Raw genomic sequence first — 72089 nt, 5'->3', positions numbered from 1 at the left:
GCATTCAAGTAGAATAAAAATTAGGCAAGAACCAATAGAGTATTCAACTGATAACTAATAGTGAACGTGTCCTATGTAAAGTGGTAACAGCGCCGTGTACCAAGAAATTGTTGATGCACTTTTTTACTAATTTTGTGGATAAATCTAACCCACTAATCAGAAATCTGTATTTTGCATTTCTCAGATCCTGAGTTTCAAAAAAATCTTTAGAATTATGCATTTTATAAATATGGAGGAAACTAGTACTCACTTTATCCGTAAATCTGTTTTTTCTTCTTTGTTCTATTAGCAAATTACCCAATAATCACTCGTTCAGCTGGATCGGCAGTTTTTCCAAATCACACTTTTAGGGCAGTTTAGAAAATACTTTTTCTTCTTCATTTTCACTGACGCTATCTCAACTTTCTTTGCAGCGCTCAATAAAGCAAAAAGAGAGAGAGAGAGAGCTAAAAAATGGAGAAAGAAAAAAGGTTGCCAAAGTTGGGATCAAAGTGTTGAAATGTGAATGTTACATTTCTTTTGATGAATCGTTAAAATTGGCAAATAATAGAACAAAGAAGAATATACATCCGTGACAAAAATATTGAGCCCTCTGTTTACGTCCTTGTAAAATTGTATTCTGGAGGTGGAAAAAAGTCAAATATACCTCATTGGAAAGCTCGAAGTGTCTATTTTTAATAAGCGTCATCTGAAAATTATTCTTCATTGCATTTTCTTATTATAATGAAACATTTACTAAAAAGTGTAATTTTTTCTTCCATTTTGCAAGAACGGAACTTAACATCATACAGTTCATAATCAATTACACTGGTCAACAATGAAAATGCTTCGAAGATAAAAGTAACCAATTCTTACTAATTTGAGGGTGCTGATAATGAATATGATATTAGTTTTTGAAGATTGGTTCAAGTTTCGAAGAAATACATTATCGTTATCGCCGGATGTGCTCCGGCACGCAGAATAAGGGTTTGTGTGACAACAGCGGCTGCCTCCGTATTTCAATAAATATCCATTGTTTGACGGTTAGCTTTATCACTATCCTTATCTCTAGCACGTGATCGCTGACCGAGAATCATCAACCACATCATGCTTCAGTTTGTATTGAAGATTTTGCCAGGGGAAACGTGTTGTTAAGTGTTTCTGCGTAGGTCCAATTTGAACTCCCGGACAATTTTTGTAATGGTTGCTGCGAAATAACATTTGTCGATCAAAAAATAAATTTCGCGCCAATCATAAAGAAAGCCTACCACTTGTACTTTGATTGTAAAGTGGGAGATATTGACAAGAAGCGGGCACCACACATTTGTTGTAATACGTGTTCGACATCCCGTTTGCAGTTCCAATGATATGGAGAGAACCGACAGATCATACTTCAAACTGCTATTTTTGCATGGTTCCTCCAATTAAAGGCCTATCCAAAAAGAAAAAGTGGACTATGACTTATCCCAACATTCCTTCAGCTATTCGTCCTGTGCCACATTCGGAAGAACTACCTGTTCCACAACCTCCCTCATCATACTCCATTGATTCATCCGACGAAAAGCAAGAGGCAGCCAAACTCAACGCAGGAATGCCAAATCCTGTTGCAGATTCCTCGTCATCCATCGATCCTGAATTCACAGCCAACATATCATCATCTAATCGCCATCTGACCACTCAACATGAATTAAATGACCTTGTGAGGGACCTGGGGTTGTCAAAAAGTGGAGCAGAACTACAGGCATCCAGACTCAAGCAGTGGGGAGCTCTTGCTGAAGATGTTAAAGTATGCGTGTTTCGGACACGTCAGAAACCCCTGGAAGAGTATTCTTCAATAGATGCATCAAAACTAAGTCTGAAAGCTGTGTTAGTGAACAATGGAAATGTGTTGCCATCAATCCCAATCGGTTATGCATTGCACTTGAAGGAGACATATGCCAACATGGAAAAACTGCTGAAAGTCATAAATTATAACTAATACAATTGGAATATTTGTGGTGACTTCAAAGTTCTAGCCATACTTCTTGGTCTGCAGCTCGGCTACACAAAATACTGCTGTTTTCTTTGCGAGTGGGATAGCCGTGATAAGGCTTCCCACTACTTAAGGAAAGACTGGCCACTCTGTAAATCTTTGGAGCCAGGAACAAAGAACGTTCAATATGTTCTTTTGATAGCTCCCAGCAGGGTTTTACTTCCTCCTATATTAGACTAGGGTTAATCAAGATCTTCGTTAAAGGTATGAACTAAGCCAGTGATGCATTCAAGTATATTCTGCGTAAATGTCCACGAATTAGTGAAACTAAAATCAGGGAGGGAATATTTATTGGTCCTCAAACTAGAAAACTCCTCAATGATCCTGAATTTGACGCACTGTTAGAAGATATGGAGAAGATGGCATGGGACTCTTTCTGAAATGTGGTGACAATTTTTTTGGGAAACGTGCGGACTCAGAATTATAAGGAACTAGTGGAGCACCTAATATCTTCCTACCAAGCAATGGGGTGTCATATGTCACTAAAAATGCATATGTTACACTCCCACATAAACTTCCCAGGAAATTGCAGAGCAGTCAGCGATTAACATGGGGAACATTTCCACCAAGTTATATCTACAATGGAGAAGGGCCACTGGAGCAAGTCTATGCTTGCTGATTATTGTTGGACAATCGCCAGAGATGTCCCAGAACCACAATACAAGCGACAGGCAAAGAGGTGCCGTTTGTAATATCCATGTAAGTAATGTTTTTATAACTTCCATTTTGTACACGTGTTAATTTCCTATTAACACCACATAACACATATTTCTTTCGATTACACTTAAACTCGAACCAATTCAGCATTTTTATTATTATTTTCGTATTCAGCACCCTCAATTCCATAAGGAAATGTACTTTTCATTTCCGAAGCATGAAAAAAGTTAAAATTTGTTGTCCAGTGTTATTGATATAAAATTGAGATTTTTTGTACTGAAAGACTGATTATCTTGGCACCTCTGTGGAAAAAGTCAAATGAAGATCTTCACTAGATTCTTCAAAAATTGAAATTTTAGGCAACCGTTCAATCTTGATATGCATAATTGCAAATTCAATGAAATTGTAAAAAGCCGTTCATATGACATATTTGATCCAAATCCAGAAGTTTAATGTGCGTATCTCAAGGATGACCACAGATATAAATTATTATTGACTACTCCTAATATGGAAAACGTGCGGATGACGTATGGCGAGATGCAGCAAATCTCAGACTCCGCAGGCTGCAGGTGACTTGCACAGCTTTGCCGCCTCGCTACATGGCCTGCGGGAATATTCGAAGTGCGTTCCGTTGGTCCGATCCAAAGCATTGTAGCAGTGTTAAATAATGAATAAACAATTTGTCATATTATAAATGAAATACGATTTCTTTGCATACTTTAGTTTTTGTTACATTTTGTAGCTTTTTTCCAATCTTTATACGAACGTCATTTTCCCCGTATCTGTATCATTTTATGTCGCTCATTTCAACAAAGTAAAGTGCAACGAAGAGCACAATTTGATGAAGGCGAAAAAAGATCTTAACAAATATTCGAACCCCTCATTTCTGGCTTCTCAGTCTTCTCTGTATAAATAAAATAACGTGCCTGCGATGTATAACAACTTCATAACAAAGGAAAAAGGAAAGAATAAGTGCATGTAAGGGAGCTTATGTATGTGTGCGAGTTCAAGCAACAACTCATGGGTAGAACACAAAAGTGATAAAATAAAATTTTGCATTCGTCTATTACAGTATCTGAACAATGCTTCCCTGTGCACAACAATTCGCTTTGTAACCAAAACTTTCGGCTTACTTTCCGTGTCAAAGTTGCTGGCTGAACACAGAGTTTAAAGGGCTGCAGGCAGCGTGTGGCAACATTGGGCTAACCGGTACCGAGATTGCAACACTGTTATTAAACATTAATTGTGGCTGTTCCACAAATGATAGCAACATTATATATGGCTGAGATATTTCCACATAAACAAGCTTCAATCACAAGAAATGTCATATTTTACAACTGGTTTACAAGACTCTACACACAATTGAATTCGACTTACATAAAAAAAACACGAAAAAACTACACTTTTACGAACATTTTTGTTTGAATAGAGAACAGACAGAGCTAAAATCAATTTTGCTTGCTTTTGTCTAAAAGCAGACACTTCTGGCTTTCCAATGAGATATACGAGGGTGGTTCAGCATGCTCCACCCCTGACATAGAAGGAACCCTCGTAGGAAAACCAAATCACTGTCACTTTTCAACATAGTCCCCTGCAACATTAACACACTTTTCCAATCGGCCTTCCAGTGCTTCAATCCCAGCAGAAAAAAATTATTTTGGTTGGTCCTGCAACCAAGCATTCACAACATCCATAACCTCGGAATCACTGGCAAAATGTTTTCCACAAAGGTGTTTCTTCATGTTCGGGAACAGGTGGAAGTCACTGGGGGCCAGATCTGGAGAATAAGGGGCATGGGGGACAATTTCAAACCCTGCTGCATGAATTGCAGCCACCGCAACTTGGGAGGTGTGGGCGGGAGCATTGTCACAATGGAACAACACACCACGGGCGAACATTCCGCGGCATTTCTCCTTGATGGCAGTACGTAATTCTTCAATTAGGGTTGCAAAATAAACACCTGTGATTGTCTTTCCCTGTTGGAGATAATCTATCAAAAGGATTCCTTCTGCATCCCAGAACACAGATGCCATCACTCTGCCCTTTGATGGTTGAACCTTGAATTTCTTTGGGGGTGTTTCCATTGCATGCTTTGGCGTTTACTTTCGGGATCGAAGTGGTGAACCCACGTTTCATCCATTGTAACAAATCTCTTCAGAAACTTTGGCTTGTCAGCCTTTATTGTCCGCAACAGGTTCTGACTTGTCTTACGACGTGTCCTCTTTTGGTTGACCATCAGCATTCTCGGGACCCAATGTGCAGAGATTTTTTCCATTAACAAATGATGATGAAAAATTGAATGCACACTGCCAGTTGAGATGCCACATGTGTCTGCTATATGGTGGACAGTCACTCGCTGGTCTGCCAAAATCATGTCATGCACTTTTGTAATCATTTCTGCTGTGGTCACCGTTGCAGTTGAGCCACCACCATGCTCATCTTCACAGGTCTGCCGACCACATTTAAATTCACGGCACCATCTCTTCACTGAATCATATGAGTTGCTAGAGTCTCCAAGAGTTCCCACCATATCTGCATGGATGTCTTTCGGTGTTAGATTTTTCTTGAGTAAATATTTTATCACTGCTCGGACCTCAGACTTTCCATTGTATCACATGTGGCTACATTTCTTACTGATCATCAACGTGTAACAAAGAGATAAATTGTTGTAAATTCTTGAAACTTTGTGTATATTAGTCTAAAGAATGAACAATGTTACATATAAAATTACAGTTCTCTACTATCAATGGAAATGGGTCAGGGGCGGAGCACGCTGAACCACCCTCGTACATGACTTCTTTCCTCCCACTGAATACAATTTTACAAGCACGTAAACAGAGGGCTCAATATATTTGTCATGCATAGTAGTTTCTCCATATTTATACAGAAGTTTGTTCGCTTTATATCCGACCATTCTTGACCAACCAACCTTAAGAGATACCGCGCCGCCACCACCGATCATGTTCTATTGGACCCCCAGCATTGTGGACTATCGCCCGGCATCGCAGTTTTTCCATTGCAGCAAGCTCTGGCACAGGACAGGCATGGGAGTTCTGTCCCACTCCTCCCTGCAAGCTTTCCATAGACCATCCAGGGTGCGTGGGCGGCGATGTTGAAGATGTCGTTTCAACAGTACAAATGTGCAAAAATCCATTGGACTGGCATCTGGGCTTTTCACACGAATGACACGAATTCCTAATTCCTCTGCCATTTCCTGATAAAAACGTAGTGATGTTCTGGCTGTATGACTCGAAGCCTTGTCCATATGGATCATCACCTGGTTCGCGTCCATTCCATACAATTGTGGGATGTCTCTCCGATAGATAGGTGTCAGAATGGAGTCTTGGAAGTATCAGGCATTCACCTTCACGTTTTTGTCCACCTTGCATATCATAAACTTACCCTCATATCCGAATTCCGTCACAACCATAAAACCACGAGGGAAACTTTCCCTGCACTGATGAACAAAGTTGCTGCACCCCTTGCCTTCAATGTCACTGTATGTGATCGCCTGAATGTGTCCACGAGCAGTGAGATGGACATATGATTCATCCATTGTGACAACTTTCTTCCATTTGGAACCAACCAGGTACTTTTCATACAGTTTCACAATGCATACGTATGAAAACTTAGCATGGAAAAGGGCCATTACGTAACCCTCCCAATACCGGTTGATTTTCGGCTCCATTTGATAACATTCACTACCAACACTCGCGCACCTACAAGGTCAGACACAACACTGCTCCCGCCAGCAGAGCCATAGTTCCAGCATGATACGCCAGGTGGCAGCACCGAATCGAAAATGGTCGGATATAAAGCGAAGAACCTCTGTATACTACCGCATCTCTTTTCCCAATAATGAATATGCATTTTACTTGGAAGATTTCCATTGTAAGTTTTTCAGAGGGATCCTTTAACCTTTAGTGGATGGTAAGTTTCAATGAAACCACCAAAAATATTACCTTCTGTGTGACTAGATGGTTGGTTTGAAATGAATGTCAGCAGTAGAACACTTGACAATTTAATCAATAAATTCATATACAGGGTGTCAACAAAGTCCAACCCTTATTACAAACGTTTGTACCTTCTGAATATTTTATGGCAAAATATGGGAAGTTTTGTCGACATTATCAATAAACCTCCATGGCAGCAATTAATGCTGTATTCCTTGTAAACAATAGATGATGATTCCGTTCTGTCTTTTCTCTTCATCTATATACAGGGGTTGTACAGATTAACGGGAACAGTTATACAGTATCTCCTCAATATGGCGTGGGACCCACCTTAAGCCTTTAGAACAGCTTGGAATCATCTTGAATAGAGCAGGGTGTGAAATCCTTGGGGGGGGGGATGGGGGGGATTTCCCCCCACCAACAATCTTTGATTCAATAATTCCCCCCACCAAAAATTTTGGGGGGAGAGAGTTATAAAAAAACAAGGCGAGCAATTATTTTTACTTCAAATATACTTTACTAAGGATAGTATCGAAAAAACACACGTCACAAAGTAATGTGTTTGTGAGTGTTCCATACTTTCTCTCATATTCGAGACCATTTACAGATCTTACACCAATAACAAATGTTATATTTATATAATATATTCATAATAAAGGTAAAATAACAATATAAGACAAATATAACTATGAAAACTAATTGATTTATACTAATAGAAAGCAAAAACTAAACAAAAACTTAAAACATTACAAAATATTTCAACTATTTTGTCATTTATTAACATCCTTAACCAGTCAGTAAAGAAAATAGTTTGCTACTACTTAAATATCTGATATGTATAAAAATATATCTATATACTTAATAATAATTATAATAATAATAATGAATTTTGGATTAGAATTTACTTGTAAATTTTTTGTTATAAATATGTATTACATGTATAAATATTTATATATTTGTATATATATATATATATATATATATATGTATATATATATATAATTATACCATTCTTCTTGCTACTTGGGGGACATGGAATGTGTTTGCAGCAACAAATTCAATGACCAGCACCTCTTGTGTGTAGATAATCCCTCGTTTGATGGTTATAGTGTAGATGAGCAGAGTCCACTTGGAAATATCAGTAGTAAATGGGGCTAAATGCAGTATAGAAGCATATGTTGATGTGAATTTTGTGTGGTTCTGAGTTTTACGTAGTTTTTTTTCTAGTGTGAAATACTTAAAATTGTAACGGCCCAGATCCTGACTGTGTAATTCCAGTATCACGATGACACAGATACACTTTGTGTGATTTGCAGACATTACTGCCAGTCTCTGTGGCACACAGTATGCTACAATGCCACGGATCTCAGGTTCGAATCCCAGCCTGGGCATGGGTGTTCTTTCCGAGTGTCCCTTCATCTATTTCATCACTCATCTGCATGTTTGCGATTAGCCAAAAGTGGTAGAAATGCAAATATAAAAAAATCAATCAACGGTAGACATTATTGCTTCATTACTGTAACTTCCATTATGTCCCTTATATTACATGGTTTTCTCAATATCAATATTGAGCAGAAGACAGGATGTGAAAATACAAAATCCCCAAATTAAAGTTAAGTAGATTGGTTTTATTTTACTTCTCTTTTCTTCCTCTTTTGGCTAACTGTGAAGGTGAGGATGAATGATGATGAATGGATGAAGGGGCATTCACAAACACACATGGACAGCACACAAGTCCCATGGAGGATTATACTGGCCGTCGGTCCAGGCGCGAGATCCTTGTTACTCTGCAAAATGCAATCCCGAGTGTACGAGGGTCACTATTTATATTTTGAGCCTTGGCAACACTGATTGAAGTTAGGCGCGATTTGACGTTTGCACGGAATCGTCTGGCATTATTGACCATAACGTACTTCAAATGTTTTGTTAATAGCTTGATTTGTTTTGTTTATGTTGCCTTGGAGATTGCGCGACAACAATAAAATGGAATTAACTCGTGAACATTTTCGTGCGATGTTTTTTTACGATTTTCGACGTGGATTATCAAGACAAGAGTGCATCGATCAACTTACTTCCACATTTGGCGATGAAGCCCCATCCTTTGCCACTGTGAAACGCTGGTATAACGAATTTAAAGTAGTTTACTTCTATTAGAAAAACTTCAGTCAAAAAATTAACGCTGAGTTTTGGTGAACACACCCTAGCAATTTTATTCATATTTTACCTTATATCTTTTCACATTTCCAACACAGTAAGAATACACACGCGCGCACACGCTAACGCAAGATAGAAAAAGATGAAGGTTGCAGCGGAAAAACTCCGCAGTCAATGATGAATGATTTGGATTGATTTGGTGTTTTAAGTCCACTTTATGCACAGTAAGGCTAATCGGGACTGGACCTACAGTTTAAAGTGGGATCCTAACCACTATGTGCCTCCACCGGGAATCAAACCAGGGACCACTTGATTGAAAGGTGACGACTCCAGAACTGCGCCATCGGAAAGGCTCTCAATGATGAATGAATGAAAATGATTACTTGCTCATTCGTTATGCTAGAATTTGACTTCTGTTACGTTCTAACATTATATAAATAACTTGTTAATTCTACTTGTAAGTAAAGTAATAAATTATTTACCTGTGCATTCTTGAACGGTCCCATGACAGTGTCACTCTCAGCATCGTACGCAACTTTGGAGTATATATTCATTTCGTCGAAGTATAATACGCAGCACTTTTGGTGTGGTTGAAGTGATTCTCCATAACTCTTCATAACATCAATAACACTTTTCAGAAGGCCTGGTCTACACTTGAAACTTTTTGTCCAGTGACGCAAAGTGGAAATGCTTGGAAGAGGAATTTTCATATTTTTCCTCATGTAGGTGTAAGCTTTTCTTGACACATGCCTAAGTGCTAATGCACTTACAATATCACTTCTCGACCACAGTTTCGGTCTGCTTTTGTGGCTAAGAAGACATTCGATTTGGTTGGAGGAAAACACTGGTCGAAGAATTTCCCTTACTTTCTTAGACACATTGAAAGCAGATTGCTTTGATTTGTGAAGTTTTACTAACTGTTGCCTCAAACTTTTATTGCTAATTTATAAATTCTTCACTTTATGTAATAAACGATTGCATTGTTTCTTTACTTTGTTTACTTTCTTAGCACTTTCATCATGTAGTGTCTGCAGTTTCTTTATTTGTTCTTCAGCACATTTTAATTTCTTTGTCAGCGTTTCGAACTCACTATCTTGTTGCAGATTGGATATATTTCCAGTACTCAAAGTCTCTGAATTATGTGCCATGCAAATTCTTTTGCGAGGAGACAACTCTTAAAGTTTTTCCAATGCTCGCTTTCTAATCTGACGTTTATTGGCACGTCCACTTCGATCAATTATGTCATTTGGCTGTTGCTACAATTCACCACACAACCAGGCAAATTTAAACTTGGTACAGCGTTTTTTTAAGTTGCGGTCTACAGGCAATGCTCAGCAGTTCTGCTTTTAAGTTCCGTTCGTAATCAGCATCCAGAAAATGCGATGAGCACACTGTCGCTGTTTTGGCGTTAACAGGATCTAACCTCTTACACTTTGAAACCCATATCTTGCACGTAATCAGATCCTTTGGGAACGAAAAGTAGCTTACACCTACAGTATTTCTTGCGTTGTTCGGGCACAAAGCAACAGCACAATTGCACGGCATCTTCCTTAAATGTTATTGTTGTTGCAAAAAAAAATTCTCCACTATCACACAAGCTACAGAAAAAGGAAAAACAAGGCACTTTCACACTCTCTCGCACAAATGCAGATCCTATAACAAGCGGAAAGGTCAGTGACAGAGTCACCCCTGTCCTGTGAGTGACGTCAGGGTTGGGACCGCCCACGACCCTCTTTTTTCAGCTTCGGGAGGGAAGACTGCGCTACTTTCTCAACTATATACAGGGTGTCATTTTAATGGCGCCCACGGACCACGGAAACGTATAGAGGACATCAAAACAAACAACTTTTCTCAGTAACGTTTTTCTCATTGGTGCGTCGTTTCGGCGCTACAGTCGTTCAAAAAAGCCCGTTTTGCCGCCTGAATGCTGGCAACCACACACAACATTTTATTGCATTTGTGACGTCATATCCCGTCGTGAAGCGATGCGTTCCAGGGTTGCCAGGAACACACATACTCTGTGAAAAATGACATAGCTACATTATGTACCGTAACACAAAACGAGAAAACACGTTCTGTAACCTAACAGGAAGTAAACAAACGATACGAAAAATAGTAGAAAGAAAATAGAATTCAAGTGGAAGTGGTCATATCGAATTTTGTCTCAGCGTACGTGTCAAATATTTGCAAATCTAGTTACCAAGTTGGCATCTACAATTTAGTCTATCCACTTCGTTCTTCTGATTCTAGTTGTCTGTGACACACTGAACAGATGACAAAATAGAAGTGAAATAACTCAAAATTCCAAAGGTAAGCAACAGATAATATAATGTATATTCGGAGCATTATAAGGCAAGCAGTGGCGTGCCCAGGGGGGGGTTGGTGGGGGTTAAAACCCCCCCATTGGTTTCGTCATTTAAAAAAATTCAAAGCAAAAATAAATTTTATTTCATAAATGTGTTTGAGTACCAAATCGCCAATATTGTAAAATGTTTACATTTGGCGATGAGAAATGTATTTGCTTCTTCAATTACTTTTGATAATATTGGAGTTGAGTTACAGCAATGCACAGGCATTCATTCATTCCTTAGTCACTGAAAAGGAAGGAGAATTTCCTTCTCAGTATGGTTAAGAAAAAAGCCGCAACCCTTGGAATGAGAACTGAAGGAATCCCTTTTCCCCTTTCTTTCACCCACGATGACCCTCTTAGGAGAATGACCCTCCCTTTCCTGTTACGACAGTGCTGCTAACTTCCCTTTTCTTTCTTTTCCCTTCTTATACCATTTATGCCAGCAGAGCAAAGTTCTGTGAGATTTGAATCACTACAATTAGTAGGCAAAGTAAGTCAAAATCTTATATCACACCTGGATGCATATTTATTTCAAAATATCAATAATTATAATAATAATAATTGTTGCAGGCAGTAGCGAAGCATGGTTTTACGAAGGAGGCAAGCAATGTTTTGTACAATAGCATGCCGGGAGGAAGGGAGGGGTGAGGAATGCATTATATAGACCAACTGGCCCAGTCAGTTTCATAAACAAAATAAAAACAATTAATATGCCAAAATATTATACGATTTACTCTTGTGCTCTTTACAAATTAGATATTTTTTTCTCAACCAATTTCCAGCCTTCAGTTTATTAAATTTTCTTGTAACATTTGTGAAAGATCTCACTTGAATTTCTGCGTAAATAATTTAGCAGTTGCCAACACTACTGACACTGACACTACTGGTTGCTGTCAACACTGGTGACGTAATTTGAGCTGGACCAAGCTGGATGTATGGTTCAGACATTCGACTTCCCGGACCCACAAACACTCGCCCCGTATCTTTGTCCCAAGTCCTGGTGTTCACTGGGGTTGTAGCGAGTTGCAGTCTGCAAGGTAGCAAGTCGAAGTGGTTGTGTTGTGTGTTACGTTTCTGCGTGCGTAATAGATTTTTGACGTGAAACTAAAGATGGATAGAGAAAAGAGGAGAAATACATTATTAGATTATTTCCAAAATAAACAAAAAATGGAAGTTGAATCTCCACCTTCCACAAATAGAACGTCAGAAAAGGTCGATTTAAGTTCAGAGGAATTCCATCCGAATTGCAAGAGTGAAACGTGCGAACTTTCAGACTCTGATATTCAACAAGAAGGCATAACAGAAGATATTGGAAACCTTGTTGCAAAATTATGTCAAGGAACTCTCGAGGTAAGTGACGTTCATTATTTGATAGCACATATATTCATAGGCGGATTTAGAATTGTTTTTCTGGGAGGGCACAGCATGTGCTGTAAGCTTTCAAACGTGTGTGTGCAGGGGAGGGGGGTGCCCGCGTGTGTATGTCTGGAAGACGTGTGTAGGATGTCACCCTATATCACCAATAAACTTTCACAGGGCGAGAGAACATGAAGATGAACAAGTTTCCTCAATGATTTCAGGGGCCTCACCGATGGTGGTGTAATCAAAGAGGTCCTGGGTTTGATCCCCTGTGAAGGTGCATTGCACAGTGGTACGTATCCCAATTTAAACTTTAAGTCCAGTCCCGATTAACGTATCTGAATATAAAATTGACTTTAAAACCATTTACTTTTTGTTTTGTTCACGTATCCTCGAAAAACGATATTACTATCTTATAGATCCACCAAGGCATTTGAAACCCTGGCGTCGGAGCAGTGCCACTAGTGTCGCTAGTTAAAGCCACGGGGAAGCCTGTGGTTCACGTATTTTCCGAGGTCCCAGAAAGCTTGGTGCTACTATATATGTATGCAACCACATTATAAAATCACGGTTGCCATGGACAGTTTTATTATTTTGTAGGAAAGGGATAAAATTTGTATTACGACACGGGATAGACTAGGTAGGTATCCTGTGAACTGTAAATAATCCTTACAAATCTTCTGAATATTTCTCTTGTACAAACGCAACAAATACAATAAGTAATATGTGTGTGCAGTAATAAATTCATTTTCTGAAAGCATCTTTTCTGGCATCAGTGGTCGAAGTAGGGGGTGCTGCCTCCAGTTAAGAAAGTTTCACAAAGCATACCCTCAATTAGAATAATTTGCATATTGAGCATCCTCCACCTACCTCCATGTTGATCCATTAAAGGTTGTACTCCCTCGTATCTCCAAAATCGATCAAATATCCCCTCCCTTTTCGGCTAGGAATTTCCATTTCGAGCACTGTCTGGCAAGATTTTTCGGGCTCAGTGACAGATCCTGCGGTGCGGTACTGGGCTTCGGAGGGGAAGGGGGGGAGTGGCCCCTTCAACAGTTGGTTTCGCAGTTCCATAACGTTAACAACATACAAAATTCCTCTCCATAGACCTAATATGAAAATGAATATGACATACTAATGACACTGTAGTAGAAAATGTTAATTACTGAAAGGGTTCGTATTTGTTTGTCGACTGTCAAACAAATGTTTTGACCAATAATATAATAATACAATGCCAAAAATGTACACAATATTTAGCAAAATCATCTCCACAACAAGTACAATGTTCATTAAATTGATGTTTTAAATCCACTTTATGCACAGTGAGGCTAATCGGGAATGGACCTAAAGTTTAAAGTGAGATCCGAACCACTATGTGTCTCCATCGGGTATCGAACCCGGGAGACCTTGATTACAAGGCGACGACGCTCCCACTGAAATGAGACTGTGGTATCGTCATTTTGCAGCAATGCAAACACGTCCAGTAAATGCTCTTGAAGCAATTGATATGTGCAGTGAAGTAATATTTCCCTGGGTAAACACACGTTTGCGCATATTATGTACAATCCCGGTAACAACAACATCAAACGAAAAATCATTCTCAACTTTGAGGCGGTTGAAGACCTATCTTCGAAATACCATTTGCGAAGAAAGATTAAATGGGTTAGCTGCTCTAAACATTCACCGGGATATAAAATTTACTTGTGACGAACTTACTTGTTACTTGTCAGAACTCGCACAGAAACCTCGATGCCTAAATTTCAGAATTTAAATTGTTGAACTGTGGTACCTTATTTAGTACTGTCTTTAAGACATCAAGTAGTCTTAATCTCTTTAATGTTGTTACAATGTTGAGTGTACATATTTTTTGTTTAAAAATTATATTTGAGCAATTAAATATAAAATATTAATAATTTGGAAATATTCAAGCAGGTGCTTTTATATGATGCAATAAAAACATGAAGCATCCATAGCAAATACATTGATTGCGTTCATTGGGGTAAAATTCAAGTATATTAATTATCTAATTTATTACAAGAAATTTGACCTGTGAACTGGAAAATGTGTTGGATTCATAACCCCCCCCCCTTACGAAAATCCTGGGCACGCGCCTGAAGGCAAGTGTCAAAAATGATTGAAAATACAGGGATATAAGTAGTAGTAATACAAGCTGTAAGACGACTATGTGTTTATCTATGAACCGGATACACATGTAATAGTTTGCAAATGTGAACAGGGCAGTATATTCGGTACTGATTCATCATTAGATTGTTGCTTTGGTTGTACTTGTTTTAGCCGTAATGTAACAACGTGAACCTCGGATACTTCCGTTATCAGCACAAAAGTACCGCATGGCATCTGGACACAAACCTGTAGATATCAACCTTGCAACGAGATTTGCAAATATTTGACATGTAGTTGGGCGTAAACAGCCACGTGTAAGCTGCAAGTCCAATAAAATGTATTGTTGTTGATATTTTAGATGTAGGCTGAGACAAAATCCGACATTGACATTTCATTTTGAATACGTTTTTTACCATTTCTCATATCGTTGGTTCACTTCCCCCATCCCCTGAGATGACTGCTGATCTTTTGGCTGGTAGGCTATGGTGTTCGGTCTGCTGGACGCGTTTCTCGCTTCGTTTTACAGCTAATAATCTGGTTGGTAGTTTGTCATTTTTCCCAAATTTGTGTGTTCCTTGCAACCCTGTCGTGCGCTGTTTCGCCGCAGGATATGACGTCACAGGTACGATCAAATGTTGTGTTGGGTTGCCAGCATCCAGGCGGCAAAACGGTCTTTTTTGAACGGCTGTAGCGTCGAATCGACGCACCAACGAGAAAAATGTTACTGGGAAAAGTTGTTTGTTTTGATGTCCTCTATACGAATCTGTGGCCCGTGGGCGCCATTAAAATGACACCCTGTATATACTTACTTTGCCTATGATGGTGGTTAATTTAGAATCTAATTTGAATCATTTAGTATCTAATTTGATTCGTGTGGCCTTCATGTTGTTCCGTGAGCAAGAGAACCACTTGTGAAAGAGATGGCACGTAGTGCAGAGCTATCAGACTTTGATAAGGGCATAATTGTGGGCTGCCACCTCAGTGGGCTGTCTAGCAGGGCCATAGCCGCAAAGTTAAACAGGCCCAAATCAACAATAACTTTTGTGCTTCGTAAGTGGAAGGTGCATGGACATTGTGACAATGGTGAACGTTCCGGGCGACCAAAAAAAACTGACTAACAGAGATCGGAGAACTCTAAAACGTGAAATTGTCAAAAACAGGACACAGCCGATGGCTACCATCAGACAGGAGTTTACGGCAGCAACAGGGGCATCAGTTTCCATTGGAACATTGCGAACAGAGGCGCACCAACTCAGATATTCCGGAAAAGCAGCAGCACATAAGCTGCATATCACCAAGGTGAATAAAGCTCAGTGTCTGAAGTGGTGCTTGGACCGTCACAACTGGACACTGGAGCAGTGGAAAGTGGTTCTGTGGAGTGATGAGTCGAGATTCACATTGTTTCGGTTTGATGGATGTGTATGGATTTGGCTGCTACCCGGGGAACGGCTTCTACCAGAGTGTATAGGCCTACCAGGAAATTTGGTGGTGGTGGAGTAATTTTTTGGGGTTGTTTCTCGTACTACGGTGTGAGACCACTGCTGGTTGTTCGTAGCACAATGAACTCACAGGCGTACTGTACAATACTAGACAATAAAATGCTCCCAACCTTGTGGCGTTTTTACGGAATGGACCCCTGTTACTTCTAGGATGACAATGCTAGGTGCCATGTTTCGGAGGCTACTATGCAGTGGTATGCCGACAACAATGTTCACCGATTGGTCTGGCCTGCACAGAGTCCTGATCTCAATCCCATAGAACACATTTGGGATGCAGTGGGCTGGCGGGTGAGGTCTCGGGACATGCGGCCAAATTCCATTGTCCAAATGAGTGAGATCTTGCAAGAGGAATGGCGACACATTCCAATGGACGTCCTCCACAAACTAGTCGAGAGTATGCCTGACATGGTGGCTGCTGTTATAGCAGCAAGAGATGGCTCCACGAGGTTCTAACAGGGTTCGCACCACCAGACAACCTTTTTGTACAGGTGCCCAATTACTTTTTGGTAGATAGTGTATAAAAAGTATGGATAGTATTAAAACAATCCTTTTGTAGGTAGTTAAAACAATTAAAGTTTAGTACAAATACATAAATAGGGACCAGATTTATGCGACACTTAAGTTGATGCCGGAAATCAAATTCGGGACTTGTTGGTTACAAGGTAATAGCATTGACTGGTGGATACAAAGTGAAAGAATTTTAGGTCGAATATTTTCGATGTTATCTTCTGAGGAAATTAATTCTCAAGCTTATCTGTTTCTTTATGTAATCATTGTTAATATAAATAGCGTAGAACTTATTAAATCTCCAAATGCTATCACCTTATAATGAAAGCATCCTGGGTTAGTGTTCTGGTGGAGGTACATACTACACTGGATCGGATTCCATGTTGGGGGGTTCCATCCCGATTAGATTTTCTAACCACAAATTGGACCTAGAACCCTTGTAATTGTCTTGAAGTGAATATGTATAACATATACATTAGGCTCTTTTTAATATGTCGAAAAATCTGCACATCGTATTTCCAGTGTTATGTCTTACAATATACTGACAGCATATTGTGTGCCCCTCCCTGAAATAAATTCTAGATCCACCTGTGGTGTGCTGTATAGGATCGGAATTATAACAACAGTGCTAAAATGTTTGATTCTTTCGATACGAATCGTGAAGCACTCATAACACTCATTGCAACGCAAAAGGCTGTCTGAAAGATGTGATATATTCACATAAACATCCCACAATTGGCATACACCTTAGGACACAATGTTTCGGCAAGAATTGAGTACGGTTGCTTAGAACCCACTTTCACAGTTTCTTTGAAACTTGCTTTATTCCACACATGCGCTGTGAGGCTCCACGTTAAATTTGCAATTGTTTCTTCACTTCCAGTTTCGTTGAAATACGACTTCCAAGAATAAAAATCAATGGGATAAAACGTGTAAGGGGGAAACACAGTGAACCCTCCACACTTATCCACTGTCATGTCTGGTACTTCCAGCACTCCGCATTTGCTTTGCAGCACCCGTGTAATGACTCCAGGCCCATTATTGATCCACACGTCCCCCTTGAAGTTCTTGCGTAAGTCTTCAATGCATTCTGGTAAGAAGGGATGTCCCCACTCGAAGTTCAGTGCTCCAGCACCGATGTCGGTGGTACTTTGAGCTCCAGCAAAGTTCTTAAGTCCTTCCAGCGACCTCAAGACGATGACGTCGAGGTCAAGATATGTTCCACCAAATTTCCATAAAGTTAAGTACCTGAGGACATCACTCGTGTGGGACACTTGCCACTTACTCCTGTTCAGCGCCCCACTGTTGTAGAGGTTCTCAAGTGGAGTTCCTTGAAAATACTCCTTCAAGTCTATGTGCTTTATGTTGACATTGCCATAGGACAATAACTGTCTCATCAGCTTATTTTCCATGTCTATATCTCTGGCTGTCATGAGCGCAGATACATTTGTGTTTGGATTCATCTTGGCGGCAGATTCTACAGCGCACGCTTGTCGAGCGTTCAGAACTTTTGCACCAGACGTTTCGTGGAAAAATATATTCCGTTCATTCGGATTTTGTTTACTTGTTTTAGAGTACCATATTATGTCACTTACACTAGGTGGCCTACATGCTTTCTGAGTGTTAAAACTGAACAGGAGACAGAATGCGAAAAGGAAAAATCCCAAAATCCAAGTTAGGAGAGCTTTCTTATGCATGGTGGCAATTGACGATAATGTATCAAATCGGATCCTTGCTCCTGGATAGATCCTCGGACACGTGCTTTGAATTGGCCTGAATTATTGTCTGTTCATTGCATTGCCTGAAAGTAGAAAGAATGGCAAATGAGTACATATTTGTTTTAATAAATTTGAGAAAAATCACAAAACAGAGCAATTGCTGCACTTACGCTACCTAAGTCCAGAAAAAAATTGAAAACACATGTAGGGTCAATCCAGCATTACGTGTGTGACATTTTACAATGAGAAATTGGGAAAAATCCATGAAGTGACACTTACAAAGAAATGCGCATGGCAAGACCGGGATATGAAGCTAAAATATTTGTTGGCTTGGTCATTTTCAGAATCCGCTTTCCAAGACATAATTTCACATACATTAATATTTTTTTTTACTTTGAAAGGCGAATAATGCTTTCTCCAAACATTGGACTTACTCCCACGTTCATTTCTAGTGTTGTAAACCTCTTTCTCAGCCTTCAGCGCAACTTGTAGAAATCATGATACGCTGGGAAATAATTTTTCATCTCTGTATTGTTTGGTTTATTTTACTTCGCTTTTCTTCCACTTTTGGCAAATCGCGAAGATGAGAATGAGTGATGAAAATGCTAAAGGGGCACTCTCAATGAACACCCATGTCCAGTCGGGATTCGAATCCAGGACACCTAGCGTCGAAGCGTGTAGTGCTAACCACTCCTTCGTGGAGGTCTGCAATATACTGTCTAAATAATTTGAATGTTACAGATTCGAGTTCTAAACTCAAAGGCGCCGAAACAGGGGGGAGGCCCCAGTTCTCGCTCCCCCCCTACAATGGTTTATCAGATAAAAATCTGCGAATATCCTGTTTATTAACTTCCTTATGAGCATAAACATTAGCATCGTCACTGTGAAGGACTTTTCATTCCAGAAGAAGCATCACACTGTAATACAGAGTGTCCGAAAAGTCACGCAACCCGGTGTTTACGACCGTATAACGGAATAGCGAAGCGGAATGAGAAGAAACGCTTTCTGCCAAGAGAATGCCCTGTACATTGGGAAAATTTAGAGAGAGAGAAACATATGTAAGAACATGCATGTTTTAATAACAAATAAGCAAAGGGTTGCCAAAGGCGGATTTTTTTTTTTTTTTGCAAATTGTGTGTATTGATGCACAGAAGTCACTGAGGAAAATTATTGCAACATTTCGCAATACCAACGAACAATTTGGATGGGCATCTATTGAATTTGACAGAAAAAGAACTTTGACGAAGTTTCACATTGCACAAGGGATAAATGGGCTGTCCCAAAAATCGATGTTTTCACAATATTACGAGGGACACTGGCAACACTGTTGCTGTCACGTGTCGCTAACAGACGTGTTTCACCTCAGGCCATCACACTAAGGCACTTTTAACAACGAAGGAGAAAGTTGGTTATTCTCGAACATATGCAATAAATTACATACACCGGGTTGCATAACTTTTCGGACACACTGTAGTTGGAAACAACCCTTCGGGAATATCCGTGATCAAAATCATGTGAAATGGCATGCGAACTTCTCTCCCTAAACGTCCATATGATCTCGATGCGTTACTGACACGTTAGAGCCATTTTAATGCTCTTCTCTGACACCTCTAAAATGAGAAAATTGGCAGGGTTTCGGAGCGTACTAAAGGAGCCCTCCGGAGCCACTCCAAGGCATCGTTCCTACTCCACTCCCCGCTCCAGAGCGGAGTGATTTGATTGTTTTAGACACAATTTTTCCAGAGAGGGGCAAACAAGATATTTCTTCGAAGGGATCCCGGGTTCGAATCCCAGCCTGGGCATAGGTGTTTGTCAATGTCCATTCATCAATTTCATCATATCATCATTCATCCCCATCTTCGTAATTAGCCAACAGTGGCACAAAAGCGAACTAAAAAAAACAAACGAATCAATCATTTTACCTGTTCAAGTAGGAATGGAAACGTGCAGAAAAAGAATTACAAAATTATATGTAAAACTAACCCAAGTATTTCAATCAAGTTATTTCTATGTGTAATTGTAATAAACAATGGCCAATTGTCCTTCCAACTAACTATAAGTTTCAATTTCTCTTTTCGTTCTATTAAATTTGCCTTGACTTCATTCGTATATTTCTGATACTTGATGAATGAACACTCACAAACATCCATGCCCAGGCCGGGATTCGAACCCGGGACCCCTGGCGTCGCAGCGCGATGTCATGGAGACTATGGAGAAAATATATACTGTGATAGGGAAAAAAAATCAACAAAATACACTAATGTCCATAATGTGGCTCAAACCAACACCATTTGTCGTTGAGAGGTGAACTCACATACACGAGCTCGCAGGAACATTGCACATGGAATTCGAAATTCGCCTGATAGTGAATATCCAGTGATGATTTCTGTCATATAATGTACGTTTATGAAATGAATACATTATTAGGACTTGGCCAGATTTCAGAAAACATACACACACACACACACATACATAAAACAAATGTGAAAAAATAGGTTGTTAATTTGGAAATGAATTTACAAGTTGTATTTTTTATTGTCTTGTGAGTATATGCAATGGAAAGTGAAGTATCTCTTTCTTAACTCTTCACTAATTTGCTTAAGGATTAATTTATCACAATACACATTGCAATTATACATTTAACATACGTTGAAACAATGCCTTTCGTTGTGGACTGAACAATACGCTATCGAGACTAGACCTACAGTTTAAATCCTACATAAAGTGGGATTCGAAATACTATATACCTCCACCGGGTATCGAACTCAGTGTCACTTGATTACAAGTCAGTACACATTCATCAATTCTCTCATTATCATCTTTGCGATTAGCCAAAAGTGGCCAAAAATCAAATCAAATGCCATCAGTGAGGCACGTATTGCTCTCCTCAAAGTCCTGTTTTTCAAAATGAAACCATAAAATTCAGGACATGAACCTATGCAAGTAAGTAATTAAGGTTAAAACCTTTTGTTTCGACTTATCTGCTGACTAAACATTATTCATTACTGGAAACTTGCCTTTAGTTTGCTGTGGATAACGTACTCAATAAAATATATATATATATACGTATACGTTTTCGGGCTTTCTAGACTCGGAAAGTTAAATATAGCAACATTGCATTCGTGGGCTTCCCAAAATTTTCCAAATTTCTTGTAACCACCATGCCGATTTCCAGGTAACTGCTTACAAACTTTAAATGATATATGGCAACCAGACATTTTAATAAGCGGCCATAAGAGTTTACTCTCTTACCACTCAGATAAAGAAGTTCACAACAATGATCTTGGGCACTCACTTCCAAGTTTCGAGAAGAAAATGCCATTCATTGTTGGGAACAGCAGAAGCCACTGAAAAAGTGCAGCGAAAATATTTGGGCCTAAAAGGGATGAAGAGACAGGTGAGTGGAGAAGGTTACATAATTTAGAAGTACATAATTTGTATTCAGATATTTGTGACCAGATATTATTAGAATGATTAAATCAAGAAGACTTAGGTGGGCAGGCCACGTGACACGAATGGGTGAGGAAAGAAGAGTTTACAGGATTCTTGTTGGGAAACCTGATGGTAAGAGACCAGTAGGTAGACCAAGACGAAGATGGAGGGATAATGTAGATTGGCCTAAAGGAAATTGGTATGGATGGAAAAGAGTATATAGATCTTGCTCAGGATAGGGACAGATGGAAGGCCTGTGTTGCTGCAGCCATGAACCGTAAACGGAAATTGGAAATGCAGAGTTGTCATATCTAACTTTTTAAAATCCTTACACTAGAAAGTTGAAAACCGGTAAAACCAAAAATGTAGGGTTTAATTTTATGAAGGTATAAAGTCAAAAATCGGAATGCTGTTTTTATGTCCTACTTTGAATACAGCCGAATAGGGAGATTTAAATATTATGAAATACAGGGTTGACATATAGATTTCTTTTAACTTCCTCGCTTTAAATGTTCTCCCTGGGAATGTTATTCTAAATATAAGACACATTACTGGTCGAAGTAACGTGCTACACAGGAAACAAATATGGATCGCTTTGTGTTTTAAATATTTGACATAAAAGCAAGTAGACAAAGAAATATAATTTATCATTCTTTATTATTATTATGATGCTATATGTGGGGGAGGGGAGTGAACAAGAGTGCTAAAATATGGCTTCCTCTTCCAGTAAAGATCTCGTCATCAGAAATCCTCCAAATAAAATTTTGACTCAAATTTACTTTATTAAGTCTACCTGTTTTTGCTTTGTGCCTGCTGTTTCTCTCTCTCCTCTTTTTTGTCTTCATTATTTCTATCTCTTATCACTTTCTTTTCTCTCCTTTCCTTTCTCTCTCTGGCTTTATTTACTCTCTCTCTCTCTCTCACTCTCTCACTCACTCTCTCTCTGTCACTCTCTCTCACTCTCTCTCTCTCACTCACTCACTCAATATCTCTCCCTGTCAACAAGGTAATGTTACCACAACGTTGTGGCAACGTTAGCCCCTAACATACCTAACGTTGTTACAACGTTGAATATATGTTGATACAACGTTGCGAAAACGTTGTGTCAACGTTTAAGGGTCATTTATTTCAACGTTGCTGCAACGTTGGTTGACAACGTTGTCGCAACATATACTGAACATTATGTAACAACGTTAGGTATGTAAGGGGTTAATGTTGCCACAACTTTTTTGCAACATTACCTTGCTGCCTGTGTAATTTACGAATATAAGAATGCACATTTAAGATATGGTTATTTCACATGGTAAGCTATTAGCAATCATGCCACATTTTTGCATATATACTACATGTTTGCAACGTCACAGTTTCTCTTTACATATTATAGAAACTTTTCCTGCTGCACCAAAATAGACTATTGTTAGTCTGGAGATTTTCATGAATTAACAAATCTCTAACTACATCTGGTAATAGGTTTCTTTTTGCACCACTTAGCTCCTGATTATATAGTCTGGGATAAAAATATTTATCATGGGAGTTTCACTTGTATTCAACATATTTCATTTTCTGAGCTTCCTTACAACTTCAATATTCACACATCTTTCGATTACTAATTACAATTGAAGTTATCCTTATTTGTGTTACTAAAAGTTATGTTTGTTTTGCATTTGAGTCGCACTGCCATCTAGTGTACGCTGTAGGAAATATAAGGTTTGGTGGTCAGTGCACATACAAATTCAGATTAAACAAAACACTCCGATCTGACGCTTGTGGCGCTCATGGTGGTGACCATCCAAACTAAAGCGTATTCAGTGGAATGTTTTTTTTTTGTAACGTTGATGCAACGTTATCACAACGTTGTTCATAAATACAACATACATACAACGTTGTGGCAACGTTATCACAACGTTGTTCCCCTACATACAACATTCATCATAAATACAACATACATACAACGTTGTGGCAACGTTAGTGTGTTGACTAGGCTCTCTTTCTCTCACTCTCTCTCTCTCTCTCTCTCTCATACACACACACACACACATCTCTCTCTCTCTCTCACTATCTCACTATCTCACACACTCTCTCTCTCTCTCACTCACTCACTCACTCTCTCTCCCTCTCTCTCTCACTATCTCACACTCACTCACTCACTCTCTCTCCCTCTCTCTCTCACTATCTCACACTCACTCACTCACTCTCTCTCACTCACTCTCTCTCACTCACTCACTCACTCTCTCTCTGTCTGGCCTCTTTTATTTAGCATCTACCTCATAGCTTATCTTCTATCGCTTTTCTCTTTCTCTCTTTTGGCTTCTTTCTTTCCTCTCTATTTCTCCTATTTTACTTTCTCTCTCGTCTTTTACTCTTTCCCATTTCTCTTTTACTTCTCTTTACCGCTTCAATTACTTCTTTCTGTGCTTCTCTCTCTTAATCCATTTCTTCAGTTACCTTATATTTCTTCCGCTATCACTATGGTTTCGTTTAACATATCTCTCTCCCCATCCCTTGTTTCCTTTATCTTCTATCGTTCCTTTTCTTCGTCTTTTGTCTTTGCCTCTCTTTTTAACGTTCTTCCTCCTCTCTCCATATAATTAGTCTACCACTCTCTCCCCTTTGCGGATAACTGCATGTGACTACATGCAGCCCTGTGGTTACAGGTAAAGTTCCCCGAGCATATTGCACCGTTCCATGAAGGCACGTTTAGGGGATACTGGGCCGACACATTCTCTATGTCTGCCATTTTTTTTAGATAGTGTAATCAGCATCACGCTCCAGCAGATAAAAGAATTGCATTTAGTTGTACTGATAAGGATCTTATTAACAAATGTACACCAATACCATTGGACACACAGTAAAAGTAAAACACGAATTCAAGAAAAATATAAGTATCAACATTTCAGAAATAAGAATTTCAAATTTTAAAACAATACGTAACAAAACCATCTCAATTGCTCTGTAATTGACATTTTTAAGTTGGTAAGGGAATTAGTTTGTTGACTGTTATATTCCTCGCACCCTGCTTGACCCTATAATCACATATCCTTGACAATGTATTCCACTCGTTCATGTGCCTGCTTATCACATACGTTTTATTTTGTATGCGTTAGTTAACCGATTTGGTTAACAGGCATCTTGAAAAAGAAGTAACGGCCATTTGAACTAAAGTGCTCAGGATAAAGCACCCATACTTCTTGACCGACCCTCGTATATGAATCCAATTTTACATACTTACTACGAACACGCACTCCGCATCAGTTTCGAGGTTTGAGCCGACGGCCATTTGTAGTTTGCACAGAAAACATAATATGCATTAAAAGGAACGCCAAATTCAATACTGTTGAATTGTGTATTCTGGGTACATGTCAAATGTTGGAAGGATTGTTGACACTTGACAGATGACAAAATTGATGATTATCTAACAGAACCGAGTGTAACTGGCTGTTTATACAATACAGTTAAATGATAGCGATGATATTGCTGTTCTAGGAAATGGAAAGCGAAGAGTAATCCCGTTGATGCAACAGGCCTGGATAACAAAAGGGTATAAAACGAATTCTGGACAGCCAAATGCAAACGATTGTCTCTCTGAAATGATCATTATTGTCAGTCCCAACACCGTGGGAAAATAATGGAGAAATAACATTAACATTTTGTTGACTGAATGTTAAGCCATTGGGTACAAATTGCCTCAATCGACACTCACTTCCATTATAGATTTTGCTTATTTTAAGTCACTTATGCATAGTTAGGTTAAGTAGGACTGGACCTACAGCTTAAAATGGGATCCGAACCACTTTGTGCCTCCACCGGGTTCCTAACCCCGTGCCCCTTGATTACAAGGCGACCACGTTACCACTAGTCCATCAGGGAGATAAGCAGTTTCATGTGACGGATATCTCATGAACATCAGAAGCTCCAAAGGTAATAAATATATATATATATATATATATATATATATATATATATATATATATATATATATATATATCGATTCGCTTGTCTGACAAAATAATAACTACCACATATCATATGTATACGCAACAACACTGAGTCGTTGATTAAGTCAAACCATTTCAACCCGTCTTATAGATTCTGTGCGTACATTCAGTGTTTATCGAGTCAGATACTTCAACTTGTGTACACTCTCTCCCGGTAATATCTAGAACAAGCGAACAAAAACACGTTCTCTGCGCAAGTAGGACTATAGATGGCTCGATCAAAACGTGGCTGCAGCTACCAGCCGTTTTCAGCAGCACGCCCTGCTTTGCTCTGTCCACTTGTTTTCCCCCTTCTCTACCGTTATGCGTGGCCTTGCTACACAGATTCCCGGGTCAAAGTATAGCACATTTTCCAAATTGAATGCGCATGTGTTTTTTTACATGTAGTAGACAATTGCTGGCGACATCCTTGCTTAAAATAAAATTACATACCGGGAGGTTATAACTAAACTGACAGTGTTCAGAGTGGTACAGCATGGGCTGTAATGAGCGTAGGAGTCTGAAACTTCGTAGATATGCTAATGCAGCAATGCGCTCGCGAATTATGCAAAGAAAAAAATAGTTCCAATTCTCACCACCAGGTTAAAATATGGTGCTGTGAGCAGTCAGAACGTGGTATGGGTACAGGAAAAAAGACAGGAATGTGAAACACATGATAACAGTGGTTCTGGCACGTTTATTAGGAACTATGGTTACAAGAACTGTTCAATATGGCCTCCCAACTCGGCAACATGCTGCATCCGTAACACGGCATGGTCGACAGTTGCTCGCAGCATGTCTGGTGAAATCTGAGCATACCAGCTGTACCACTCTGAACACCGTCAGTTTCATATATTGGCGGCTCCAATGTCCAAGCAGCAACTAATAAGGGAATGCCTAGTTGCAATCTCACTCTGGCCATACATGTGCAACAGCAAACAGCCAAATGAGCAAAATTATGGTGAGCTACATGCAATAATTTCAGTGCATGCTTAAATCTCTGTTCATAAAAAAAATCCAATCTTGGGTTAACTGAACGTAGAAAGTGGACACAACAATACTGAAGAGAGAATTATTCATTGTTGACTCACAAGCTTTGTCTATGTAACTACAAAGGCCATCGTTGAATGGGGATTGTGAGTATGAGAGATTTCTAATTCATAAAAAATGTCTAATTTTAGGTAGATTTTGGTCTGTGGATCAATATATCCAGTGTATTATTTTATAATATTGATTAGCGATGTTAATGTTTTGGAATCTAAAGGCACAGCTGGTCATTTTCCTTTCTTTATTTGCTGGAGGGGTGCACATCCACAATATCACGTTCAAGTAGCATTTGCTATGTCAACAAATGTAGACAATTCTTCACAATTGATAGTTTCAAGTAACTTTCGATCAATTGTCTCCCACGGCCAGGCTTTGAGCTATTATTTGGAAAGTAAATAAGTCCACTAAATTTTGTCTTTATAAGGTCACTTTTAAACTGAGTAGTGCCATAAAACCAAAAACTTACAACTTTAAAAAATAAATTTTATAAAGAGCTATTGGATTTCAGCATGGAAAGGGTTTGATTAATTTAGTGTTTTAGGTCCACTTTAAGGCTAATCGGGACTTGACCTACAGTTTAAAGTGGGATCCGAACCACAATGTGCCTCCACCGGTTATCGAACCCGGTACCCCTTGATTACAAGGCAACGCCGCTACAACTGCGCCATCGGGGAGGCCCTGCAGGGAAAGAGAACCACTGATCTATGCAGTACATTCAAAACTCATCTCGGGAGATGGATAAGTGTACGGTATAATTTTCACAGATTATTCTCACTGGATTAAAGTTATAGTTGTTGATGACGACATTCTCTCACAACGGTCCACAGAAACTTTGCCAGCCTAACAATATCAACATTTATAAAATCCACATGACTTTCCTATGTATTATTCCTAGCATTCTAGGAGGAATATTAGTACTTTTCATTTATACAACGAGACTCACACCAAAGGAAATATTTAAATTAAGAGTGAAAATATTACTATTAAGTGTAATCTCAGCATTATTATTATTACTATATACAGGGTGTACCAAAAGTCCCATTACCCCTCCTTTGAATTGTAGACAAACCTGCAAAATGTTATTTTAACAGCATGCGTATGATGAGAGGATGATATACCATTAAATCAGACCAATCACCACCATTTACTCCATAGGATCTGTGTGCACACCGCCATTTTCATGGCACAGTATCATTCGCCTCCAGGTACGATGTGCAATCCTCAGTAACATGGCTGACGTGAGGGAAGCAAACGCTCTGCGAACAGCTTCTTGAAGTTCCCCAGTTGTCTGATAACGATTATGGGCGACTTTCTGTTTGATGTGTCCCCATAGCGCATTATCACAAGATGTCAGATTTGAACTTTGGGGTGGCCATTTTAGAGGTGCTGGTAAATTTGGCGATCCTCGTCCAACCTATTTGTCTCTGAACACATCATTGAGGTATTCTCCTAAAATGGAGAAAATGGGGTCATTGGTCTGATTTAATGGTATACCATCCTCTCATCATACGCATTTTGTTAAAATAACATTTTGCAGGTTTGTCTACAATTCAAAGGGGGAGGGTAATGGGACTTTTGGTACACCCTGTATATTAATAGACCCATTACTAGCTCCATCTGTGTTACAAACTATAGATATCAAAATCCATATTTACACCCCCATACAGGGGGGATGTTACACTTTTTTGATTGGGCGGGTGTTCGTCAAAATTTGGGAGGGTGTTGGGGGGCGGGGGTTATGCCGGCTTTAAAGGAGAGCATTTCCTTTAACATTTTCGCTAGCAGAAATGCTATGTAAATGCATCCAAAAATCTCATAGCAGATAGTACCTTACACGAAAGCATTCCATGTAACTTTTCGGTTACTTTTGCGATTACAATGTATAACATATACAGCATGAAAGGCACGTTGAGTTACACCGTCTAGGCTGGGTGCACGCTGTTTACAATTGAAGCAACTAAAATATTCTTCCATACGTGTACAGTAAACGTTGTAAAGTATGTATTTAAGCAGTGCCATTGTTTTATACCTAATAACGTTTTATACGAAACCTTATTCCTCTCGGTTCAATAGTTATTGGCTTTTAAAAATTTGAAGTGATACATTGTTTACATCTCACGCGGCCGCCATTACATTTTCGCTCGTGACTTAGAGATCGCTTCTGATTGGTTACGCTACGAAAAATGCTACGGACCGAGCCTATCCTTGAGAAATGCCGTGAAATATGCCATGGCATCTGAAGTGCCATAAGATTTTTCACTTTACACGGTAGCATTTTGGCCATGGCACAAATGTTAAGAAAAATGCTAAGTAAAATGCTTTCGTCTAAAGCAGGCGTTACGGGGTGTGTGGATGAATCACCGAGGAAGAGTGATGATATGATAAAATTACCTAGAGGACACTCACAAAGAAGACCCGTGCTGAGGCCGGGATTCGATTCCGATTCCGGAACCCCTGTCGAGCTGTGCTAACCACTCAGCTATAACCATAATTAGAAATAATGCAAAGAATAATAACAGTAAAAACTTAAAACCTTGCCGTCTGATAAAATTCTCAGAAAATACATATTTTTTGTGAAGCAAAAGTGCTACATCACAAATGACGTACCTCTCATGTTCACTTTGTTGATCCTGGATTTGTTTTTATCTCTTCTAACACCTTTTATCATGCAATGACATTAATCACGCAGTCACTCTTTGAGGAGCACACACCGTTGATACACAAATTTCACACAAATCTCGGATGTTCTCAAACTGGCCACTCACTGAGATGTAGAAAATTACTACAGGACTGAAGTTACAGCAGCAGATCCAGAATCCAGCATTTAAAAAAGGTTTAGCAATGTCACAGGGAGTCATTCACGTCTGCTGAAGATAACGTTATTCCACGCCCCTGCGTAGGATATCGTATCTTACTTAAATATAGTTTGTGACGTAACACAAAGGAAACTCTTTCACTTGTCAGTACAATCAGAAAGATAACAAATTATCACAGGAAGCAATATGTATTTATTAAGCTGAAGCAGGGGCGGCGTCTCCAGAAAATTTTTACTGGGTGGGCAGGATCCATATACAGTAGAACGTCATTTATTCGCATTAATTGGGACCGAAGGTTATGCGATTAACGATTTTTGCGGATAGTCAAACATGTCTTTATTTAACAAAGAAAAGCACGTATAGTACAGGTTTATTCCGTGGTGGCTCAGTCGGTAACGAGTCTGACTACCATGCTCAAGGTCCCGGGTTCGATACCCGGCTGGTTCAAATCCGGGAACTTTTCTAATGGTGGAAGCGGCCCCGGCGCCCACCCAGCGTCGAATAACATGGGTACCTGGGGAAACCCTGGGGGGTAAAGGCGGTCAGGGGCGTGATGCTGATCACATCACCCCCACTCACGACCGGATCAAGAAAGTGTGAGGCGTTACCCCCACACCCCCTATACGCCTTCATGGCGTGGTGCTAAGCACAGGGAGCACTTTACCTTTTTTTAGTACAGGTTTATTTTATACATACAGAACAGAGTACTACATACGTATACAGTACAAGAAAACAAAAGACATGAGAAAATGAGGAAACACTCGTAATATACGTACAGTACATGCCTAAATTACAGTACAGTATCTGTACTGTGTGCAGAAAAATAATCAGATTTTTTTTTGGGAACAGATTTGATCGTCTTTTTTGCCGCTCTTCCTTTGTTGAGTGTGCGGATAACTCACGTTGCGGATAATTGACGTGCGGATAAACGACGTTCTACTGGATTGATAAATTAGGGTGGGCAGATATAAAGTATATGAGTTTCACAAACATGCATTCTCTCCCTTCCTCTCCCTCACCCTTCTCTCTCTCCCGGTTTCATTTGTATTTATTTTGCCATTTCGTTTTTGCTGGTGCACGTTTTCTTATTTATCCTTCACAGTGGCGTAGCGGCCGCCCTTGCTCGCAACCCCGTTGCGGCGGGGGGGGGGGGGGAGAGGAGCGAGGTGTAGGGACCCCACAATGTTCTCTCTGTGCTCCTGACATTTTATATAATTCCATAAATTGAGGGCTAAAAGTGGTAAACGTTGTAAGTGCCAAAAGCGAAAGTGTTGGGAAATCGCATAGTTCCGCACATCAGCCCGTAAGAACGTGCACACTAGTGACCTCTTTACACGCCCTTTGAACTACTTAGAGGGCTACCAGCCACTTTTCACGTTTACCACATTATAAAGCATGGCACATTTCACAGCTTAACGTGGAAAACTGTGTTTGAATTATTGTGGCACTTACAGCGTTTACCAATTTTAGTCTTCAATTCAATAGATAATGTCGCTTACATACAAAAATCGATTTACGAAACCAATGGCACAATTCGAATTTGAAATTCTTTTCAGGTGATCATTATAATTGAAAGACACGATCTTTGTTTTTTAATTATCAGTGAAGTTAGAATACGGATCTTCAGAGTCATCTATATTGTACGAGTTAGCGGGCACCACAAATAATATCACGACTCTTTTTTATAATTTTGTTTTAATGTGTGGAAGATTGTAGTGTCGATTCCCATTAACATATCTCAAAACAGTGTCTGCGATGAGCAGGTTTCGAACTGGCTCAGCCACACAAACCCGAGCAACTTGATGTGTGGCTTCTCTCCAAAACGCTTCATTAACTTATTTGCTCACAGATGGTACATAAATTGGAAAAACTCTTAATCTTATACCTTTATAGCTACACTGTTTGTTGTAAACTTACAGAGTGTGTTGTCTACAATTCTGAATCTAGTAGGATTTACTTGCTCTGCCAATCAAACTTTACAATTCATGAACTGAAGACTAAAATCGGTAAACGCTGTAAGTGCCAAAATAATTCAAACACCGTTTTCCACGTTAAACTGTGAAATGTGCAGTGACGTGCACTGAGGAGTAGCTAGTCTAGCAGAGATAGATCAATCAATCTCACATTACGAATTATATTCAAATCACAATATTTGTTGTCTTGTTAAAGCCACAGTTCATATGCAACACATTCTTTTCCACGCGCTTCTCGTCCATCGGTGCGATCCGCGGGCAAAGCTGGCTGGATACCCTACCCTAGCTCGCTCTTCCTCCGCCTGACCAGTTTCCAGGTAGAAACGGCCGTTCGAAGGAAAAAGGAAGATTTTTACTTCTAACTCCGTTATCCCCTCGCTCCCCGCTGCAATGGTTGAAAGCCCGTGCTTTCAGGTCCCCCAGTCTATCTCCTATAGGACAGATAGGGGATTGGTTTCTCATAGATTTTTTTGTAAATCCTCTAAAGAACTTTCTCTAGTACTTATGTTCTCTGTATTTACACAACCTTTTACACGTTGTACAATATGTACGTATGTGTAATATGGGATGTAGTTTTATTATTTATGAAATGGGAACGTGTTATGTGCAGACAATAATGTTATGCTTTCTTTCTTCTTTCTTTTCAAGTATGGAATATATAATGATTAAATTACAAATATGTCCTCGGGCTCTCTCTCACTCTCGTTTTAGTAGTGTTTTATTGAAATATACTACTCTTGCCCTCTAACAGTCATAAATACGGATGTATTTATTTGGGCAAGAGAACTTGTGTTCATATTGTTGTTGGTTTGTTTTATTTTACTTCGCTTTTCTACCACATTTGGTTATCGCGAAAATGAGGATGATGATTGATGGAGGGACCTCATATGAACAATCCAGGCCAGGATTCGAACCCGTGATTAGTTCATTCTTGTCACATGTGTTGTTGTAATCTGCAGTGAATAAAGAAATAATTTTGAATGAAAAATTTATCTCAGAACTCAAAAAGCTAAATGAATATTATTGAAGAAACTACAAAAAAGTGTGTTTTGTTACCTGTTTTGTTTCTGTGCGTAAAGTGTACTTCAAATCAACCAACCGTGGGGGAGTGGTTATCACAGCGCGCTACGATACCAGGAGTTTCGGATTCGAACCCCGACCTGAGCATGGGTGTTCTTTGTGTTTGACCCTTCATTAATTTTATCTTATCATCTTCGCAATTAACCAAATATGACAAGATAGCGACGCTAAGTAACAAAAATGAAATCAAATCATTGATTGTTTGCTTGATTTGGTTTATTTTGCTTCGTTTTGCCGCAACTTTTGGCCAAGCCGAGATTCGAACCCAGGATCTCTGGTTTAGTAGTCGAATCAAATAGTTTTTTTTTTATTTTCGAATGTGGGTGGAGTTTACGTGTACTTTTTCTTTAGTACTCGTTCATCATTTTGCAATCTTTTCCTGGTAATGACATTCTTTTTTTAGAATACTGGGCCCTAAAGGTGGGAGGGGTTTGACCCACACCAAGACCACCCCCCTTGAGCACGCCACTGACTGCTACCCCAAGTGTCGACGTCACCTCACGTCACTGGAAATGTGCCATGCTGTATAATGTGGTAAACGTGAAAAGTGACTAGTAGCCCTCTAAGTAGTTCAAAGGGCGTGTAAAGAGGTCACTAGTGCGCACGTTCTTACGGGCTGATATGCGGAACGATGCGATTTCCCAACACTTTCGCTTTTGGCACTTACAACGTTTACCACTTTTAATCCTCAACTATATATTAGTTTTAAGTGTGATATTAAACTGTAACTTCCAAGCAATATTCAAGGGACCAAAGTCTCTTCATGGTCAAATAAGATAAATTTCCCACATTTTCCATACCTGTTACGTGTTACAATTATTCTCGACTTTTAGCTGTACTGTGACAAGGTAGTAGATTTTTCTATTAATTCTAAACACTTCAAAGCAGTGGCGACTCGTGGAATTTTTGGGGTGTAGGAAGTTATGGTAAACAGAACGAGGAAAGTTTTCGAAAATGCGTTCAATTACTCAGTGGCATGTATCGCCTGTACATTGGATTAGGCATTAGATTTGTAATGTTAGCTGCAGGCCCTCCCTGCCTGTCATCTGCGGATTAAGAACAGCTTTGCCAATACCAACCTCCTGATAAGAAAAGGTGCTGTTTCAACTCATAAATTACGCTAAATGTGATAAAATTATGCTATGGTTATTATTATTATTGTACAATTATTATTAATTTATTATTATCATTTTCTGATGACTGCAGTAGTTTTAAGTTCAATTTTATTTTGCTATTTTGGAGTTGTGAACTGCGATATTGATTATTTATTGTAGTTAAGCAACATTAGGAATTTCGACCATTAAATAAAATGGGTTTAGCATAGTGCTTGAAGAAAATTCCATGACTGGTAACGGCGTCTATTTGTTTTATTTGTGACCTCCAACTCTTTCTCCCGATTTCCTTTTATGAGATGTTCCTCCCTTGTTAGATCGGGGAGGATAAAGAAAAGATGAAAACAAGTGGATCGATCAGGGCTTGTAAAAGCTTGTCCCTTGGTTGGCTACTTCCTTTTGTTTGAACAAGTCTGCTAGAGAAGTACAAACAAGATCTGAAGATGTTCTTAAAAATAAATATTTCCTCAAAATATCTTCATTAGAATTAAATTTTTCTGTTTCCCAGGGACACCCGTTTTTGAGATGATGCTGGGTTTTCCCGTTATGCCAAACAAAGAGTGCTAGATGTCGACGAAGTTCAAATTTTGCTAGGTTTAGATCCATTATGGTAGAGTTGGCATCACTGTTGAGGAACCCACAGGACCTTCCTCGCGGACCGTATAACTGGGAAACTCCCCGCATACCCCCGCCCTCCATTGCACTGCCCCTCACCCATCTGTCTGTAGGATGACGAGAAAGGTTCCTCAGCGGCAGGCAAAGACGGTTTTCTTTGAGCCACAGTTCTGGAACGAGGGGGTGATAGCTAGCACATTGACTCTTGACAGTCGAGTAGCGAACCTTGATTGCGCTCAAAATTTTATAACGTTCATTAAACTCTTAAAAAGTAGAAAACTGGAAATAAGTCTAACTTCCTACATGGAGGAATCGCCACTGCTTCAAAGGGGTGCAAAAACTAAGCAGGTGGTGAGCCACAGGGGCTAATTATCCCCTTGTTGTAAGGGCCGCCTCTTTTGTCGCACAGAGCATATGCAATGTATGAGTTAAATGTCAGCATTATTTTGGGAAATTTTGTGAAATTCATTTTTCTTCTCTGTTGAAATTTCGTGGACATTTCTGTCGAAGCAGCTCTTCCTTTCCAGTGTTATGATTTTATGATATACAGCACTTGAAGTGGAAATTCCTAGTTGTGCGTTTGATTGTTCGAGTTTGTGGATAGAAGGGAAGACAATGCAGTAGGTAGGGGATACTTATGCAAATTATCCTGGCGATTCTTTAGTTAGCTGCCTCCCTCACACACTTGGAATACTGCTGAGCTATAAATTACAGGTATTGTTTCATGATAAAGTCTAAGAAATGTATATTCTGTGGTATATCGAAAAAAATGGCGTCCTTAAAATTATGATTAATAATATCGAAATCAAAAACCACCAAAATTAAACACCGTGTCCGTGTTGCACCAACATTTTGGGAGGTCCAGTTCTCTCAAGTTCAGTTCCAGTGTTCCTCAAGACTGGAGTCCGCGGTTATTTCTTTGTAGTAGATTCCAATTGACCTTGTGATCTTGAATCAACATCGACAATCTAGAGGTCCACTTCAACCTCCACAATTGAAATATTAATTATATATTCCTGAATATATTAGCGAAATTCAAATTCAAATTCAAATTCTTTATTTAAGTGGGCGAGGTTCAGCTTGAGGCTGTTTTGCCACCTAACCCATGTCATGGAGTACATTTAAATTTACATTTCTTATATGTACGTACAAAACAAAATGTACGATTTAGCTACAAAATACTGATTTTGATGAAATAATTATAATACAGGGTTATTCATAAATAATGCTACAAAAGTAAAGTTAATTTATTTTTAAGTGAAAAGAGATACAAAAGCAATTCTGGTGGGAAATAGGAAAATAAGGTTGTAAATTTATCTGAGCAATTACAAATGTTAAATATGAGCACCCTGGGTAGCACGGCAGATGTCAAAACGATAATCCATGTCTTCCAACATATCCTCGGTTATCAGTTCCACTGCATGAGAGATGCGCTGTTTTAAATTATCCAGGTGCTGTGGTAATGGAGGACCGTACAGAGTGTCTTTCACAAACCCCCATAAAAAGTGTCTCTGAACTGTAGCAACTGCCCCTGTTCGTGCAAATTCCATTACGCAATATGCGTGCTCTACCTTCGTTGTTGCCATTTTAGCTATCAACAACAAGTAGCGCCTCTGGCGGATTTTACGTCAACTGCAACCACAGGCTATAAAGTTACAACCTTCCTTTCTTCTATCCCACCAGATTGCTTTTGTATCTCTTTTCACTTATTGTACTTTTTAAAAACGCTGTATATGTTACATGAGAGTATTTGAACAAAATCTCTCCTCTGCTAATATAAATTTCTTTACTTCATTCCGGAAAGATTCTACTTTAGGAATACTCGACATGCTCTTCGGTAGGGCATTCCATATATTTGCAGCTACAGCTAAATATGAAAAGGACGACTGTTATGCCTGTGTGTTGCAGTGTGGAAGGTGAAATGTAGAATTGTTCCTTGTGTGGTGTCTGTGCACACTGGTGCGAGGGATCAACATGTCTGCCAGATGTAATAATTTTATGTATAAGGCAATATGCATGTAGTAGTCGCCTACGGTACATATTCTTATAATTTATGGACGGTAAAATATGTTCACGCTTCGAATGCGAAATATGAACAGCATGCACACATTTTGACATTTTTGAATTTTTACTTCCAAATGTTATTTAATCTACCAGAGATACTACGTCACAATAGTCGAGAAATGGATATATAAGCGTTTCAACTAATCGCTGCTTGATTTCTGAAGATAATACTTTGTTAAATTTAAACAAGAACCTAAGTGTTCTAATGATTTATTGATTTGACGGCTAATATGCTCATCCCATGCCAGACGAGTATCAAATTCTAATCCAAGGCTTTTAACTACTTGAGCTCTAGGTATGACATCATCATTTCTTTTAATTGTTGTATTGGTGAGCTCGACCGAGCCAATAGCATTTCGAGTTCCAATAAATGTATAACGTGACTTATTCGCATTAATTTTAAGGCCATTTGCATCACACCATGTTTTTATTGCACCCAAATCATGAATATTACTATGCCCTTACAAACACCCTCTCCAAACTCTAGCCAATAGCAAGAAAAACGCTAAAAATAGATATTGTTTCGATCATTTTACCACACCAACAAGGCAGGTAGCCAGGGAGAGTGCAAAGGGGGAGGGAGCTGAAGACCCCCGCCCCCCGAAATCCTACAAATATCTAATTTGAATCGTGTATAGTGGTAATTAATTTTACTTCTTTGGCAGGATTAAACATTAGATCGAAGAAAGTTTAGTGCATAATAGACGAACCAGGTTATATTGGCACAGTGTCATGAAGGCACAATTAAGGGATATGGGGGTAGGGCACATTGTCGATCTCGGCCATTTTGGAGGTGATCAGCACCACGCTCCGGCAGCTTTTACCCCCTAGGGTTGCTCCCAGGTACCCATTAGTTTGAGGCTGGATGAGGCCTATAGTCGGTTTATGCGGGGACAAGGCCGGAAAAATTCTGGCCTGAGATCAACCACTCGGGTCTCCCCCATGGCAGTCAGACACCCTCCCGACTAGCCCAGACGTGCTACGAAGCTAGAGCCAGGTTCCAAACGACGTTTCAGCCAGATCATGTTTAACAGTTAACTAACAAATTCAAATCAGTTACTATATATTTTTGAAAATACATTTGGGGGGGGGTTATGATGGACGAATTTAGGGGGGGGTCGTTGGGGGATGGTCACCCCTGCCACTGATTGCAGTCATTTGAAGGAAAAAGATTGACTGAATAGGATAAACATGAACATATATTCACATAAACTTACCACAATTGGAGTACACTTTAGGGCATGCTTGTTTGGCAATAATTGAGTATGGTTGCTTAGAATCCACTAAGACAGTTTCTCTAACACTTAACATATTCCATACATGCGCTGCGAGGCTCCATCTTAACCTTGATAATGTTTCTTTGCTCGACGTTTCGTTAAAATATAACTTCCAGCTGTCATAAGGAATTGGATAAAACGCGTAAGGTGGAAAAACCGTAAAACCATCGCATTTATCGACAGTCATGTCTGGTACTTCCAGAACATTGCATTCGTGTTTCAGTACTCGTGTAATGACTCCAGGTGCGTTGTTCCAAACGTTTCCTCTGAAATTCTTTCGAAAGTCTTCAAGGCAGTCGGTCAAGAGTGGATGCCCCTTGTCGAAGTTCAACACTCCTGCAGCGACAGTGCTAGGACTTGCAGCCCCTGCGTAATTCCTGAGTCCTTCCAGTGACCTCAACAGGATGACGTCGAGATCAAGATAAGTGCCACCGAATTTCCACAAGGTTAAGTACCTGAGTGCGTCACTAGTGTGCGCCACTTGCCACTCGCTCTTGTTCAGGGACCCTCTCTTGTAGAATTCTTCAAGTGGTGTTCCTAGGAAGTATTCCTCAAGGTTAATATGCTTTATGTGGACATTGCCATAGGATACGAGCTGTCTCATCAGTTCATTTTTCATGTCAATGCTTCTGGAAGTCGTGAGCACAGAGATGTTGGTGTTTGGATTCATCCTGGCTGCTGATTCCACGGAGCATGCTTGACGAGAATTAAGAGCCAACGTGTCAGAAGTCTCGTGGAAAAATATGCTCCTTTCATGACTCAGACTTGGTTTGACTGTTATATAGTTGCGTGGCATTTGTCTGGGACCACATGAACATGTTGTCTTCTCAGGGGTGAAGCTGAACAGAAGCCAAAATGCGAGAATCGAAAATCCAAAAGTCAAGAGTGTCAGAACTTGTCGTCTCATGCTAAGAACTGCCGAAGACAATCGACTGTCGATAATCTCTCAACTTCGATACACAAGTTTTGTGAATTTCCTTGCAGTAATCTTCCACGTACATGCTAAGCATTGTCGTTAATTATGCTTCCTCTATTTGTCCTCCTGAAAATGGAGAAAATAGAAAATTAATATTCATTTGTCACAATTTAGAAATAAATTCATACAACTAAAAGTAACTCATTCACATTCTACCCAAATCCTAAAATAGTGTAGTCTACTTGACGGTGTCCTCATATATATATATATATATATATATATACAAACATATTTTCATTGATTATGATATGCTGAAATATAATCCATGGATTCTGCATGATGCCACTCTGGCATCATTGAACACTTCTTGCTATCGCGTCATCTAGGTTCTATCTTGTCTTCCTACAAAATATAACATGAGCATTGTATTAATCAAGAACTCCATAAGAACTTAGGAAACGATTTTAGTAATTTTAGCACCGGTAGAAGAAAGCTTATGAAATCTTCTACAATTCAGTATATTGTTATTATTTTTCGTCTAATAAATAATTGTCACCAAATTTTAACACTTTTCAGTGCTTCTAAATTTTTTAATCTTTAGTAGTATATGCTTCCTTAAGTCCGGTATCCACTTATTGCAAACCAGCGTAACGTATCCTCGTTCCGTATCAATTTATCTGAAAAAACTTGCAACGCTCCGTTTCAAAATGTGAGAAAAGATACGCAACGGACCCGATCGCTCATTTGGCGGGTTTTCCCCGTCACATCAAAGGAAGGATACGATAGGCTGTGAAGGGGCAGTGTGGGCGGGCATGCGCTCGTTCCGTTGCCTCGTTGCATCATCCTCCAGTGTGTAGTGTGCTCTGTTTATGACAGTACGTCCCATTGTCAATGTATTTTCTTTATTATAGAGTGGGGTAAGGAAAATACTATTGCATTTATTGATATAAAGTAAAGTTTTAGTATAATCCGCTGATCTGCTGGAACCGCAAGTCTGCCAATAAGCTGCTTCCACTATACAGTTCACGGTTCGCGTACATGTTTGTCATCCACCAACGTGGTGATTTGCGTTTTCTTCTTTTTCTATAAAACGTAATTAATGAAAATATATGCGGCTGCTGCCACTTGCTGCGGTGTACTCATCGTCATTTGAGACCAGACTGTGAACCGTATCGCACTCCCGTATCAATTATGCTACAGGGTGGATGATATGTAACGCAGTAATGATACGCGACATATCGGGATCCGTATCGTATCAATGATTTATATGGAATGGGGATACGATACGCTGGTTTGCAACAAGTGGATACTGGGCTTTAGAGTCAATTGTAAATTAGTCAAAAGTATGGGCAAATTTTCTACTTTGGGGATTGCCATTCAGTATGGAGTCAAGAGTAAACCGAAAATGCATAACCAACATTTAGAATGAAAACCTATACTGATTATTATTATGAATAACAAGAGGAAAACAATAAATATGTCAGAACTACATAACACACAATTTATATCCTGCCACAAATATATTGCCCAGATTTTCCTTGTACACGGTTGACTCTATTGAAATTTCACTTTCACGTGTATTCAGCTATTTTTCTAATTGTTCTTGTGGAACCATTATTGAAACAAATTAACTTTTGTTGAATCATTAATATGAGAATGGCGTAAAATTTCCATTCCGTGAACTTCTAGATCTGAAATGGTTAATATATTTCTGTTTTTTTCTAGCCAATCAGTTGGAGTAAAGGAGAATTCAAGCTCCTGTTAATTTGCGAACTTTGAAGAATCGTGAATGAACATATTTGAAACTTTTTCCTAGGCAAGTCATATTTTCAAACTTTGTTCTTAGAGTCCATTTTATCCTCAGGTAAACTGATCGGAACTGGAACTACAGTTTCCACTGTGCAACGTGACTCCACGTGAAACCAGAGACTTCTTCATTACAATGTAACGGGTGTAATCACTATCCAGGAATTTCGCGTTCTTTCTTTCTATATTGAGCCGTGTAGAATATATACTCACCAATATATTTTTTATCGTATTTAATATTGTATTTTATTTTGTAAACCAAAGAGTCAGGTGTCAAAGATATAGAAGAAACTTCAGCTACACGTCCACACTCGATTCCCTCCCCAGCAGGGTGATCAGTGAGTCTGTAGAGTGTGGATTGCGTCTTCAAAGAACAAATACACCAACCGATAGCGTTTTAAACATTGAATAACATTTGGACTTCCTCAAGTGTAAAGTACCCTCAAATATGCTGTAGAAAGGCTTAGTGTGCTATAATTGTAAATTAAAGCCTATACTATTATTATTTTATTGATTTTCATAATCTCATTCTTAATTACATAGAAGTAAGAGACATTTAAAAAATATTAGTATTGTTTTATTGATATTTAATTTGATGCCCATGATATTGTCCCCCCGTGAAGTTTGATGTCCCCCCGGCAGTGGCGGCGATTGGGTTCTAAATCCGCGGGGGGGGAGCATTTCCTTTATTTTCTTATAACAGAATCATTGCGTAGCGTTCCATCATGAACGCGGGCATCTTATATAAGGGATGTAACTTGCCTCTCCCAATTATTACTATTGATGATAGAGTCAGCCCTGAACGGGCCAGGTACGAACATCTAGATTAACATTAATACAAACTCATGTTTAGGTTTTACACTGAACTGAGCAACGCAAATGGCAGAAAATGGTGAAGGATAGCTTACCCTGATCGGTTTAGAAAATAGACCAATAGCACCTGCTTCTCCGACGATTCCAAGCAAAAAGATCCTCGTGTCGCTTTCATCACACCTTTTAATCCCTCGCTTGGCCTCCCGTCACCTCTAGCCAAAGGCCACTGTTCTTACCATTTCCTGTAAAAGTCTTATGCTACACATTTCTGAGCAGGATCTGGCAAGGTCTGCCAGGGTCAATATTTCTAAACCGAATGGATACGCTGCGATTGAACAGCGACGATAATTATATGTTCAGAAAATAATATATTTCATTATTTATAAATTAAATTATACATTGCAATAAAGAATTCTAAATGTGAATTATCCCATCAAAACATAAGAGAGAGAGACATTTTCCCGTGGTAACCAATATCTTCGATTGGGTACCAAAACTGGGGGGCAAGGACAATTTACTTTCTCTTAATAGACAAGTTTGAGTTTGAATTTCTGTTTTATGTCCACTTTTATGCACAGATAGACTAATTGGGACTGGACCTACAGTTTAAAGTGGGATCCGAACCATTATGTGCCTCCACCAGGTCTGGGCAGACAAGGATTAGCATTAAGAGGCCATAGTGCAGGAGCAAAAGTGGAAATAGTGTTGGGGGGGCAATTCCCCCCCCCCAAGCCCCTCCAATCGCCGCCACTACTAGTACCCTTGCATCAGTGGTTATAAAACTAAAAGTACCTAATATCGCAGACAGCAGACTTCTGGAGACTGCCTCTCTATACAAGAAACACATTCATTTATGGAACGAGAAAATTGAATTTTTTACAAGTTCGGAAAATCGTCGATGTTATTTTCGTGGCTTCTTATAGGTTCACAATTAAATATTTCATGGCTCGAGGGGGAGGCCATGGTCCCCTCCCCTGGGTACGGGCCTGGTGGGGGGCAAGGTGCCAAAACTGGGGGCAAAGATAGTATATTTTCCTTTGTAGATAAGGTTTACCATAGTGCGGGGGCAACAAGGTTTACAATACCCATGTCAAAGAAATCTGCCGTATCTGCATTCAGCCATGCAGTAACACTGTCCTTGAGCTCCTGGTCATTGTTGAAGCGCTGTGCCGCTATCCTGAAACGAGGCACTACAATGAACGCCCAAGTGTATTGTGAAACCTTGAAGAAATTTCGACGAGAAATTCAACACATGCGACGTGGCATGTTGAGTTCTGGCATTGTTCTAGTGCATGATAACGCTCGCCCGCATACTGCTGCTCGAACTAAGGACCTTCTCCAACATTTTCAGTGGGAATTGTTTGACCACCCTTCGTACAGCCCAGATTTGGCTACTAGCGATTATCATCCCTTTCCACAAATGAAGAAGTGGCTAGGGACAGTCTTACTGCATGGCTGAATGCACAGGCGGCAGATTTCTTTGACATGGGTATAAACCTTGTTCGCAGATATGATAAGTGTCTCAACAGAAACGGTGCTTATGTAGAAAAATAGCTTAGAGTTGTCTCTTTCAGTTGTATATAATAGAAACTCTCACAATGTCCTGGTGCTTCTTTTATACCCAAACGAAAGTTACTTTCCGAATGACCGTCGTATAAGGCACACTATCATCATCTTTATTATGGCTGGGTTAAATTGATCCCAGCCTGAAAGTTACGTAGTAGCTAGATATTAGATTCCGTGAAATTAATTCTCTGCGTATACCTTATTACTCTCTCGCTTGTGGTTGCGAAAAAGTCACACTTTAATTTTCTATCCTAGTTAGTATTATAAAGAAAGATACTTACAGACGCACAGGCGGAAACCAACTGAATCTTTCTTCCATAACTCTGATTTCTTATCGAAATGGACAAACACTTGAGTCTTATCAATTGAAAAGGTTTGTTCTTTTCACGATATTATTTGACCAGCTTACTTTCGACGTGGCCTTTGACCACGTCTTGTCCAAACAACGGCAAAGGTAATAGTAGACCTCACGGCGAAGTGGGTTAGAAACCCTGCGTGCTTCAGGGCAGCTTTGATAAGGCACCTGAATTGTCTCCAGCTGAACCAGGAAGTGGGCGCTCTTTAATCCTCAAGGTCATTCTGCAAAATGAATGCCAGAAGAGGTTTGTGTGTGGATTTGCTGGGAATGATAAGTGTATATGTTATTGTTTTCTGTTTCGTTATTTTACGTTGTTTTGCTACCTCTGGAATTTGAATGACGAATAGAGTGATTTGATGAACTTAAAAGCCAACCACGTGGCAAATTGGTTAGCTAACGTGCATCAATGTCGAATAGCTGGGTTTAGAACCTGATCTTCATCCCACCTCCACCTATCACATCTTTAATCTTTATTATCGAAATTAACGGAGACTTGTAGAACAATGGCGTGAAATAAGAAAAATCTAACCTTCGGTGTCGGCTTCTGAGCTTGAAGCATTGTGCTATCGTCAATCAATAGCAACGATGGACCGTGAGAGTTAAATGAAATAATTTGTAACGACCGCCATGTTAGGCAGATTTAAGTTGTATATTGGCATTTACCTTATTCGTATACTTTCAAGTTAAGAACTTGGATTAAATTATTTATACTTAATTGTTTTTATAATTCATGTATATATTTACGTTTTATCTTATATTATTCGCAATATTTATTCAGAATTCATAGGCTAATAATTATCCCAAATAATATATGCAACGTTTTCATTGTTTAAGCACAAGTTAAATACATTGCTTTTATTCAACAATGTACAAGACTGAAGTAATTTGTCTTCGTTATAAACTAAATCTTTATTTAATCATTTTTATGTGCAAGAGCAAATATGATTTATTGATAAAATCAGTTTAGTTATTTGTATATATTTTAATATTGTAATATTATAGCAAAGTATTTCTCCCTCGTTTTCAATAAAATATTGTTTTCCTATTGGCTGTTTATGTTAGGAGTGGGGGAACCACGCTTCGTGTTCTTGGCGATGTAAAAACTTCCACGTTGGCAGTTTTAATTGTTGCCAACCTGAACTTTAGCTTACTATCGCTAATTAACATTGATGTGTTATATAAATTATCAGTTTTTCTTGTGTTATTTTATGTTATGAGTTTGTATTGTAAATTAGAACAATCTGTTATGCTGCGCCTCGCGCTTGAGGTAGGCAGTTGAGGTCTTGCTATTAACGGTGAAGGCGGTGCGCGGATTCTGTCGTGATGAATAAGTTACTCATCACTGCCTACAAGCGAGCAGGACCCAACAGATTATAACTTTTAACATGTGCGAATAAGTATGTACGCGCGCGATTCGTGATTAAAGATTTTGGATATTTTTAATATAAAGTATTTGGAATTTTATTTACTGTCACGTGTCGCAATTCGGTGGTTACCTTCCTGGAGGAAGGTCTTAATCCCGATCCCTGGGTGAGAACTGGTGCTCCCAACTGACCAGCCGGAGCAAGGAGCGGTGTGTTGCCAATTCGAATCTCCATACCCTGGAGTTACGAGTGGTGGCACGTTGCAAATTCTTATTTTCTAATTAATAGTAATAAGAGAAGAGCGATAGGTATTTCTGGTATTTTTCGCAAAAAACTAATTTTCAGTCTGTGATGATAATGAACTCTATTTAGTGTCGTAAATCCAGGCAGATGTAACCCTTCACGATGACGTAGTGATAATGTCAAGCCTTGCAAACAAGGGGTCTGGGTTCCATACCCAGTGGACACATATAAAGGTTTGGATCCCACTTTATACTGTAGGCCCAGTTCCGATTAGCCTTACTGTGCATAAAGTGGACTTAAAACAACAAATCAATCAATCAATGAAACAAAAATCCAAACTATTTAAGAACTTATTGCAAAATGCTGCCTATATCAAGAATGGTAACAACGAAAATTATTTCGAAAAACAACAATACGCAAAGCACCTCATATTTCCACTGGCTTACAACATGATACTAATCGTCACATAATAATTATTATTTGAGAGTTCAAACTCTGACATTTGCAGAAATTTGCAGCCTTGAAATTCATTGTTTCTCTCAATGGTTAAGTGCTTTCTTTGCTTTGCATTGCTCTAGCTCACTCAGTCGCTATCTTTGTGTGAGCTTAGATTAAATGTGATAGAAGCTTATCGTCAATCCTGCACACAACTTCGCTATATGCTTGCTAGAGGTTTGACATCTTAACAGAACTTTTATCGAACATCGCTCATGAAATATATCTTACCTGTCAGCTCTTAATTCACCTTTTAATTTTCACATAAGCTTCACGATAAGCTTCTATCACATTCTAAGCTCATATATATATATACATATATATATTATTTAGCGTCGCTTTTCTGCCACTTTTGGGCAATCGTGGCGATGAAGATGAGTGAACATATGATAAATAGAACATTCAAAAATAACACCAATGCCCAGGTCGGTATTCGAACCTGGGACCCCTGACGTAAAAGCGTCTAGTGCTACCACTCAGTCAATTTTCACATAGAAACTTACACTTACACACGTCTTCCTTACATATGTATTTCGTTTTACCTGCTGCACTTCTCTTATGGTTAATACTAACCCCTCATTTCAGGTTTATCTCATGTTTATAGCTATTGCTTTGTAATGAATGATAATCCTATTAAGCCTCGTGAATCTGATTCCTAAGAAAACCCTGTTAGAGGATTACGTGTGTAGTGCTATTGTATAATAAAGTCTTCTTTGGTCAGCATTTTTAATGTATTTAATGAAAATTGCATTTTCATTTCGTGTTGAGGCATATTTTTGTCACTCAGATTTTGCATTTAAAAAATGTAGGTCCAGTATATATTAGTCATTGTGAATTCAAGTCAATTAAAACATTTTGCGTTGTTGCGAGATTATTTATTAGGATAAAATTTGGACATAATGAATGTAAGTAGAGAAAATGCACAAGAAGCGAAGTAAAATAAAACAATTGAATCATTGAATTCAAGTATAGGTCATGATTGTATCTGGTATATGAACGAGATGTGTCCCTCCTCTCAAACACTACGTGGCTTGTCCCCACCGAACGAAGTGTGGATTAATGTCACTTATAAATTAATTGTCCGAAAGCAGGTATTAGGCATGAACAGAAGAAAAAAAACTCCTGAGGAATTTCAAATATTATAAACCAGTTCATAGCCGGGAGTTATTGACAGTCTTCCCTAACCTATCCGCTTTCGATTCCGGGTTCGAGTCCTGGTCTGGAATGTATTTTTTAAGTGTCCCTTCATCAATTTAATATGATTATCATCAATCTTCATAGTTGCGAATAATTATAAAAGTGACATAAAAGCAAAGCAAAATAAGAACAAATAAAAATAATTGTAAAATGACTACAATATCAGAACTACATTTGAAAAATAAAATGCTAGCAGAAACTTCATCTTTAAACAGGCATTTGGGGAGAACTGTGTAGACAGACAGCATGCTCCCGGAAGTTGCCACTCCACGTATAGCATGACCTTCGATACTGGGGTTGTGCTTTTCAGGAAAGTTTGCTCGACGCTCCTCAAGCGTCTCATCAAGAATGCCTCTGTGTTTGCAGCATTTCCAACTTTTTTTTCCGTCGGGAAAATCTTTTTCCTCCTATTTAATTTGCCGTTGGCTGTACATACAGGAGATAAACCTCAAGAGGTTTCAGCGTCAGTCTTACACTCCCTGGGATCGATAACAGCTGATTACTATGTAGACTGGTACATTGTTAACATAAACATTTTGTATCACAAACTAACCAACTCAAGATACAGTATTTTTTTTGTCTGGACTCCTGTGCATACATCCATAGAAGGAAACCACATAGCAGACGCATTAGCCAAGTACGCAGCTCAAGAATCAAGTCACCGATCGCTTCGGATTAAATTTTCTGCAAAAGCGCTAGAGTCGGAATCTAAAACAGAATTGTTGAAAACTTGGCAGAAACAATGGATAATTACAGGGAAGACTAATGGGAAAAAATATTATTCAATTCAACCACTTATACCTAAAGAACCTTGGTATCAAGCAAGACATTAACCTTTCAAGAAACTCTTTAACAAGCCTTCTTAGATGTCGGCTAAATTACACCCTAGCCCCTAAATACTTGTACACTAGGAAGATTGTTCAATCCCCAATCTGTCAGTGTGGTGCAACTGAAGGAACACCTGATCATATTATATTTGAATGTCATCTTAATGTAACTACGCGTGATTATTTCTTAAGAGATCTAAAAGAAGCAGTATATAATGGCGCATATGCCTTGTCAACACTTTTGAGGAACCCAACTAAGAAAACAATATATGTATTTACTAACTATATTGCGAGAGAAAATATTGTATTATAAAATTATGAAATGTAAAACAAATGTAACTGGTGCATAGCTGAAAAACTACAACCAAATATACATTTATATATATAAACAAAGGAAACAATGTGTGCTGCAAAAAAATGCCCGTAGAAACGGTTGATAGGGACCTGAGAAAATGACATTTTCACCCTTAAGAAAGGCCCAGTTGAGCGATTTCTTAATTTTTTCGGCTTTTTGGGACAATTTCATTGGGGGTCGTAATCGGGCATTTTTCGCCTCCGGGGCTTCCTTCATGGAGAACATTTATGTCAGTGAGTGAGTGAGTGAGTGAGTGGTGGGATTGGGGCTATATATATGTATATTGGACTCGCGTACATTCGACGTGGCCTTTGGCCACGTCTTGTACGTTAGCATGCGTGACCTTCGACCACGTTGTGGATGGAATCATGTTATATATGGGGTTCCTCAATGATCTTAATGACTTTGAAAATGTCTGCATGTTGTATTGGTTGATAGGGAACATGTGTATAAGTTCGCTAATTTGAAAAGTTTAGAAAGTAACTTTATGTATGTATGGGCTCCTATTCAAAATATTATTGTTTATTTTTTTAATAATGAACTGAGTAAGTAATAACCGTTTCAAGATAATTAGTTCGATGTTTTGCATAAACGAATTCAATAGCGACTAAATTGAAAATGCAATAGTTACGTCTTTTGTCATTTTCACATATATGAAAGTAATTGGATAATAACTGTTTTCCGTCATTCCTCTCAAACTCCTACCTTGCCTCTGTAATAAATTATGATGCTCGTATTTTGAAATTCGAAAAGTCTAGCATAATTCCCTTACAGTAGTTTTCGGGGTGAAATTAAACTTTCTTTAAGTTCCCTAGCAACGTCCGTTTCCATGGACAACAACAAGCACGGCAAGCTCTAAAGAATTGTTTATCATGCCTCTAAACATTTAGTTAAAACTACCACGATGTAGATATTTTCGCATTGAGTATAACAATGTATACGTAATTGTATCTGGACTGAATCTTCTTCTTATGTAGATGTTACCCTTGTGTGAGGCACCTTTTCAAAACCTTTTCATTCATCTGCGTGTGATCTGTGAGAAATATAATGTAGCTTGACAATTAAGAATTGAAGAAAACAATGTGTGCTGCAAAAAATGACTATGGAAACCGTTGGTAAGGACGTGAAAAAAGGACATATTCACCCTTAGAAAAGGGCAAAGTGAGCGATTTCTTAATTTTCTCGGCCTTTTTGGACGATTTCGTGGGGGGTCGTAATTGGGCATTTTTCGCCTCCGGGCCTTCCTTCATGGAGAACATTTATGCCAGTGACTGAGTGAGTGAGTGAGTGGTGGGATTGGGGCTATAAGATATATTGGACTCGCGCACTTTTGACGTGGCCTTTGGCCACGTCTCGTACGCTCGCCTACGTGGTTCGCTTATTTGGAAATTTTAGAACGTAACGTTATGTGTGTATGGGCTCTAGTATGGTACAAATATTCAAAATATTATTGTCTATTTTCTTTATAATAAACTGAGTAAGTAATAACCGTTTGAAGATAGTAAGTTGCATGATTTATATAAACGAATTCAATAGCGACACTAGATTAAATTGGAAATGCAATATATACGTCTTTTGTAATTTTTAAATTTTTAAACGTAATTGAAACATAATTGTTTTCCCTCAATTTCCCACCTTGCCTTTGTAATAAATTCTGACGATGTGAGTACAACTCAATTACCGTAGTTTTCGGGATGAAAATAAACTTTCTTTAAGTTCCCTAGCAACGTTGTATCTGGACTGAATCTTTTAATGTAGATGTCACTCTTGTTTGAAGCACCTTTTCAAAACCAGGAGTTCATTCATCTGTGTGACGTTCATCTGTGAGAAATATAAAGTAGGTAGACAATTAAGAATTGAAGGAAACAATGTGTGCTGCAAAAAATGCCCGTGGCAACGGGTTGCTAAGGACGTGAAAAGAGGGCATTTTCACCCTTAAAAAAGGGCCGATTGAGCGATTTTTGAATTTTCCCGGGCTTTTGGGACGATTTCATGGGGCGTTGTAATCGGGCATTTTTCGCCTCAGGGAAAACATATATGTCAGTGAGTCAGTTAGTGGTGGGATTGGGGCTATATATATATATTGGATGAATGATGATAACACAGGTGTATTTTTTAAAATTTTTTTTTAAGTTGCCAAAGATTTCTGAACAAATGTATGGTATTTCGGTTGTGCTAAATCTAAATTGAACAACAGTTTTGCCAAGTTGGCTGTAGTTCTTGAGATCCTTTGATTTTAAGTTTATCTCATTATGAGTTGAAGGTGTTGACATGAAATAGGGCATGGCTTTTATTTTAGAACATAAAAATATATTTTCTAGTCCATCCATTGCACAGAATATTTTTATTGAAAGTTAGTTTTTCTTTATTTGCTTTCTTTTAGTTTTATTTCTGTTGTTGAGGGGAATGAAATGAGTCTTCACGAGCAGGCCGCGTAAATGATTCCACTGGATTTTGCTGCATTTGTGGTAAATATTCTGTGCAGAAACAAAAAAACATCACTGACTTTGTAAAGGAAGCATATCTTGCATATTAGAGTAGTTTGTTAAGTCTTGAATACAGGTGGTAAGTGTATTATTATATTACATCTATAGATCCTTTCATGGAATGAGTATTGAGAAACTAAACACGGAAAGCTTTGATGGGTCTCAAACTCATAAACTCATTAATGATGCAAATCTCTCAAATTTTAAGAATGATATTGAGGCTTCTACATGATTCAGTTATGTCTCAGTTGTCAAGAACTCCTTCTGCAATGAGAAACACGAATAGTACGAAGAACTGGTGCAACAATTGCTCACAAACTTCAAATATTTTGGTATTAATTTGAGCATAAGGATAAATTTCCTTCAAATCCATTTTGACAGTTTTCCAGATAATCTTGGTGATTTTAATGAAAACCAAGGGAAGAGGTCCCACCAAGATATAAAGGAAATGATGGAGGAAATATTTCAAAGCAAATGAGACAATATGAGATTGCAGATCAGTGGTGGTGATTGGGTCGGAGTGTGGAGGACATTTCCCACCCACTTCTTGCCTCCACACTATGGTCTCTTAATGATGAGCCATCTCCACTAAGGAAGACTAAACTGTCCTGCACCTGGCCGCTCCCCCTCCCTGTTTGGGTACCCAATTGTCGCTAGTGTGCTAGATGATTGCTTTGATCTTCAACGTGATTGTCCCGACACCCTACACACAAGAAGATCTCAGAAACAACGTTTTTCTCATCATTAAGTGTGATTTACAGTGAGAATTCATGCTTTTTTATGCTCTTTTAAAGGACAGTCATTACTAAGAAACTAGAGCCAATGTAGAAAAACTGATATCATATTCGAAATCACAATGGCAAAGACACCATAAAATGACTAATTTCGTTGGCAATGAAAAGTGTGTTTACCAGTGCAATGTACGGCATTATCTTACCAGGTGAAAGTAATTGAATTGAAAGTTTTACAAATGGTGCATTAGTGTTCTCCTACTTCCCATTGTGCCCCCTTCCCCAAATTTTAAGTGATGCTCAAATTATCTTCAAGATTTTCGTCTTCGTAATTATTATATTTTAGTGCTTTATTTAACCAAAAAGTCTAATTCTTCTAAGAGGAGGTACTGACGATTTAAGAGAACCATTCCGTTAATGATGTGCAATAAAATATAGCCAGGTTCACCAAATATGGATAATTTTTACTTGAAATGGTCTATTGTTGCATTAAACATTACTTTAGCTGGTCCAGCGCCTCCACAGCCGGGAAAGCAGAAATAAATAAAGTCTTACTAATGGTCAAAAATTAAGGTGAATTATAAGTATATATAAAATACATTGTAGGAAGCCGAGGAAAAATCGTGTTTCATGTATGTTTTCAATGAATAGTGCTTTTCAATATCCAAAATGTTTTTCGTCATAGAAATTAGTTTGTACAAAGACAACACTGTACTTTATGTCTATATAAGTAGTGGGGTTTGTGATATTACTAGTACAAAAATCATACAAATGAAGAGCCATATGATTAAACAGCCCGATTTGGTTACACTTAAAACTATGCCAAGATGCCCATATGCCCCAATTGCTCAAGTGTGCTATGCTGACAATCCCAAGAATCCTGAATTCTAGTGTACAAATGAAGAACCCTCAACAGACAGATTTGCCTACACTTAAAACTATGTCAAGTACCCATATGATCTTATTGCTTACAGTGTGCTACTCTGTCAAAATCCCAAGAATCCTGAATTCTAGTGTACAAATGAAGAAGCCTCAACAGATTGATTTGGCCATGTGTGCAAAAGCTACGTCTGTGAGATTGTTGTCCATAAGCTTGTCAAAAATATGCCCCTCTTGATATTGTTATGGCTACACTTAAAACTAAGCCAAAAATACTCATAAGAGCTTTTGCTTACACAGTAGTATAATGAAATATATGCTAAAATACTTGTTGCTGTTATGTTAATATGTTACCTGGAATATGCTCAATATTTTAATTGGACACCAGGCTCAACTTGTATATCTAGTACTAAGACAATGCATTGTGCAGAAGTCTTCTAGAATTGCTCTGTGACTCTCTCATTTCTTACATCATATATATATGATTTTTCACCTATAAGAATAACACTACATATAGTGTCATCAGGGAGTGTATCGTGGAATTCACAGATAATTTTAATGTTTGTCCTGTCATTAACCACAACTTGTTTCCTTTTTGAAGTGTTGATGACAAACATGGGTCTCTGTGCTTTGAATTCTTCTGGTGTGTAATACATGTCAGTATTGCCAGTAGTGACCCTTTTGTATGCTGTAAATGCTTCATATAATTTGAGGAAATCATCCTTGGACATGTTTAAATTATAATTTTCTCTAGGAAACACCTCATTTCTGCCATTTTTAAGATATATGTTCTTGATGTTGCAGCTATCAAATTTACTTGAATTTTTTCTTGATTATTGTGTCTTCCAGTCTGAAACAGTACCACCACAAAATCTGGCATGTCATATTGTATACTGGAGAATGAATTTGTAGCATCAAACTCATAATAGCTACCAGTGGCAGGCTTCTGCACACATTGATATGTATAAAATTGTAAAGGCACCTGTGGATTTTTTAGGATATCTGCTTTGTATTTAAGAGCATAACTGGCTTCATATTCAACAACTGGAATTCTTAGCTCCATAGTCTGAATAATGCACTTGCCTTCATCAGGTAGGGTATTAGGCAGAGCTTCCCCTGTAGAGTTTAATGTACTGTACCTCATCAAAGCATTATTATCATTGGCAGCTCTTCTAAATGTAATTCTTAAACCACCCTTCCACATAATATCTTTGTAATCTGAGAAGAATCCTGGCAACAGGCGCATAGGAAACAGCACAGTGTGGCTCTTAGATATTATTTTATCACTAGCCTCAAATCCACCTATTTTGTAGTACGAGGCCTCGGTTTTGGATAATTTTAATGTGGCCAAAGCTGTAGAGGTAATGCCAGGGTAATCTACTCTGTTTATAACAACACCATGTTTATCTGATCTCAATTTCAGAGAACAGATGTGGCACAAAATTGTCTACCAATCTTATATTTGAATTTGCCGGATAATCTGTACCATCGAGCTTTACAACATCAAATTTGATGTATAGGTCTGCTCTGTGAGGCTGTATAAAGCCATCTCCTACATCAAGATCAACCTCAATCTCTGTGTTGGGTTGATTTAAATTTGCAAAGGTCCTCCTGTTTGGGGGGAATGATTGTAGCTCATAACTCTCAATATTTTCCATTTTTTTGTATGTATTTTTATTTAAATATTAATTTCTATGATAGCAGTTGTTGTGGCTCCAGCAAAATCAACTAATTCTTCTTTTTCATTAGTGACCATCAACTCAATGTAATCTATTCTATTATGGCACACAGGAAAATATAATGTTGGTGATGGAGTGTAGATGATTGGCTCCATAAATTCAGAGTTAGGTTTGAATGTTGCAATGATGCCAGTTTGTTTGTGAGTGCCTATGCCATTTGATTTGGTGATCATACCCTCGGCCACATTACAGTGAATATTTAGAGTCTCTATGGCTAAGAATTTAGGTATATTAATAGCAGTGTGTTTGATGGCTGGTTCAAGTTTTGTGTTGTTCTCAAATCCCAAAAGCTCTCCTTTAGTACCCAGATCCACTGTTTCTGTAGCAGACACAATCTCTACTCTGTGAGTGACAGAATTTTGAGTTAACACTATACCTCTGGGTAACTGAGCATTTAGAGTAGATAGATTATATTGCCCTGGAGTGATAACAATTTTTTGATCACCAACTGCAATTGTGTTGTTGTGGTGTGTAATATTAGGGATCAAGTACATGCCATAAAATGCTCTGAGAGCTATTGTTTTGGGATACACTATATCATCATGTAATCTGAGTTTCAATATTGAATTTTGGCTGGTGAGATGGAATACTCCCATGATGTTTCACATACCACAGGGCCTTTTGAAAATCTTCAATTGATGGTTTATTTATTTGAGACAGATATCTAAGAACAGATAAACACAGATGTCCACAATTAACATCTTTGAAATTTTGAACACGTGCTTTATTGTAATAAAGATTAGTTGATTTTAGATATTTTACTAAATTTTCAGGTGGAATACCTCCAAATGAATCAAACACAAATGCCTCATCTTTTAAATATTTAAGATAACAGATCCAGTGAGTGCCCTGATTTTTGTACTTATCCAAATTAACTATGCCACACTCTTTGTTGAGTGGTTGTTCTGGTAAAGAATCAGACATGTACACTTCTCAACTTCTTATTTGACCGCCCCGAAAGAATTCTAAGTCCGAAAATCGTAAACTTAGCAACATTGCACTTCAGCGCCAGCTGAGAGTAGCCAACTTTGAGTTCGTCATTCAACTAGACGAAAAACGCTTCGGTGAAAGGATTCCAATTTCGCACATTCCATGAACTTATAAACTATCAATCGCTAATATAATACACACTGAAACTGAAATAGTAAATTGAAATAAGAATAAGAATGAGAATCGTGCGAAATTGTAACAATTCTGCGTGCTCGACTTGATATCACATAGGTTTGAAACACTGAACAGGGGTTTTCTCCACCTGGAGTAAATCGCCATCAAGTTTGAGTAGAAAGAGGCAAATTTCTGAGGAGTTTATGCGACATTTTATTTACAATGCCCTGCACAATATCGAACAGATCTAAAAGAAATCATTTATTTCACGACTTGTGGAGAAAACATGCTGGAACACAGGAAGATCGATTTTATCATAAACATCTACGTGTTTGTAAGGGAATGTTGTCATTAAGTTAACGTAGAGCAGTTGGTTAGACGCTGGTATCCATATTTTTCAACATACTTGAAAGGTCGCGGGTTCAAATCCCACCCTCTATTTTTTTTTTTTGTGTGTGTGTGTGTGTGTGTGTGTGTGTGTGTGTGTGTGTGTGTGTGTGTGTGCTAAACAGAGACAATTGATATTTCAACACTGTAAAATATCCGATGCACACTTCAAGGGATGTCTCTTCTGCACATTTTCTCCCTAAGAAGGTTAATGCTTATTCAGTTGCTTGCCAGGATTTAAGGTTAAAACTTTTTGTATTTTAGCTATTCGTCATAAGCTGAGTTAACACACATTATGACTAATTTACATATAATATATATGCATTCAGGATGCTGTAGGTAATGGTATTTAATCCTGGGTTCGAATCCTGGTCAGGCATGGGTGTTCTTTGTAAGTGTTCCTTCATCAATTTCATCATCCCATCACCCATTCTCATCTTCGCGATGAACCAAAAACGTCACAAAGGCGAAGTAAATTAAACCAAATCATCAATCAAGTAATGGAATTTAAGATAAGTATTGTGTACGCTCTTCACTCCACAACTAAAATATTAATTATTTCAAAATACTAACACACAAACACACACAATTATAATAGGAAATAATCCACTACATTGATGTATTGAATTTTTGTAACGAACGGGAGAGTTTAATGTATTCAATTCGCTAAGATTGGTTATGTGATGTCGTTTATTTAGTAATGACTGTTCTTGTTCCCCTCACTTCGATCTTCCAATGCATCTAAATCTAATAATAAATCCCCAATAAACGTAAGTAAATACCTTTTGCGACCGAGGCCGATGCGATAAAAATCTACTAATAACTATTTATATATTACGTGACATCTAATAAATGCAAAACTTGAGAATGATCATTAATTCGGCACTGCTTTATATCCAAAATACTTGTCTAATTTCAACAAAATAATACTGTTATTTCAACAGAAAGTATATCTAACGAACTTTCCACCAAATTCGCAATATTCAAAACAGCCACCCTCAGACTTGCTTATACGTTACTTGATTCTGCCATTCCACGTGGCACGTGATTCAGTAATATAATTGAAATGGTTTCCGAAAATTCTAAACGCTTCATCATTACTGCCACCTCCTGATATACACAGAGAGATCATCCAAGAACAGTATATATATATTTTACGTCCGATGCCATACTCCTTCCGAAAATAAAATTCGGCAGCATGAGGAATCGCAGTTACGACCACGCTTGCCAGTAACAAGCACATTATCCGTCATCCCTTCAATCCCTGAAGATAAAAGAGCTCTCGAAACCTCGGAAGCCTATCCAGAAATAACCTCGTTGATATCCCGGTAAATCCTCTTCATCAAAGTTCGCATGAGTTTAGGCAAAATTTGAGCTAAAATACACTGCAAAATACCGGGCATTTGTGTAGAGAGGAACTTATCCACAATCTGTGGCAAAGAAATGTTTGGAGCACTGGCAGGTGGTTGTTGCCGCAACCATGTTAGGAAACTTTTTGTCTATTTCCTTGTAGAACAGTTGGTAAGACGTGTATTTTTTTTTATCTAAAATGAAAGATCACAGGTTCAAATCCTAGCCGCTCAATTTCTTTTCTGTTGAAGTGAACACAGAAGTACGATATTTACTGAATACAAAAAATTTGAAATAATTAACCTTGAATATAACAGATTACTCTATGAAAAACAAATCGCATGATTACAACTCTAGAGTTTCAAGAGTATTCCTTACGCATACTTTCATTCGACTTCTTGTGTATATTTCTATAATAACATGAGGTTTTATATAAAGCAATGTGTCCCCAAAACTGTTTATTGTTCAATTTCCAACATGAACATTGAAACTTGAATGTTTCGGTGATGTTGCATTAAGACCCGAAGGAATCAATTTTATGAGTGGAATAGATTTATTATGTGAATAAATATGATGTTGCAATTATTGTTTTGGGGAGAAGATCGTTTAATTATTGTTTTTATTGTTTTTTTTGTGGACGAAAAAATTGTGACAAAAAGTATTACATAAAAAAAAACGTGAAAGCTGAGCCGGGTTTGAACCAATACCTCAAAGAGAAAAGATGAACGTAAGAAGATGTATGCTTGTCTGAAACGTTACAACTACGCTACAGATGTTCCGAACGTGTGTGCGTGTTTAGTAATACCAAATACTTTTACACATGGATGTAAAGAGCACTCGTTGTAGCACATTTGTCATAATTATTCTTTATTTATTTGTTAAATGAAAGTAATGTAATTGTAAATAATGGTTAAATTTATTTTATTATTCTTGACATCCTTTTCTGGTATGAATTCGTACGAAACTTTTCATGGCTGAATGTAATTGGAAGTCGTCTTTGAACCAACTGCAGCATCACGTGATTAACTATACCAATAGAAGACCTTATTTCCTTTGAACTACGCTCTAAACAGAGGCATGCAACATTTCTTTCTTCAACCTCGCGAAGAATGGAGCACTACAACAAATCCACAAGAGAAAGAGTGATCGGTTTGATCGAGGGAGCTGGATTGTCACCTGGTTTAGCTGGCGAGCAGTATGGCGTTCCAGCACGGACAGCAAAGAGGTGGTGGGCTCGATACGAAGAAACTGGTGAGGCATCACGGAAAAGACGCGAGAGCTGGGGCCGTGTTTCGACACCAGTGCAAGACGATCGGCTGATAGCGGAGTGTGAAGCCAATCCATTCCAGTCAGCCACTCAACTCAAGGCAAGGGCCGATTTTCCTGGTTGCCCACAGACAGTTCGGCGGAGGCTGGCTGCTTCTGGTTTACGGGCACGAAGGGCAGCAAAGAAGGAGGTCTTGACGGATGCACACAGAACTGATAGGCTAGCATTTGCTGAAGAAAATATTGATAGGATTTGGGATAGAGTAATCTTCTCAGACGAGAAAGTATTTTCTACTGCAAATGATGGTCCGGTTCTGGTCTACCGGCGTCAAGGACAACGATTTGATCCCCATTTTTTTGCTAACTCACGTCGGCGTGGACGCGTGAGCGTGCCTGTCTGGGGTTGGATATCTCTCGGTGGCGGAGGTGACCTACACCGCATAGAAGGACGTCTCAACGGGATACAGTATGTGCACATTTTGGAGCATGTTATGGTTCCTGGCGTGCGAGCTTTGTATCCCGAGGGAAATATTGACTTCCAGCAAGACCACTCCTCCATCCATGATTCAGCCATCGTTCAGCGTTGGTTTTCTGAACGAAACGACATACATCTAATTGACTGGCCACCCATGGGATGCGACATCAACCCAATTGAAAATATGTGGGCCGAGGTCGTTCGATGTTTGAAAGAAAGCTGGCCCGATCCACCACCTCGCAGAAGTGATGAACTATTTGACCACGTCAACAATGCCTGGAATGAAGTGTGCACTTCGCACAGGTATATTCGACATCTTGTGCAATCCGTTCCTCGACGCCTGAGACATGTCATAGATGCAGGTGGCTACTGGACAAGATATTAAATAAATGTTCAATTTTCCCAAACAGTCCTTTTCAGGACTAACAAATTAAAAAAAAATACACTCGTGTAAGAAATAATTTGGAACCTTTCATATATTATTGTCTTACAGGCCTCAATATAAATAAAAATATCCAGATGAAGTGAGGCTCGAACCCTAATCAAAGACACAAGTGGAACTGGAAATGGGTGCCTTTACCGGATGTGCCACAAAGCTACAACAGAATGAACTCCACAGCTAATACAATATCTTAATTTTTGTTTTCTATTCATGCATACACCTATTCTATCTGGAAAACGGTTTTCTTTTAAAGATTTAGATCACCTATTTTTAACCCTAAAGATCGTAAAGCATAACCATTCATTAGTTATTTCCTTGCTTTGTTGGGGATTTTCCTGTAACGAAGGCACTGATTTGCAGCTAAAAACGAGCTTCCCTTACCTGCTGATCTTACCGAATTTAACACATGTTCGTTTATCGTTTGTGCAACAATGGCCTTCTTAAATTATGTTACATTGCACCTCTGAGTGTGTGAGAGAGAGAGAGAGAGAGAGAGAGAGAGGAAGAAGTTGTGTAGCTTGTGGAAAGCAGGCTAGAATTATATTCAACACTTCATAGAAAAATATATTGAGAAACTGGAAACTATGGAACGATGTTTTCGCGAAAGGAAAACTTATGTAAGAGGAAAGTGAACATGCAGATAGAGTAATTTTAATCACAATGCCGAGCTGGATACAGTAACGACGTTACAAGAAAACAACCTCTAGTTACCTTCAGTACAGAAACGTCTTGTCAATTTCTTAACTTATTATTATTGACTCATAATGTGTGTTAACACAACTTATGACGCACAGCTGAATGAATTTGATTGAATTTCTGACGAGTATTGACGAGCATATAGGGCCTTGGCCTATCTCCCGACTGCCAGTCTCCTTCCCACAATTCTACCTAGAGGTGTGAGTTCTTCAACTGGTATGAGGTGACGTGGGGTCAGCACGTCGAGCCCTCAGCCGTTATAGAAGATTTTTATGACCGGGTTACGCTACTCACTCGTAACTTCCAAGCAAAGAACATTCTATTTGTATCAGTGGTGTATGCTGGTTCTAACGAGTGGGTAATCTCCGACCTTTTGATCCTCAAACTCCAAAAGTTTCCGTGCAATTTATATCAAGCTCCATATTGGATTTAGGAATATTGTGTCGGAATATTTGTCTTATTGCTACGATCACAATCAATTAATTCTCGTTATTGCAGTTTACTATACGTGTAGAATTTCAAATAATAAAACAAGACAGTATTATAAAGCTATGAAAAACAGCCTGTGAAATATAAAATGAAAGACGTGCACTAGTGAAATAAAAACCCGCAATATTAATTTAAGTGCAAAATTCAACTTACTCCAGGACCCGATCACTTGTGCCGTACCACATCCAAAGCACGCTGTTTGTCCAGTTCACGTCAATACGTGTCTTTGCGAAAGATTGCAGCTTAACAAAGGAAGTTATGTGACTTTTGGATTTTTCATGTTTGACACAAGTGTTGCAAAGATTACAGTATCAGCCACGCGTCCATACATTCTTTTCAGCCCCGAAAAGTAAGCACGGCCAACAAAAATGCAAAGCTTATTAACACTTATACTTCCTGTCAACCATGGTGTTTTGTCATAATTTGCTTGCGAATATGCCTCACATATTCCCGATTTTTGTCTTTGTGTGTAGAAATAAGTTCAAGCGATGACACTGGCCTACCTGTATTAACAATTTGCAACTTCTCCTGAAAAGATCTTGTTCCAAAAGGTTTCACCAGCAAATCTTGTATCACATCCATTACCCTTTAACACAGCACTATCACGACAAACACTAACACCTTAATAAATAATAAACACGAAGCCAACGACTACACGCATTCAGTTTCACGCGCCAAACTTCTGTTGTTGTGCTCCTGGCTCAGAAAGAAATTCCCTATGAATGATAAAAAAAAATCCCTTTCCGAGCTCGAAATGACAGGTTTTTAAAAGTTCGAATCATTGCAGGTCAGAGCCAGAATTTTATTTCGGGATGGGGATCATCCCTTATTAGCAGCCGCCACATAAAGTTGAAACAGTGGGGTTAGAAGTCCTGAAGATGAATCTCAGATTATTACAACGTATTATGCAAAGTGTTTAATCCTGCTAATGAAGTAAAATTAATTATCACTATACACTTTTTAAATTAGATATTTGTAGGATTTCGGGGAGGGGGGGTTTCAGCCCCCCCGAGTCCTCCACCTGGTTACGTGCCTGATGTGTTTTTTTCGTTTATGTTTAATTCGTTCATCTTCATCACTATTAATCTAAACAGGCGGAATATAGCAACTTAAATTAACTAATATATATAATTTATTTTTCATATCTTTCCCTTTAAAAAATATTCAGTTCCGTGAAAGAAGTATTCTCGCTGCTTTTGAAGATTAGAGAGGAGAAACAATCACTATTTTTGTAAATACAAGGATTGGGGGGAGTCAGCAAATAGGTGCTTTAATTTCTTAAGCTTTGAATTTTAATTCAGTTTGCTTCATCTTCAATATTTAAGTTTTTCCCTTTTGATAAATTTATGTTCAAGTAACAGAAATCAGCAAGACAGAAGCAAATGTAAAGTGAAAATTAGCGTAGAATTGGTTTGCCCATGTTATTCAGTTTTCCTGTTCTTCGCACTCTACCGGGTATGTTTTCCCTATTCAGCGGAGGGAATGGAGAGGCTCTGAAGGTTGAGAGTGCGACCGGTGGACTCTCACAAGAAGGAGCTTACCCTGGGCACGGAATCACCGCGCCTGAAAAGCAATGTTTCCTCCCCCTCTTTCCTTTCTCCTCCCTCCTCGCCAAGGGTTGCAAGGGAAGCGGGAGGAATGACGTCAGGGTGAGATTCCCTGTAGACATTCCACCGGCTGGAGAAAGGTTCCAGGACATTCGGCGGCAAACGATTGGAAGTATTCGCGCGCTGGAAGCAAGGAAATGTATGCATCGAAATTGGTTTGGAAGAAAATTGGGAAGAAATGTGTATATATATACATTTTTTTTTAAAAAAAAAGAAATACAGCCGGGTCATCTGCTATTACCTAGATGACCCAGAGTATACGCCGCTGATTTGTATATGTTTCTCTATTGTTGTTTTAAGTCTACTTGCTGCACAGACAGACTATTCGGTACTGGATCTATATTTTAAACTAGAATCCGAAGCAACGTGCCTCCACCGGGTGTTGAGCCCGGGACCCCTTGATTACAACATCCTGTTTAAGAACAGATATTAATGACATATAAGTTCTTAAATACGCGTATGTGTTAACATAACTTATGACAGCTGAATGAAAGGATAAGTTTTTCCTACATCCTGCCAATCACTGAAAGTTTAAGAACATTAGTAGAAATATTACTTGAGGCATGCACAGTGGCAACGATTAGACGGGGGGGGGGGGTAGAGGAACAGTTGCCCTCCCACTATGCTAAACCTTATCTCCCAAGGGAAACCCCCAGTTTTGACACCTTGCCCCATCAGTTTTGGAACTCAATCGCCGCCACTGAGTATGCATCGCATAAATATTTACAGTAATATCATATAATCTTATATTACGTTATTACAACACTTCGTATTCGGTAAATAAAAAAGAAAACATAATCAGGAAGGGGTGGGATTTGAACCTACGATGTTTCGATCTTGACGAAAACAGTAAAAAATGAAAAGTGTTGTCATCTAACCAACTACTCCAGGAGATTTCTAACGAAAACCTCAGTAAAGCACGTTGATCTCAGTTGAAGAAACCTTGTGCCGGAGTTTCGAACCATTTTTCGCCAATAACCAAGGAAAAGACACACTTTGCAGAATCGTTTGGTGTTGTGCAAGGTATCTTTCATAAAAATTTCGTATAAAATCATCATGAATTTGCCTCCTTGCATTCAAATGTGACGGCAATTCTTTCCAAGTGGATGAGAACTTGTTCAGTGTTTCAAAATGCACATAAATTTACCTCTTTTCAAATTCAGAGCGAGGAATCTTGAAATATTTTCAACATTCGTATTTCTACTTAACATTTTTTTGTCTACTCATGTATTTTATTAGTGCTTTAGGGTATCTTTACTTTATGGAATGTGAAAGAATGAAAAAAAAAATTCACGAGCGTTTTCATTCAGGAAGAAGAAATGTTGCAAAGTTGGCTACTCTTAGTTGGCTCTGAAGCGCTATGCTGCCAAATTTACGAATTCCGGACTTTGAAATTTTTCAGGGCGGTCAAATAACATGTTGCGAAGTGTACACACCTCTAAAATTTTTGATGCCCAGTGGCTTGATTAAAGCTTCAATATCTTGGTTTGTAAGCGGCTCTTGTTTTTTTTTAAAACTTATTCATGGCTTTCTTAAGACCTTTGCCGTGTTTTTCCATGGCCAGATTATGGCGCTTCAATTCATCTAATTCTGCCTTATTCTTCTTGGCATCTATTACTGTTTTTGCTATAGCAGCTGATCCCCCAGCCAAGCTCCCCACAGCCCCCAAAGCTGCTAAGATGGCCGGGATACTAAATATAAATCCACCTATATGTTATTTTTTCTAGATTGCTGTAATTTTTTTTAATTGAGGGGTACTAAGTAATAATTTCATACCATGGCCCTTGGCAAGACAAGATTTTTTTTGCGCTGCTTTTTGGTTAAAAGACTATCAATAGTTTTAAGAGATTTAAGACCTGCATAAGGTATCTGATACATAACACCCTTGGCCTTCATTGTAGGTTTATTATATATATATTCTGGGTTTACATAGCTTAATTAAGTGGCTTAAATTTATTTAATTTATCACAACCCCCACCCCAGTTTTTGTTTGGTGTTCATAGCTATAATGTCCCCAATGCTGCTATTCTCTCACTTAAAGAAGCATCTTTGCTTACAAATCTACCAAATGCAGCCTCTTCTAATTTCTTGTCTGCAACATGTCGCCTATCAAGATCAGAATGTGTGTTGTATGCTATGTCATGGTCTCTACAAGCAGCATCTAGGGGATTAACGCCAGGATCACCTCTGTTTAGTCTATGATCTAGTTTTGTGCCTGGACCACAATACTGATAGCCAGGTATGTGTAGTTCAAATGGCAGCTTGTTTATGATGTCATTAACCAGCCCCCGACCCTCAGAGATATTCCAAAATTTAGGGGGTTGAGTATTAATAATTTTTATAAGATATCAAATCCCCTTAGTGTCATTCACTATAAAATTAGACAATTTTGTGCTTATCATGTCCATAATTCCAACCTTTTCATTATAAAAATTGTGGTTGCCAGCATTTTCCTCCCCAGCTATCACCAATAACCTATCTACAAGTTTCCTGACATCATCAACCCACAAATTCTTTAGGCAGGGTGTTGTATTGTTTGATTCCACTACCTGTCTTGATCTGTGACCATATGGGCTTGATTAAGTTGTTGTATTTTGCTCCACTGCTAGACTTGACTCTTTTTTGTGTGGGATCATTGTTCTGGTATAGAGCATCTGATTTTATTAATATTTCTTTGTAATGCTCATAATCTTGATCTGTATAGCTGCCAGGTCTCTTCCTAGTCATCAGTTCCCACAATCCAGGTGTGCCAGGGTACTTAACAAAACCACCTCTTTCTCAAATATGAGATTCTGAATATACAATTAGATCATCTCCCATAAATGTTACTCTAAAATTGCCAATTCTATGTATGATGCATCATGCTCTGTTTCAGCATATAAGCCAAAAACCTCATCTTTGTTGTCTTTAGGTGTACTTAAATATTTTTGAGCAAGAAGACCCAATTCAATAGGATCCTGAGTAGCTTCAATTCTTCGAGGAGGAACAGGACTAGGTGTATGAATACTAGAAAGTGGGGTGGTTGTATAATCTAATATCTTCCTAGCAGCTACAAGTACAAGCTCTGTGATCAAATTTTGATTTTGCTCTGTAACAGTTTTGATATTTTTACCTAATTCACTAATAGCATCAATAATAGGTTGTTCTGTTTGCTTGTGTTGTTTATAGATTCCTCGGTTCTCTGATTTCCATCCCTTAAATCTTTTTACAAGATAATCTCTTAATTTAAGATCATCAATAATTGGCCTTTTCATGGTTATTTATATATGTTTCAATGTCTAGAAAATTGTTGATTTTATTTCTGTATTTACCACTATTGGGTTTCCTTGTCATATCAATTGTGACAAACCCATAGCTGTCCTGGTTCCAGCACCTACTTAGAAAAATCATTGTAGCTCAAGTCACCACCTACATATTCATCATGTATGTGTTTGAGGTTTTTATGATCTTGATGAAACACACATATAAAATTGCTGTTGTCTCGGATCAGCTGTTTTGGAATTTTAGAGAAAGTCTGTGCCAGGTAGAAGCAATCTATGTTTTTGTGTCGGCCCTGTGTAAAAAAATTTCTAACCTTGTTTTGATTATCCAGTATAATGTCATCAAACACAACAACAGAGTTATCAAGACATTCATTTAGTGGCTTAATATCTGATTCAAAAGTGGCTATATCATGTCCATCATATAGCTTCATCAGCTGCTGATATTTTAATTGTTCCAAGCTCTTAGAGAAGACATACAAGTGCCTGTTTTTCCAGTCTAACCAGTTGGGTGCCAATAAAAAATTATCAATCATTAGTGTAGTTTTACCACAAACCGATGGCCCAACAATAAGACATCTAATATTGTCAGGCAGCAGCTTGCCATTTCTCTTAATCTGCTGTTCAGGATTTGGTAGCCTCTTTATAACATCCCAGGTGTTCATAGTATCAATTTGTCTGCCTTGATCCAGCTGTGTTCTGGGAGTCCTAGCCATTTGACAAGTATCTTGTTGCCTTTTCTGCGGATGATTTTTCTATGAGATATGTGTCAGGCTTCTTAGTTTTGCTGAGTTCTTCTTCATAAAACCTGCCTTTGAGAATTTCTCCTCGGTGATCTTTTATTATATATGTGTATCGGGTCCCAGGTTTAACTTGAACCACTGTAAATAATTCAGTGCTCCAGTTTCTGGTAAAGCCTCTTTTGAATATGTGCTTATATTTGCTGATTCTTACTTGATCACCTACCTTGTATTTGGCTTTTCTTGTTGTTGGCTGGTATCTAGGATAATAAACAGTACTGATTAATTTTTGCTCATCAGATGAAGTTACCTCGGAGGGCTTCATGTTAATTGTGGAATGGACCGAGTTGTTATATCTATCTAAAAGTTCTGGTAGGATACTGAGCCATTTATAATTACCTTGAAGTGTAAATTGTTTATACATATGATTTTTTATGGTTTTGTTGAATCTTTCTACAATAGAGGCCTTGAGATCACTGTAACTCGAGTAATGTTGTATTGACTGGCTTTTAATAAATTGTTGGAACACCGAATTATAGAATTCTTTGCCATTATCTGTTTGCAAATAGCGCGGTGATCTTCCACTCTGATTGAAGATTGTCCTGAAGGCTTCTGTAACACATTTTCCAGTCTTGGATTTGAGTGGCACAGCCCAGGCATATTTTGAAAATGTATCTATGACAGTGAGTAGATACTTGTAGCCCTTGTTGATTTTGTCTAAGTTTTTCAGCTGTCCACTTGCCATCTCAACCAAGTCACACTGCCATAAATCATCTATGCCTTTTGTAACCACTGGCAGTCTCTTATAATTATGTCTGGCTTGTCTGTGTAATTCATCAACAATAATTTGTCTAGACATAGTATGTAAACAAGAATATTGCAACTATAGGGTGTTCAGCAGCTGATACTACAGGATTTTCTAAATATAATTTGTCTCCTATTTGTATATTAAATTCAAGAGAATTATCATCTTCAGCATAAGATGTCTCTAATGTATTGGGGTCTGTAAAATTCTCTAACTCTACACTGGTGACTTTTAGTTTGTTGTCAGCATTTGTTATTGATAAGGTAGGGTAGTGGTGTGCCTGTGGTTGTAACCAATATTTGATCTTGATTGGTCTAAGTGTGCCCCCAACAAAAAACTGGTAATAAAATTGTGCAGGTGACAGCATATATATTTTGCCACCTGGTGTAAATGGTGAATCATATTCTTTGTTGGGGATACTGTACAATTCAAGGATTACTGTATGTTTAGGATTCTCGATTAGGCCAGTTATTTCTTTTTCTGCTGTAAGCAATCTACTTGCTACAGATTCAAGATGCTCATTGATAGTCCTAACAACATCATCATGGCCTGGCTTGATTTTTATGTCCACAACAAGTTTTTTGTATTGTTGCACAATCTCTTGAAGCTGGGTGGCAAAAGCAGACAAAGCATTTGCTTGATTGGATTCCATGGTCCCTAGCTGTTGCTTGATATTAGCTACAATTTGCTGTAGATTTTCAACAACTGCCAATTTTGAATTTTGAGCAGTAAGATCATGGACTTGTCTTCTGATATCCTCAAACAGGGCATGCAGTTCATTAATATTTGATTAGTTGGTAGAGTGGAAACTGTCTGAGTAAGTTGTTTGATCTCTGTCTGGATATTCTTGATATCTTCTGATTTCAATATGCGATTCACAGCTCTCTTAATATTTTTAAGTTCCTGTGATGTAGGCAGATTTGATACAGTATTCTGCAAAGATTCAAGTGCTAATTTTACATTATTTAATTCAGAAGCATCAGCCACACTTTGCATACCATCTTGAAGCAGGGCTATGTCTGCCTGAGTAGGTGTTGATTGTTGTAAAATTTCAAGCTTTGTTTGGATATCATCGATCAAATGATGAAAATGAGATAGCTCAGATTCAGTGTTGAGGTTTTCAAGTTTTGTGATCTGTTGCTGGACACTGACAAGGGTGTCTACAATACCAGGCAGGCGAGATTCTAGAGTTTCTTGTACATTTGTCAGATCACTTTGCACTGCTGCTATTGTACCCTCAAGATGGCTTATGGTACTCTGAATTTTTCCAAAATCTTCATATGTTTCAAGTTGCAGCTTGATGTTGGCAACACTACGAGTTATAGCACACAGAGCATCAGAAGATGGTAGGTTGTTCATAAAATTTTCAAGTGTCTCAATTATTTCTTTAACCTCAGCTATGACATTGTTCAAGGGGTCCAGATTAGGTATCTGTAGTGATTGAATCTGTTCCTTTAGAGTGGAAATTACTAGATCAAAATCCTCTTGTGACTTTATGCTTTTGACAATTGTTTGGAGCTGTGTCTGGACATTATTTATCTGCTCTTCCAATTGTTGCTTCAATTGCTCAGAGTTGGTAGCCTGAGTCTTAAATTTGGCTTGAAGAGCTGCTACAGCCTCCTCTAAACTTTGAAAATTATCTAATGTAGCCAAGTCAGTATATTTTTGAAGCAGCAATTTGAGTTCTGAGTCAATTTTAAGAAGAGGGTCCATGCATTGTGATTGTAAATTTGTAATTTCTAGTTGAAGACTGGCATTGAGTGTGCTTTGTAAAGCTTGTAAATCACTTCTTAATTTTTTGACTCTGACATCAAGCATCAGAATCTCATCACTGTGATCTTCATGCCTTGTATGGCCAAATATATCATTAGGCATTTTTGTTTTAGTGTTTATTTATTATAGAATATCTAATTCTTAATTCTATAAAAAAGGTATAAGCTTGTCATAGGATCCCGGGACCTCAATATATAAACAATCACCAGCAGAAACAGTATATATACAGTCCCAGAAATCATGTTTGAGTGCTTTATCCTGTAAATATTTTTGCCTACTGAAACCTTGACATTACCCTCGGGGGTTGTAATAAATTGTAATTGACCACCTACAGGTAATTGGTAATGATTTAAATTATTGTTAAATATGTACAATGTTTTACCCATTTCATCATCAACATCTGTAAGTATGCTGTTCAGATGAATAATTAACAAACCACTTAGTTTAGATATCATAGATTGTATTTCAGAAGAGGGTGCTGGTGTTGGCAGCTCCTTAATAGCCTGTTTTTTGAACCCAAATAAGTTCATAGGCATGTTTATTTATTTCAAATCATGCTCTGTAATTGTCATGGTTTGCCACTTTTCAAATCACAATGCCCTAATGGTAGAGTATGTATGCCACATGACAAAATGCATCTCTTATCATCATGTGGGTCCAGAGCCACTTTTCTTACATCATTTGTAGTCAACAAGTGATCCACACTCTGAATTCTGCATTCTGATGTTCTGATTAAACTCTGGGTTTTGAGACAATTTTTGTAATCTTTAAATTGGAGCTCTTTGTCCACAGTTACTCTACCAATGCCCTTGGCTTTTTTGGCAACAACACCACTACATGTTTCAAAGCTGTACATCTTGGCCCTTAACCCAGCAAATGCCACAATAACATCACCAAGTGTCTCATCTTTTAACTTGCCAGGCACCTTTTGTTGTTGGGTTGATTCTTTGTATGTTCACTGGTATCAAAATATTTAAGCAATGCAGACTTAGACATAAAGCTATCTGTGTCCATGTATATCAGTTCTACACGATCAACATAAATAGGCTTCAGCACATCATAATAGAGCTTTAACATGTGTAATTTGGCCAATTCCAATATCACAGCCCCTACATAAATAGGCTTATCAAACTTAATCTTTGATTTTTTCATGTTGAAAAGTGCCATATTCTCATCATAAATTCTTCTATAATTGAAATTAGGCTTTGCTATCAATTTTTTGCTCTGGCTGGGGTCAGTAATTAATTTAACATCAGTATGTTTTCTGACATTTTCTATGGTTTTGCCATACACTGAATTTACCATCAATTTAAACAAAGTTTTATCAAATTGGCTCATTGCAGATGTTCGAAGCTCTGTGTTTGTATCAATACATGGCTTCAACCATCTTGAGTGCCTGAACCTTAAGACTTTGCCAACTTTGGTCACTTGAACACCATGATTCATTAGGAACTGGAGGTTTTTGTAATATATGACATAACCCTGTTTTGGCTCCAGAGTCATCATTAGCTTCTTCTGTTTAGAGCCAGGTGAACACTTAACCTCAGGAATTGGGGGTAGATCAGAAAACTGGCTGTGTAAATCATCAGGAATTGTCAGATCAACTTCTAAGAACAGGCCATAGTCACTGTCATCAAAATCCTTAAGATCTTCAATATTGAAATCTTCAACCCACTCAAGCCCTGCATATGGCAATTTATCCATCATAGCATAACCATACAGGCTGTTGGCATCTACATACAGCATATAATTTGATGGCAGTGCTGGATCATAATTGGGAATATATTTGTTATTTGCTCTGGCATATCTCTGAGAACATTGCACCATGCCTCCTCTTATACATTGCTCCATAAACAGATACATATCTTGATCTTGGATCAGATCCAATTGCATTTTAGTGTTTAAAAACATTGCAGACCATGCTAGGCCTGGTGGACTGTAGAAATACATTGGATCCAGTTTATAATTTTCCATCGATGATTTTCTAAATGCCTGAAGTATATCGGCTAAGAGAGTCACATCAAGTTTCAAGTATGCCTTATGATAATCACCAAATGTCTGGCATTTTAAATTGTTCCACATCAACTGGGCATGGTGATAATCTTCATCAGTGATTCCAGATGCTCTGAGTTTGCTGTAGGACTCTTGTTGTGGTGGCAGAGCACACTTATCAAATTTGGAAAAATCTGTAACATAATCATATGGGTATACACCCTTCCGCCTAATTAATTTCAGGTCCTGACTTGGAAACATAGCACATGTGATTTTGAATTGGTCATCAGATAATTGATTGGCCAGTGTAGCCAAGCTAGCGGACAGAATTCTGTAGGAATCAAGAAATCTTAAGTGAATGGGAACACCATTAACTTTAATTATCTTGCTAATAGCTATATATTTCTCATCATTTTCTGCTAAAATATTTAAATTCTGCTTGTCAAACCCCTCGTACCTGATCAGAATATGAAAATCATAATTGGATGCACCATGGCAAAATATAGGGACAAATTTTGGTCTCTGGATCTTAATATTACAGCTATTACACAGGGCCATTTTGAATTTACCATCTGTATGAGAATGGTGATACACCTTGATATTTGTATCTGAAAATTCAGAATCACATACCGGACATTTTTCTGCATTGTTGAAATCTTCAATCTGATATTCTGTTAAAGGCATCATGGGTTTTGATTTTAATAAGATGCTATGTCATGGCACTTATTTTCTATTCTATGTGCAAATTCGTTGATGGCATCTGGTCCCATGTATAAATATTCTTCACTAACAACACCATCCTGTACAACAACATAATAAAAACTAGAAGGTTCATGTAGCTGGTATGATGTAATTGAAGATTCATCAGGATCTAGGCTGCATAATGCAAGGGGTTTGAGTTTTGATTCAAAATCACAGACTATATATGCTGGGTGTTCCAACAAGGCTTCAAATTTTTTGAATTTGGCATTTTCACTTGGACTAGGCATCACCATATGAACAGGTTTATGGTTGGCACAGTATTTTAAATGTTCAATTAACTTGTTTTTAGCAATTTCTGCATTTTGTTCATAAAAACCATTCACCATTTTTCTACCATCAAATACAGTCAAACATCTTCTACACAACTTGAATATTGTATTAGATTTGTCTAGTTGTTTTCTGACTAAAGCTTCAAGACTGTGTATCAGAGTGTAATGGTATGTGTCATCCCCTTCAATTAAGAGCAGATCAATCGGGACAGCAGAATCATCATCAAGTGTACTGATTCTGAGAGGTGCTATCAAGCAATTGCCACGGCCAGTGGAACAAATAAATACATTAATAGATAATTGTTTACCATTGATATCCCTGGCCTTTTTTTCAAATTTATCAATATTCTGAACAGACATTGGATATTCTAAGCCCTTAATAGCATCATCAAAATTGTGTTCATATTGTTTATAATAACTTATTCTCTCAGGATGCCTTAAAACTGGATACAAACCGCGTAAAATACACCACAGGTAACATTTCTCATCATTATTTTTTATGTTAACCACGGCTTTTTTGTTTTTGATATTGGCAGGTAATGGCAGATATGTAGAACCTTGTAATGGGCTGAATTCAGAAATATTAATATATAACTTGTGTGGAGTTCCACATAGGCTCCAACCCAATTCTTTTGCAGCAAATTCAGAGTGTTTAATATTCAATTGCTCTATCAAACTGCTTATTATTTTGTCTAAATTTGCATTTGAATATACCGGTACAGTTTCTGTTATGTGGGGCTGTGTATATTTTGTGCCATTTGGTTTCATATATTGTGTAAACAATTTGAGGGACAGCTTATAAGAGCCATTTTGTGCATTTAGAATTGCCTGCACATCAGGATTTATACTGTTCAAAAAATTCTTAATGTCACATCTTGGCTCTGATTCAAAACAGTGATCCCTAAGTTGGCCATTAAAACTGCTATGCATAGGTGGTGCATAGCGTGGCTGCTTTGCTGCTCTAGCATTAACAGGTGTTTCAAGCTTCCTTTTCAGACCAGATGTAGATGGCTGTGAGGGCAATGTTGATGACTGTACATAACAAGTACACTTATGCCTATTGTAATATGCTTTGCTTAATATTTTATGGCATCTTGGACACATTTTTGTGGGTGTTCTGCATTTTTCTGGATCACAATTATGCCGGTGCCTAGCCCAATTAGAACTTGAAATAT

At 38.4% G+C, this 72089-nt stretch overlaps 2 pseudogenes across 1 annotated transcript; both read right to left on the bottom strand.

Moving 5' to 3' along the window:
* Window positions 1-17330: 17330 nt before the first annotated feature.
* LOC146004820 (alpha1,4-N-acetylgalactosaminyltransferase 1 pseudogene) lies at window positions 17331-29514 on the bottom strand (annotated as a pseudogene). The gene is made up of 2 exons (XR_014443966.1): window positions 29393-29514; window positions 17331-18415 (listed from the first exon to the last, which is right to left on the bottom strand). The product of XR_014443966.1 is annotated as an alpha1,4-N-acetylgalactosaminyltransferase 1 pseudogene (transcript).
* On the bottom strand, window positions 18393-38629 carry LOC146004819 (alpha1,4-N-acetylgalactosaminyltransferase 1 pseudogene; annotated as a pseudogene).
* Window positions 38630-72089: the final 33460 nt, after the last annotated feature.

Source organism: Lepisma saccharinum, chromosome 22 (assembly GCF_977018435.1).
Source record: "Lepisma saccharinum chromosome 22, izLepSacc3.1, whole genome shotgun sequence".
In the NCBI taxonomy this organism is placed as follows: Eukaryota; Metazoa; Arthropoda; class Insecta; order Zygentoma; family Lepismatidae; genus Lepisma; species Lepisma saccharinum.
The sequence above is the reverse complement of the archived record's forward strand: the minus strand, read 5'-3'. Positions and strand labels throughout refer to the sequence as shown.